Raw genomic sequence first — 72,089 nt, 5'->3', positions numbered from 1 at the left:
TCTCCCGGCTGGTGGTTGCAAAAGGCAGTTTCCCACTGGCTCGAACTGTCCTGTGCCTTGCACTGCACCCTGCGCACACAGCCCCACATCCTCTCTGCCAGCACAAGCAAGGGGCTTGGGTTAATGCTTCCTTACTGGAGACAGGAATAAAACCCTGTTCCCTACGAGCCCCCTTGAATCAGTCAGCACTGCAGCTCCATTAAATCAGCAAACACCAGCTCCAGTCCATGCTATAGATACGACAGAGCTTGTGAGGCCTTTGAAATGGATCTCATTAAAGGGTCCCTGACAGGGACACCGTAGCAAGGCAATCAATGCCTCTCAGCAAGACGCCCAGCTCTGATTGCTACCCTGCTAGTCATGCCCACCACCCGGTCTGCGTTAGCCTGAAAGGACCTGAATGAAACCGCAACAACAGAATCCTGACCTGTTCTAGTCTGAACATTTACAATCTCTCTCTGCCAGGAGAGAGAGACGGACAGCACGGCTGAAAAGAGTTGAGGAGGAGGTGAGAATCTGATACTGTCTCATTCCATTCAGCTCGGTGTCTGGAGTGGAAGGCTCACGTCAGGGGAGTCTGCACAGCCCAATGGTGGGGGGTTTATTTTCTTTTACATCTCAAAGAAAACATCCAGGCTACAGCAGTCAAGGCTAATTGTCATGGTTTTGCAAGCTAGCAGCCTTGGGAATGAGAAGAGACAAGCCCCAGAGCACTGCAGCTATTTGCATTCCCACTCTTTCCCCCTGTCCGAGCCCTAAGGCAGAGGAGACTGGCTAGTGGGAATGCTCAAAGCACTCTGGACTCAAGGGACAGGCTGAGGACATCTCCAGTAAGGACTCGGTCCAGAAGTCTCACAGCACCTTCAGACTCAGACTCAGACTGCAGGCACACTGGGGTAAGCCACGGAACCCCGCAGGAGGGACTGCTGAGGAACACAGCTTTGCTTTAAATCTCTCTAGGCTCTTTTCATTCTGTGTTGTTTAAAGACATTTGGGCTCTGATTTCCAGATGTGCTGAGCACGCGCAGCTCCCACTGACTGCACCTGAATTCCAGGTGGTCAGGCCCTGCAGGGGCACAGGCTGCTAGTGCTGCATGTTGGCTCCAATACTCCCAACATCAAAGGCTGGGCTCTGGGCATTATTTTGCCTGGGATCACACAGGCCATCCTCAAAAGGAAACCAGGGTAGCTATCAATGTCCTTATGGAAGGATGGGGAGCACAACACAGCCCCATGCCCACCAAAAGCCAAACAGCCACGTGTCACCAGCTCCTCGTCCTCAGCCAACCTGCAGTGACCCATAGCCCAGTTCCTGCTGGTCCTGTCCATCACGTGTCTTATTGTTGCAGCTGGGAAGATTCCTTCTGCTATCAATGCCACCTCACTTGTCTTCTGCTAGCCTGAGATTTCTTGACCTGTACTCCGGTTGGGTGGGTGGAACTGGGCTGATTTACCCCAGTAGCCTTTTCCAGACAACTGCTCACCATTACCTACTGGCTGAGATAGGCCTGGTGTTATCACATCCAAGACAGTCCGTTCAGACTGGCTGCATTATTCATATTCAAGGTCACACTGATGCATCTAATTGCACTGAATCAAACTGAAAACTGAAGTGCCAAGTGCAATTTAAACTATTACTGGGAGTTCCTCTTGGCTAATTCACCTTCTTCAGCACTGATGAAGAAAAATAAATCAGCATCATCGTTCGATCCCAAGCAGAATCTAGTGCATTGTGCAGAGGCAGGCGCAGCAAGGGGGGTCTGTGTGAACAACTGCAGAGAGCAGTGACTGTTGGACATATGCAAGGTGCAGCACCCACCCTTCCTCCCCAAGTAGCGATGTTATTCAGCCCCCCCACCCCCCTGCCACTGCAATACCACTCGAAGTCAGGAGTGGACAATACATTGCTGTTCATCAATTCCCTGTAATAATTCCCATCCTGTGCCGGTACCTTCCAGGTCTGAGGGAAGGGATGGCACTGGCCCTGGAGCTCACAGTCAGAGGTCAGGGCAGGAAACAACGCAAGGGGATTTACTCTAGAAGCCAGCCAGACCCACTCTGGGCAGCAAGTCAGTAGTGGGTCTGCAACAGAGACTTATACATACCCCAAGAAAGAGCCATGTGGCAAGCTTAGGGAGGCCGTGCCACGCCGTGACTCACCTCACGAGTTACGGCTGGCATTGCAGCAGTGCCAAACAGCTCCAAATCAGGACCCCCACTGCAAAAAACACACAGTGCAACAGGCCCGGCCCTGGAGAGCTTCCATCTTTTCTAAACACCTGGAATGACATCTCTGCCTCTGGTCAAGGGAGATTGCCCCCATTCTCAGGGCTGACGGAAACGTGCAAGGAGGAGGTCAACACAGGGGGGGGGGGGGGGGGGAGTGGCCTTGGCGGCAAAGTGGCTTTGCTTCTCCCCCTTTGGGCATTTGCAGTCCCGGTTCATTTGTGGACTGGGTGGTTTTGTTTCTACTCGCTACTTTACTGGTGACATCTGGCCCCTTCTGTTTAGTTTCATAGATCCATAGGCCAGAAGGGACCATTGTGATCTCCTGGGCTGAGAAACTCCCCCAGCAGATCTGCCAGTGAAACCCTCGGTTAAAAATGATAATGACAATTCTATCATTCTGAAAAGGTGATGACATCAGCCAGCCCAATTTGCTCGCAGAAATGTGAGTAGCAGCTCCCAGCTCGCTTCTACCCAGCTGTTTTGCTGTAAAATACCACACTGAGAAAGCACCAGAAACTTTGGGTGTTGTGGGATGAAGGCGAGATAATGAGAAGAGGAGACAGATGGGAAGGGATTTTTTTCTGTTCCTTCCCCCCCTGCCCACCCCTTTTCTCCACTGTCTGAGCCACTTCACTTTGTGTGTAACGGGAAGGAGATTTTATGTTTCCTTGGCATTCTAGGGCCTGTATCGATTTCTTTATAATTGCATAAAGTCTGAATTGCATGATTCATGATCCCATAGTCTCTTCTGCACCAGATGGGAATTTCATAGAACTCCCATCACAACTTAAAAAAAGTGTACGATATGAATTGTTTAACGCATTAAGTGTCTAGGACAGAAACACGAGCAAGGGCAGAACAAGCAAAGGCTTGGGTGGAACGGATCCACACATCAGCCTCTGAGGCCGAAGCCATTTCTAAGCTGAGTGTCACCATTCACAGAACATTGCTGGTGGCAGAGAAGGTCCATCTCAGATGGACAGATCATGTCTCTCCAGCTCTTGAGTTTACTAAAGGAGAGCTGGAGCTCTTAAGAAATCCTTCAAGAGATTTCCAGTCCCCCTCCTTGAGCTGAAAAGCACACACAACAGGCTCTCTCCTAGCACACCAGTCCTTCCTCCGCTGTTTGAAGCCAGACTATGCTGTGAATATATACTTAACCTTCAGAGGATGGTTCCTCTGTTATTTTAGATGACCTGTCCCCAGCCACCACACTGGGATCAACGGAGAGTCTTCAGGGCAGAAATGTGGTCAAAAAACATATAAATGACCTTAATGACAACAGCAACAACCCAAAGCCTTCTGAACATACAAATTAAAGTTAGCAGAGACCCTCTTCCGGCTGCCTCTTCGCATTCTAGCAGGAATTTGTACGGTGCTTGTCACAGTGGTTGTAGGTGCCACTTTACACAGTCTGGATTGGGAACAATGAACCCCAAAGCAATAAATGAACATAGGGAGCAAATTCATCATGACCCCAGCCTCCTGTACTGGAACCCAAACGGCAGACAGAGAAACATCAGCGATTTCAGAGTGCTTCGAGCTGAATCGGGGCAGGGGGTGGAGAGACTTTCAATGCATTATAGATATGGCAAGGTTTGGGCTAAACCAGGTTTCCAGTGGGGACTAATTCCAGAAGGAAAGGTCGCCTGCTGAGAGCACTCTAATCTGTCTCTCTCATCTCCCTGTTTACAATGCCATGCCTTTCACCACCTGTCTAAACACCAGCAGCACGGTAACCATGTTCAGTACAATTTAAATGCATCAGCTCCGATAGCAAATATTTCCCTTTGCTGCATCCGTCACTGCCTGTGGCTGGTTAACAGGTGCTATTACCCCAACCGGAACGGGGCGTGGCTTGGTCATCTCTTGCAGGAGTCGTCCTTCTTGATGCAGAGCCAAATTCCCCAGCAGTGGGAAGACTGTCAAACTGCCCAGAATCAGCAAATCAGGGTCCCCAACTTATTTGCCTGACCCCTCCCATGTGGTGCTCAGGGCAGAGGGAGAGGCACACAACCCGCACTGTGCACACCCAGCCTGGTGTTCGGGGTACCCGCACCGAAGCCTGATTGCAGCCAGAACTGCTGCAGTGCGGTGAGTCCGGGGCCGGAGGATTGGTTCTCCGGCTCTTGACCTGGATAAGCAGCAGAGTCGCATTCTCCCAGAGCAGCACTGTCTTATCAATAATAAAAGGCCATTTCCCCACACAGGGGCTGGAGATATGTGGCCATTCACTCTCTTCAGCTGCTGCCCACAGGATGGGAAGGAGGTTTAATAAGATGCGATTTGACAGTAACACAAAAAAACAACAACAACATTAAGGAAAGAATAATGGTAAAGGCAGCTGTCAAAAACTTCCTGTTCTGTGACAGGGAGAGTGAAATCAGAGCTGTCAGGCTTAAGTAGTGGAGTGAAGGGCAGCCGAAAGGAAAGGAAAGACCATGCAGGAAAGGCCAGGTACTACCAACTGCAAGGAAGAGAAGAGCACTTACAATTCCTGTTCCCTCCAGCATGAGACACTGCAGGAGAATTCCACTGTGCTGGTTGGAAATCTCTCCCTGATGAGTATGAAACCTGAAAATCTTCCCATCCAACATCCTTCACATCTCTAGTGCCTTCGCCTCCAAGGATCCAAAGGGATGTTCCAACAATATACGCGCAGTGCCACTGAAACTCAGTCAGCTCTGGGGTAGATGAGTAGCAGTCAGACAGCACAAGCATCACATTGTGCAGGGAACAGGTGTTCCATAGCTCGGCCTCCTAAGCAAGTGTCACTACCTGGTGAGGTAAGAGTGAACAGAGGAACAGCGAATCCACAGCAGTAGAGCATGAATCTGGAGAGAGAGAGAGAGAGAGAGAGAGCGCGCGCGCCTTGTTCACAGAGCGACTGGACATTTACATAGATCATACCAATATCTGGAGTCTGAGTTGTAACAGTTCATGTTAAAACTCTTTTGGAAAAGCTGTAACACCTCATGCTTCCGGGGTTAAGAATCTCTGACTACTAAGGATGAGGAGGATACCTTAATTCCACATCTCCCCACTCTACAGTTCGTGTACCTTCCTCTGGAACATCTGGTGCTTTCGCCATCTGAAACAGGCTACTGGGCTTGGGTCTGACCCAGTCTGGCTACCACTACATTCCTCTCACCTCGTCCAAATTCCTGGAGCAGAGCAGCCCTAAATTCTGTGCCTCTGGCCCATTGTCAGTTTCACCCAGGTAGACGCTGGATCCCGAGCGACAGCATTTGGGAGGAGAGCAGCTTTTGCTGGTGTGTGTTTGAAGCACCACAGGTATTGGGGCCTCATTAGCCATTTCTTGGTACGCTGGGGTGCCTAATGGGTGTGGCTTGAAGCCATACGCCTAAGAAAGTCCAGCGCTCAGGTTCCTGATCACTCTGCATCCTACATGCACCTTTCTACCAGCCAAGACTGAAGGGACAGAGAAGCCATTACAATTAAAAGAGCTTTGGCAGCAGTAGCATTTGCTACCAGATCAGCTGAATGAGTCAGCACTTCCCACCTGCTTCACTGGACACTGGAAGGACGGAGAACGATGGAATGGGATGGAAGATGGGATAGAAGAAGAGGACGGGGGAAGGTGTGATGTCAACCAAGGCCTTGAAACTGGGGTATCATCATGGTTGGTGATTACACATGGAACATGGTTCTCCTCCCACAGAATCTCTATCGAGATCAGATTATTGCTAAGTAAGTAAAATCTGTTTATTCACATTTGAATATCGGTGACATCACTGCAGAATTTTTTGAAACCTTCTTGACCCAATTGGTAGCTTCAAGCACTCAACAGCTGACCTCTCAGTGGCCTGCCACACATCATCTATCCATAACACTCACTGATCGTCCCCTACAATCGTCCTCTGCCACCGTTCTTTCCATAACTTTCTTGAGAAAGTTATTTCCCTCTCTATGCCTGATGTGACTAAAGTTTGTGCCTGTTGATTCCTGACAGCAGGGTCTGCTTTTCTTCAATAATATTTCTAACAAACATTTGTTTTCTTTTCCATCCAGGCGAGAAGCAAGAGACTTCACCAGCACTACATCTCCAAAGCTTCAATTTTCTTCTTGCCAGCAGCATTGGTTTCCCATGACTCACATCCATGAATTGCTATGGAAAAAGTTAAGTTTACCAGTTGAATCTTTGTACGTTTTTAGAAGTCATGGCTTTTCCAGACCTGCGCAAGGGAAGCCATCATTGAGCAAGCCATTCCTTGTCTTCTACAAAGGGATCTCACTAAACTGGGTGACTGGGCAATAAAATACCAGATGAAATTCAGTGTTGATAAATGCAAAGTAATGCACATTGGAAAACATAATCCCAACTATACATATAAAATAATTGAGTCTAAATTAGCTGTTAGCACTCAAGAGAGATCTTGGAGTCATTGTGGATAGTTCTCTGAAAACATCCACTCAGTGTGCAGTGGCATTCAAAAAAAGCAAACAGAATATTGGGAATCATTAGGATAGGGATAGATGAGACAGAAAATACATTGCCTCCATATAAATCCATGATACGCCCACATCCAGAATGTGGCATACAGATGTGATCACCCCATCTCAAAAAAGATATATTGGAATTGGAAAAGGATCAGAAAAGTGCAACAAAAATTATTAGGGGCACGGAACAGCTTCTGTATGAGTAGAGATTAATAAGACTGGGACTTTTCAGCTTGGAAAAGACTACTAAGGAGCGACATGATCGAGGTCTATAAAATCATGATGGGTCTGGAGAAAGTAAGTGTTATTTACTCCTTTTCATAACACAAGAACTAGGGGTCACCAAATGAAATTAATAGGCAGCAGGTTTAAAACAAACAAAAGGAATTATTCTTCACACAATGCAGAGTCAACCTGTGGAACTCCTTGCCAGAGGATGTTGTGAAGTCCAAGACTATAATAGGGTTCAAACAAGAACTAGATAAGTTCATGGAGAATAGGTCCATCAATGGCTATTAGCCAGGATGGGCAGGGATGGTGTCCCTAGCCTCTGTTTGTCAGAAGCTGGGAATGGGCAACGGGGGATGGATAACTTGATGATGACCTGTTCTGTTCATTCCCTCTGAAGCACCTGGCATTGGCCACTGTCAGAAGACAGGATACTGGGCTAGATGGACCTTTGGTCTGGCCCAGTATGGCTGTTTTTATGTTCTTAATTTCTTTGGAACAGCCTCTCTGGTTGGATATGTCTGATCCCAGATCATTTAAAAAAAAAAAGTGTATGATATAAATTATTAAAGTTGTGATGGGAGTTCTATGAAATTCCCAACTGGTGCAGAAGAGACTATGGGATCATGAATCATGCAATTCAGACTTTATGCAATTATAAAGAAATCGATACAGGCCCTAGAATGCCAAGGAAACATCATAAAATCTCCTTCCCATTACACACAAAGTGAAGCAACTCAGACAATGGAGAAAAGGGGTGGGCGGGGGGGAAGGAACAGAAAAAAATCCCTTCCCATCTTTCTCAGGACTTTCACTTCCATTAGACTGGAAAGAAGAGCGAGGTAGCCATATCTGTTTAGCCATTTGCAGGATATAAGAGCAATAGAACATTCAGTGACGTTGGAAGACAACAACATTAAAATTGGTAAGAGGAATCAGACACACAATGAACATGTGGAACTCTCTGCCACAAGTTATCACTGAGCCTAGGAGCTTAGTAGGATTCTTTAAAAGATTAGGTGGGTGTCAAGCTAATGAGAACATAGAATCATAGAACTGGAAGGGACCTTGAGAGGTCATCTAGTTCAGTCCCCTGCACTCAAGGCAGTACTAAGTATTATCTTAAGACCATCCCTGACAGGTGTTTATCTAACCTGCTCTTAAAAATCTCCAATGATGGAGACTCCACAACCTCCCTGGGCAATTTATTCCAGTGCTTAACCACCCTGACAGGAAGTTTTTCCTAATGTTCAACCTAAGCCTCCCTTGCTGCAATTTAAGCCCATTGCTTCTTGTCCTATCCTCAGAAGTTAAGAAAAACAATTTTTCTTCCTCCTCCTTGTAACAACCTTTTACATACTTGAAAACTGTTATGTCCCAGCTCAGTCTTTTCTTTTCCAGACTAAACAAACCCATTTTTTTCAATCTTCCCTCATAGGTCATGTTTTCTAGACCTTTAAACATTTTTGTTGCTCTTCTCCGGACTCTGCAATTTGTCCACATCCTTCCTGAAATGTGGCGCCCAGAACTAGACACAATACTCCAGTTGAGGCCTAATCAGCGCAGAGTAGAGCAGAAGACTTACTTCTCCTGTCTTGCTTACAACACTCCTGCTAATACATCCCAGAATGATGTTTGCTTTTTTTGCAACAGTGTTACACTCAGTTGACTCATATTTAGTTTGTGGTCCACAATGGCCCCCAGATCCCTTTTTGCAGTACTCCTTCCTAGTCAGTCATTTCCCATTTTGGATGTCACTTAAGAAAGGACAGAGTATTTATGGGTATATAAACCTTCCTGTCTCAGGGTACAATCCAAATATTGCCTGGACAATAGGGCGTTTTCTCGCATCTTCCTCTGAAGCATCCTGTACTGACCAGGGACAGGAGACTTGGCTACACAGACCACAAAACAGCAGTTTTTAAACATTTGGGGGTTTTGCACTTATACCTTAGCGTCTGACTTGCTCTGTGCGCCAGGAACACAGCCTCTTTGCAGTTATCAAAATGCGGCAATTTCGAGCACTCAGCAAGAGGCAGCCCATCATCCGGCGTGATCTGGGGTTTCATAGCTCACGTGCAGTTGTCTTGGGACACCTCCTTGAAGTTAACAGCTGAACATGCTGCAGGCTCCTGATGGAAGAGAGTGGCGATGACATAGGAAAAGAGCCAGTATTTTCTAATACCTTTGGTAGACATTTGCCAAAGGCCACAGGAAGCAGCAGCATAACCCGAGAATGGCACCGTCTATAGGATTTACGAGCCAGGGACATGTGAAGCCTGTGCAGAGACTGGAATGCTGATGAGCTCTGCTCAGGCTGCTCTGGGAGCTCTTTGTAGGTTGTTCTCTTCTACAAGTGGGGATTTCATGCTGGCTTCACAGCCCTGGAGACTCTCCCAACACAAAGCTCCCCCTCCACGCACTGCCCCATCCGAGTGCCTCAGTAACCTCACCCCAGGTCCCCTGGCCTCTCTGCTGGGACTGCCAACGGTGCCAGTTGCTGTATCAATCTGAATGACACTAAGGAGCTGAACTGAGACCCTCCACGCTGCAGAACAGCCATCCTGAGGGCAACAATTTTCAGGCATGGCCAGCCTGGTGACTAAGCAGCAAAAGGCCCCACTACCCAATCTCTGAGCCATCCAGTCCGGCACTGGGAATGTTGTCTTGCCTCCCAGCACCTTGCAGTGGAGTGGGGGAGGCCCTCGATACAGACATTGAAGGGGATGTAGAGTTAGCACCACCTAATGCCAGAAGCGAGGGAAGTCAATGTGGCAGCATGCCAGTGGCTAATGGATGCAGATCCCTCGGCCTGGCCATTAGAGTGAAGCAGGAGTCTTTGATCAATACCGAGCACTGAGAAACAGCATTTGGAAAGTGACCTTTCCACCTGGCCTTCAGTCTGAGCAGCTGCTGTTACTGTTAATAACGCCTCCGCTCACTCCGGCTAGGCTCAAGCCAATTAGACCCAACACAGGCTGGCGGGGCACTCTCCCTTTAACAAGGTCACTTGATTTATAGATGTTTGCATATTCCCCACCTTTAATTTGATCTGGTGTCAATGATTCAATTTTGCTCACAAAAACCATTGTGGTTAATCATCATACTGTGGAGAAATCTATCACACAATCAAAGCGCTGAGCTCTCATCATCGGAGAGCACTACCCCCTTTACTGGAATGCAGATTAGCAGGCAGCAGCCGCACAAAGCACTACAAGCATCTCGACAGATAAGATCTCATTAAGATTCTATTGTGTCTCAAAATTTATAATTAAAAACCGAGGGCAAGTGACTCCGAGGCCCCAGTACTGACTAGATTTTTTTTTTTTTTTAATACTATCAGCTGCATTTTATGAACCATTTTAGTGCACAAAACCCAGAGAAAAAGGATTTGGACCCCTTGGGTAAGTACCCTGCCATGAAGAGATGCTGGAGCATTGCTGCATATTAGCTCCTTTAAACCCCCACACTAGGCTACTGTGGTAAAAATGCTTCCATCATCGGACTTCAGCAAATCCCCTTTCTTCCCAGTGAGGAGCAATGGGGAAACCTAGCACCATAGAGAGACACTCAGTGCTCCACCAGCCAGGACTAGCGTTAGAGCGGCAACAGGGTTTTGAGACAGGTGCTGGCACTGTACTCAGTATGCATTGAGTGGGCTAAGGGCAGGTCGGAAGCTAATGTGGGTCACGGTAAGTCTAACAGCATTAAGGAAGCTTGTGGATAAGGAGGCAGGCAATATGGCTTCCCCACATCACCTGCTCCAGCACATCAGGACCACTGGCAGATTTCTAAGTGGAGTGAGTGGGCAGTGTTGTCCTGTGGAGGCCTCCTGCAATTCTGGGCCCCCTCCTCGTGACCTCTCACATACGGCTCAGCGTGACCTCGCATGTACGGAGGATGCCATTTTGAGGCTCGGGCAGCACTGAGCAGGCAGAGCAGATGACACCCGACAGGCTGGATCTGGCTTTTATTGCCTGGGCTGCAGGTGCCGAGCGCCGTCACTGTGGGTGGGCACAAGCTATCCAAGCCAGAGACGCTTTGGTTAACATTTCATGTGTGTCACTCTGCTCCTTTCACTGTGACTGCAACAGAAAGGTGCACAGCATACAGGGAGATGTGGTTATTGGACACTAGAGCAAGTATTTTAGAGCAGGGTGCTCCTTAGCAGTGCGGTTGCAGAAGAACTCAGCCGCAGGATTGTAATGGGATTTAAGTAACCTGAGCACCTGTTGTGAGAAGCACACTGAGATGCTGGCTAAAGAGAATGTAGTGTCCCCAACACAATCGTGCCAACACCGAGGAATGCAGGTGAAAAAGGGGACAGTTAAAGTGGTCATGGATAAACGCACCCAGACAGGACAGACCAGTTACAAGTTGTTAGAAACAGGCCTCAGGAGCTCTGACAGCCTCCTCAGGCAGGGACCTGTGCCAAAGGAATAGCTCTACCTACCCCAGACATGTTTATACAGCAGTGGTTTGTAGACAGCTAGACAAGAGACTCCGTTTCCACGGCCAGCGAGTCAGATATTGGATCCCAATGGGACTGGTGTTCATTCCTAGGCTGGGTACATTGTTCCACTTGAGTGTTTGCTATCGTGTCAGGTTACACTACAGCTTGTCGCCTTCATTTACTTTGCACCATGTTGAATTTAACATGAGTTACTCCAGCAACATGGCATCAGTTACGTAACTCAATAATTAACATTTCAAGAGAGCATGGATTAAGGTTTCAGTCAGCGAGGCCCATTCAGGGAACAACGCTGTCCCAGGGACTGGGGAAAGCTGACATGAGAGCCCGCAGTTACGCTGCTCCCTTCCAGGGGATCAGTCTGCCAGCCAACACAAGCTAAACAAGGGTTCCAGCTGGAGACCTACTCCCTGATCTTTCAACAGAGGAACATCTTGGATGGAGGAGTGACCTTGTCCTTTGGCCATTCACCTCACTGCTCATTCTGTAATTTCCTCTCCTTCATTCCATTGGTCCCCTATTTTTTTTTTAATTCAGTAAAATAACTAAGTGTTTTTTCCCGCCAATTGCTTTTGGCTATACAATGCCAACAGCCACTGGTTTGACTCTTGTATAGCATGGGCCTGGACAGAGCTGGGACCTCTGTCTTCCACTAAATTGGCATGCAAGGCCCTCTGGCATTGCACACTCACTGCTACTGTATATTAGGTGGCCTGGGGCAGAACTTATTAGTGTACTTTTGGAACACGCCAGCAAACTAACAGAAGTAGCGAGACTATATGCACCTCTCTGCAAAGAATGCAGTGAAAAGCCAATGCCTCAGGCATGGAACAACATGCTGAGAACCAGGGACTGCTCCTTGCTCTGTGTAAGAGGGATGCTGTGGTAGGAGGCACTGCACCCCTTAGATGATCAGGAAAGTCTCTTTGTAAATGGTAGACGATGCAAAGAAGTTTGTTCAGATGTCTGAGCACAAGAGAGGAGGAGGAAAATGCAATTCGTGCCTTTCCTGTATTTTATGACCATGGTGAAAAACCAGGCAGAAGACAAGTTCCATTTATGAGGACATCACAAGCCAAGTTTCTATCAGCACAGAGATTATTTCACTGCCTGGAAGCAGAGGCTAGCAGGGAAGCGTACTCTGGAATTTGCACAGGAGGGGCTGGGCTCTGTCTAACTGAGGTTCTTGTCTGGTCCCCATTGCCATGCTCATATGTATAGCCTTTACCCTCACAACCCCGGAGAGGTCTGATAGCGCTATTATCCCCATTTCACAGGTGAGGCACAGAAAGGTTACGTGATTTCCCCAAGGTCACACAAGGTCTACGGTGGAGGAGGGAACTGAACCTGGATCTCCTGGGTCCCGAGCTAGTGCCCTAACCAGCAAAATGCCGTTCTCTGTGAGCGACAGGGGATGGATCACTGGATGATTCCCTGTTCTGTTCACTCCCTCTGGGGCACCTGGCATGGGCCAATGTCAGAAGACAGGATACTGGGCTAGATGGACCTTTGGTCTGACCCAGTCTGGCCGTTCTTATGTTCTGTGCCATAGAGTTGGTTCAATGGCAAATGCAGCTGGCCCCCAATTCCAAACCAAGGCACATCAGAAAATAAAGGTTCTGCCTCACAGAGCGTAAGGCTGGAAGAGACCGCTCCAGTCATCCTGTCCAACCCGCTGCCTAACACAGGCCAGAAAATTTCATCCAGAGAGTCCGGCAGCAAGTGAATACTGGAGCCCAGTAACTGTTCGATGGTAAATAACGTAGGTGAGGAAACAAGGGGAGTTTGGATTTAAATCCTGTTTATGCATCCCTCTCAGGTGCTTCTCTGACCCCCAGGACTGCACACACTGAATGCCTCATAACTGTTAACGTACTTACCTTCCCAGCACTGGGAGGCAGGGCAGTTCTGTTATCCCCACTGTTATACAGCTGGAGGAGTGAGGTAGTAAGAGGCTAAGGGACGTATCCAAGATTGCTAAAGATGACTCTGCTAAGGGTTTGGGACAGAGTTGGAAGCAACTCTGGAAAGGTTTTTTCCTGGATGTCTGCAGGGTACGAGCTAACAATTCACTCCTGAGAACTGTTCATACAGTCAGAGTTCTGCTGAGTGTGAACCTAGCTCCCGAGCCAGATGTGGTCTTACCCAAACCCAGAGCTGTACCCAACCCTAAACCAGAGCTGATTGCCTCCTTTTCACTATTCCCCGGTGAATTTCTGCATGACAGCCACTGCAGGAGAAAGATTTCCACTAGTAGAAAGAGTTAGCCAAGCCCAGGGTTGTTTAAGATGTTAACACCAGTCCAAAATGTAGCCTATGAAATGTAGTAAAGAGTTAAATGGCTCACGCGTCTGGCAAGACAAACAAACAGGGCTTAATGAAACCTTTATTTGTAAAATATATTTTTTAATTTAAATGCAAATGGGGTGCTGCATTGTGTGCAGGTCACTCATGCCAACACGCTGCGCAATTAGCAAGGCTGCATCTCAGGAAGCCAAGACTGCTAATGGGCCAGCACTTCCCGTGCATTTGTTTTAAGTTAATTAATTTTTTTTTCAAAAAAGGATGAGTCTTGCTTTGCAAAATACACGCCGGACTCCATTCAGCGAAACCTCCCCCAGCCAACGATGGGGTCAGGGACACACTCACAGCAGCCCATTAGATATGAATCGAGCGGGACACAATGATTTCTGTATCCTGGAAAGCCTTTTGGCAAGCCACAAATCACAGCCCAGTGGTCGATACAAGCTCCCAGTCTGGGTCCTGCAACAGTCAGTGCCAGATGAAATGTTATGGACAGTAAATCTGAGCAAGGCTCTGGGAGACTTTTCTAAATACTAGGATGAATTACATACAAGTCTTCTAAAGAGACATTAAACATAATGTGAAACTGCACCTTAAAAGTGATGAACAGGCCAGTTTAGCAGAGCAGTTATTCCTAGTGCTGCACGTAAGTTATAGGCAAGTTAATAAAAGCCCTTTTGTAGGGGATTTCATGTGGAGAAAATCTCCCTGTACCAAGAAAGATGAGCTGGAATTGGGTCATTATGATCCATGCCCTTCAAGGACGTGCTAGAACTTACAAAGCCTCAGATGGTGTTTAGCTCTTTTTCTTGCTGGTCCAACTCTTCTCTACTGCTGCCGCCATTATCTGCTGAAGGCATCTGGACCTCCAGCAGCATGGGAAGCAGTGAGGAGCTCATCAGTAGTGGCCAAGCGGCTGTGTGAGCACTCTGCTCCCAGCCTGTCAAGCATGTGCCAACAAGCAGCTGCTGGAGTTCGAGCAAAGCAACTGAGGTAATGTATATTTACAGGAATGATCTGAGTCATTGGCAAAGGGTGGCAAGGGGCTGACTCAGTGAACTGAAAAGAATTTGTGTTTATGGCTTCTGGAAATCACACTGCAGCTCATATTAGCGCTACCATGAGGGCCTCAAAGCCAAAGGAAATAATAAGGATTGTAAAATGACTGCATGAGCAAAATACATCACGGTTACAATCTATGGCTGCTCCTCCGCTTCTCCTCCTAGGCCAATTTGCTTGGGAAATTCATCTTGCCCTGGGACAGGCTGAGGAGGGAAGTTCTGCTGGGAGTCTGAACATGCCGCAGAGTCCACACCATCCGACGCTCCCATGACTTTAGAGCACGAGGGAAGGATATTTGGGTCTCGTTCATAAATCTGACAGTGGTAATGGATGTGTGATGGATGAGATCTTGAAACGTTCTTGAGCATCTCACATTAGAGAGAGAGAGAGACTCATCCACATGCAACAGAGCCAACCTCTCCTTCTCCGCACCCCAGACATATGCACTTTCTAGGGGGTTCACTGGGCTTCCATTTCTTTGCTAATCTTTCTCACTTGTGCAGGACAAAGCAATGAGCTCTGCTGAGCAGGGACACACTGCACCACACACATAATGGGGAGCTGCTAGTCATATGATGCCCTGTACCCCAGAAACCTCAGGGACACCCCAGATTATGGGACCGAGTGGCTTAGTGGACTGCATACTGAACCCTCCCCACTGCCCCAGGACACCAACTCTAGCCCAGCCTGGGTAGGGACTGGATGCTGTTACCACCCAGTTGGCTCGTGACCTGTGTAGAGAAAAATTGGTAGCCTCTAGCACCTGCTCACCTGGTAATACTGTAATGGGGGTCACTGACATCTTGAGCGCCTCCTGCTGCTGCATGCAGTACGACAGCCCTTATCCCACTCCTGGTGCCCCCTGCAGGTTGACAGCCTCGCTTGGTGGATCTTCAGTGACTCAGCCCTCTGGCCAGGTCACCCAGTCAAAATGAACCCCTTCCGGGGTAGCAAAAGGTCCAGCAAAACTGTCTGCCCTCACCAGGGTCTTGAGCCCCCACTCTGTCTGCACCCCTTCACGCAGGCTTCCAAAGTAGCCTTGTTCCCTTCTCAGGGCTTGGCTTAGGCCTGTCCCCCCTCTCCCAGCGTTTATACCACTTCACTGGTGGCGGGGGGGAGGGGTGGGGGGATGGAGAGAAGAAAAGAGAGAACCTGGGTTCACCCACTACTCTGGGTTCCAACCCAAGGATCCTATAAACAGCAACCTCTTGCTGCTTCTTCCCTGGGCCTCTTCCCATCTGGCCCTTCATCTTCACCCTTAGCTCAGGGCTAAAGTTCCTAGGGCCTCGCTCTTCTGCCTTATGCAGACACAGACAGAACCAAGCTCTGGTTGTCTCTTGAGTGAGGCCAGCTGAGGCAAGGCATGGCCTGTCCTGCCCCGTCCCTACCTTCTGGTCCCAGCTCAGCACTGTCTTGCTACGACCCTGCAGCTCCTGTTACCAGAGCCTGCTGGGCTCCAATTAGATGCTTCCATAAGGCCTCTAGTCAGACCTGGAGGCCCCACCTCTGCTGCTCCTTTCCTGGGATGGGATGTAGTAGGACCATAGGGCTTCCATCAGGAGACACCCTGTCACCAACCCCCCCACTGGCTGCCTCAGCAGGGAGCGCAATGACTGCCTAGCTTTTGGTGGTGGAACTCCACTCCCAGTCAGGGCCAGGCACACGGATTGGGCAGAGTGGGCAAAAACTGTACTTGTTCTGTAGTTAAAAATACAGAGAGGGCTTTGCTCTCGAGCCGGCAAATCCACCAAGCACTGAATTAACTGCCAAAGGCACCGGCTCACAGCTGGGAGCTTCATCTGCCCATGGAGATTTTCACATTTCAACTAAAAATCAGGTATGCCATAACTGTAGTTTGTGCAACATTCCTGCTTCAATGACAGCTCCGAAACAAGCTTCACCAGAGACCAGCTGAGCCCATCTCTAGGCTGTGAGGAAGGGGATTAGGCTGTTCGCACCAAGCTGTTCCCTTCATTTACAAGAACACTTACCATGGCTTTATCTACATATGTGCTTGCTGTTTAAGGAGCTGCTTTAACTGGAACTATACAGAGGCTGTTATTGCTTTGCAACAGGCACTTGCCGAACGGTAGCAATCTTGTTCCAGAAGGGAATTAAATTTGGATTTTAGGGAGAAGAATGTAGGCAGCACAGCTCCTCAAAGGGCAAGAATTCCTGTGGTGTAATGATTTAACTCTTTGGTCAGTTCTGCTTCATGCTCCAGCAGCAGCTAAGATGGTCACTCAGATTGTCAAGGCAACAGGTTCAGGGGAATTCACAGTAACATGGGACGAGTGAACAGATGACACACCCAACAGTTTCTCCACATGGGAGAGATGCAGAAACAGCAGGCAAAGATTAGCATGGTGGTTCTTTGCAGGGCGTCGGTACTTGTTTCCCTGCCCACAGTATAAAAGCAGCGAACATGAGACCTGCGCACACGTACCACATAGAGAGAAAGAGCTGGAGTATTGCACCCTATCCAACAAGTGATCGTAAGGGCTCTGACCTAACCGAGCATCAGGCAGGTGAAGCAACAAAGTCAATGTTACATAGGGGGCCACACAGAATCCCCAGATGTTAGAGCATTTCAAGCCACTAGACGCTGCAATTTGTCATTTAAATTTTTCCCACAAAACACTTCTTAAAAGACAAACTAGATAGAAGCAGTGTAAAGACAAGGTGTCCCCCCCAGGGCTGGGAAACACAGAGACGGGAGCTAACTCACCATCCTTCTGCTCTGTTTCCTTCTCCTGTCCTGGCAAGCAGACAGGCTCACCTTGTGGGTTACCCACAGCTGTGATACTGGGCTAGGGGCCAGTCTGGAACTGTGAGAAGTGACACACCAAGTCCGATGCATGCTGTGGACAGGAGAAACTGATACATCACTACCCTCCCTAATGCAAACTCAGGGAGCATTGCTAATTACAGAAAAGCAAGAGCCAGCTCAGATCTCTAGTTCCAGGTCACCAGCTCTGCTCGGCTTTGTAATTAAGCGAAGAGACACAGCACATATCAACCTAGGAACCTGCTCACGAACAGACACTTTGTCGGCTCACAACAAGCTTTCTAGACACAGTGCCATCACTCACCTAAACAGCTCCAGGCAATTTGCCTGCTCCCAGCACCTGGGTTGCATCCTGCCTGCTGCCAACACTAGGGTTACCATATTTTGAGTGTCCAAAAAGAGGACACTCCACGAGGCCCTGGCCCCGCCCCGCCCATGCCCCCCGCCCCAACTCCACCCCTTCCCCAAAGTCCCCGCGAACATTTGATTCGCGGGAAGCCTGAAGCAGGTAAGGGTGGGGGGAGGAGGCGCAGACCAGTCTGGCCCCCCCGGCGTCTCCAGCCTGGGTCGGCTCGGGCCCTGGGGTGCCGGCCCCGGCCGAGCACCCCCAGCCGGCCCGGCCCCGGCCCCCGGCCCAGCACCGCCGGCCCCGCATGTCCCGATTTTCCCGGACATGTCCGGCTTTTTGGGATTTCCCCCCTGGACGGGGATTTGAGGCCCAAAAAGCCGGACATGTCCGGGAAAATCCGGACGTATGGTAACCCTAGCCAACACCCATTAGTGTCTGCGCTGGCAGATGGGTGCAGGCCGCTTCGACAATTCCTTGAACAAGGAAAAACGAAAAGCAACAAGTAGCCACTGGGATAGTCACGCTCCACCACCATGGAGTCACTGTCTGGTTACAGGCCACATCATAACAGTGTGACCAGTTCTATGTATGCAGACTTCTCATTGGCCAGAGCCTGGAAAGTGTGTGTATCCAATGTCATTTAAGCTCACTATTCTGGGCCTCCCCAGTCCAGCACTAGGTTTCCCTAATGATACACAGCTGCCATCTGGCACCACTCCCAGTGGAATTCAGCCGGCGAATTCAGTGAATGCATCTCAGTGCCTGCTGCTAAGAGCAGAACATGGCTGTTACCAGCTCTCTGACCCCTCATAGCCTGCTCCTTATTCTCCACAGGGAATCCCAGACAGAATGCACTGACAGTGCTCGTATCCTGCTGTTCCACTGAGCAACAGCTACACCCTCTGCCAACAGGTTGCAGTGAAGCCACAGGCTCCTGCTGACCGTGGGCCCAATGGGTTCCACAGAAATGCCCTGGTGCTTTAGCACTGCATGGGGAATGTGCTGGGCGTTGCTGGATGCCAATTGAGTGGCTTATCTCCCTGCCTGCAATAACAATGGGTGCCTCTTGTCTAGGCTTGAACCAGCACAGCAGCCCCTGTCCCTGCAGTGGAGGAAAGCAGCCAGAAAAGGAAGGGTAAATATTAGCCACAGGCACCAGAGCTTACCCCCGACCCTGACCAAGTAATGTCATGGAATCTTTACTATCCAGGTAGTTCAGAGAGGGCCTCTTGCAGCAAACTGCATAGAGCTCAGATTCTCAGCCCCATATACTCTGCTGGGATCCAGGCCTGCATGTCGCTAGACAGCTGCTATGCCCACTCAATCATCCCACCCAGCTAAGTAATTCCCCATGCCGATGGCCTGAGTCTCTGCAGTAAAAGCTGCCAGCTGCTGCACATCTCTAGTGACTCAGCTATCTGGATTCTTGCTCACTAAGGGACAACTAACTTGCCCAGCACCCGGCTCAAAGAGCGAGGCCAGGTGCCGTGCAGATGTGCGTGGGTGGGAGCGAAATACTGCGGAGATTGCTCCAGCCCAATGGCTGTGGAGCTGCTCCATGTGTGGAGGACAGAAAGATGCACATGGGAATAGAGCTCCGCAGAGAAGGGCATGCAACCCCCTGCATCCTCCCCCCCACCCGTGCAAAACAATTGCACCAGACCTGGTGCAAAGTAGGGGAATCTGCTCCTATTGCGGTGGCCAGGTATAAGTCCAGCTGTTGGGAGCACAGCAATGTGGTCTGCACATCAGGGCACAAGGACGCTGCAGCCCTTCCTGTCCCCGGTGTTTGGGATTCGGCAGTATTTATCACTGAGGGATTGCATTCGCTCTCTCTCTGCAGGACAAAGCGGCAGCCAGCCTGTGAGATAAACCATGCTGTGAAAATGTTATTGGCTAGAAGGGGAAGCATGATCCTCAGAGCCCTGCAGCAGTGTCAGCTCTGAGCAGAATGGAGAGGAGGCTGAGAAGAGAGCCCTCTCTCCAGCACATACAGATCCACCACACTGTCCTTTTAGCGCTCATCAATAAACATTTACAGTTTAATCAACATACACCCCTTTATGGAGCAAATCAATAGTTGCTCATTGGGAAGAAAATGAGATAAATAGTAGCCTTAAGAGCATTTCTGTTCCCTGGTCTGGGTCCAACCCTGTGCTGCTGGATGAAATGAGACTTAAAAAATGAAGTACATGGACGTTGAACGGTTCTCTGTATCACTGTTTGATGTTCTCCCATTTTCAGGGACAGTTGTGATTCTGCTCAGATGCTAAGAGGAAGAAGCATTACAGCTCCAACTATGGACTAAAAGGAGCAGCTGTGGTTAATGGATTGACTATATTGGTGGGGCTTAGAACTCCTGGGCTCTAATTCTGACTGTCATGCCCCTGTTGTGATCTCGGGCAAGTTCCTTACCCTCGGTTTCCTCGTCTGTAAAATGGGTTAATGAAGCTCATCCACCGGCATAAAGTACCTTGGCAGTTACAGATGAAAAGTGCAAAGATATATGATGGATTCTCGTACCACTCTTAGGTCTGTGACAGCAAGGCATGGCTGTATCCTCTGTGTCAACTACCCACAGATCCTTGCTGCCTCCTCTTGAGATGCAGTGCAATCCACTCCCACTGAGGAATCACGGGCACTCTGACCAGCTTCCAGCTCTTGCATATATACTTCCTGCCATCCCACTGATACACACTCCGACACACCCACTCACACACAGACATACACGTACATGATGGATACAGTCAAAAATCAGGGAGCTTTCATGATGCTGACATCTGGATTCAAACAGCTGCACGCTTTCCGGGACGAGGGAATCTGGTCTAACATATTTTGCAGCTCTTGCTTCAGGGTAGATGCCATAAAAATTAGGACTTTGGGTTCAATTTGTTCAGTACACTTTTGTCTAAGAACTGTAGTCTCATTCTGAAAAAGGATTGCGTCTCCCTCCCAGCTTCCCTGCCAGGATGGACAGGGACGGTGTCCCTAGCCTCTGTTTGCCAGATGCTGCGAATGGGCGACTGGGGATGGATCACTGGATGATTCCCTGTTCTATTCATTCCCTTTGCGGCACCTGGCACTGGTCACTGTCGGTAGACAGGATACTGGGCTAGATGGACCCTTGGTCTGACCCAGTAGGGCTGTTCTTATGTTCCCCTATGCGCAGAGTAATCGCTCTGGCCCATTGGGTTTCAGTGCTAGGGCTGTACCTCCACAGCCCAGCGAGGTATGTGGAATCTCACAAAGATGTAAGAACAAATTCCCTCCGCAGGTGGCAGGGGCTGCATTCAGCCCCTGCCATCTCACGTCTTCTCTGCTTCCATTACACGCGCCTGTCCCTTTTTTATGAAGGAGACGGGCTGAAGGACTTGGAAACCTGGACTGTTTTGGGTACAAAGGGAAAGCTGTCATCATACAGAGAAGAAATTTCTCCTTTCTTTCAATAAGCATCATCACTGACTGGCAAGGATCCCGCAGTCAGCAGCAACAACTCCCTCCCACCTCCAGTCACTGCCGAGAACAGGCTACATGCTGGTGAAGAGGGGCAAAACCATTACAGATGATGTGATTGAGACCTGGGGGCACCTCCCCCAGTCTCACCTCCCGCACCAGGAGGCTGGCAGCTGCAGCATGTGTTTCCCTAGGCAGGTTTAGGCTCAGAAGCATAAACTAGGGTTAGTGTCTGTGGAGAAATAGGAGAGTTTGTTCTTCCTTTCCTCTGCATTACTCCAGTTCCTCTAAGCTTCGGTCCTTTCCCCTCTTCCAGCTATTTCCTCCTTGGGAAATGCCCCGCTGAGTGTTAAGCTGATTTTTCTTCCCACATTGTTTTACTGTGCGGTGCTTGGCAAAGATGGATCCCGGGTAATGTTACATAAACTGCCCCTCTGAATCATCTATCACAGTCAATTATTGCATCCCCAATGCTAATGCGCCATCTAGAGGCCATCCTGCATAGAACATTGTCCCTTACCCATGGAGGTGAGCTAAAGTCTCTGTGACAATTAATGCCCCAAAAATAAAGGCATGTGGTGGTCTGGGAGGAGGGTAGGTAGAGGATTAATCAACACTGTAGCTTCTACATTTAGAGAAGCTTCTGAAAGGGACCATAAAGTGTTATAGGGATAAATAAATTCTAGCAGCCAGAAATCAGGGAGAAGAGGAGTTCTAATAAAATATCCAATTATTTTCAATCACTGAAGGATTAAAACACGGAGGAAATAGGAGCTGCAACAAAAATTAAAAAAAAAATGAAAGAAAGTCATTAACAAAATCCCAGGTGGATGCAATTGTTTTCCTCTCTTTGATGGCCCAGTTTTTTAATCTCACCCACACCAGGCTGCTGTGTTAATTTTTAAATATGCTTGGGTAACGGAGATTATTAACTATTCACAATCTCTTCAATAATTTTTGGTTCTCTGTCACTAATTCAGGGGCCGAACATGATGAACAAGCAAGCTCCTAACTTGCTAGCAAAGGCAATATCAGAACAGTTTTTTTCAGGCTCTCCTTACAAGTGTGCTAAGGTGCGGCCCTTCCCAATTGCACTTGGTTTATGAAGTGAGGCGCTTGGGGATCCAACACTCAGGACAGGGGAGTTCTTCTAACAGTAGAGCAGTTCTGCTGCAATGAGGACAGTGCAAAGTCAGCCAAGGGAAGTTAGAAATACAGGCTTTAGAAATGGCACTGTGGGGACCACACTCAAAGCCAATGCCAAGTGTTGCTTTCTGCGGAGTATCTCAAAGCACTATCATTAAGCAAGTCTACCCATTTGTCAGACACAAACAGCAGGAGCCTCTGAGGGACTGGGAGTCAGGTATAGAATCAGAAATCCCTACACCCAGGCCTCTGCTCTGACCTCTCGGGGTTTGTAGCAGATGCCTGCCCCTCATCTGCAGCACAAAGCCGCACAAGTCCGCAAAGGCAGGCAGGCACCAGAGCTAACAGCATTTATTTGCTCTGGGTTTGGGCCCTGTTCTGCTCTCCAGAAGCTTTGTACAGACCTATCCCAGTGCAGCCACCCTGATGTTTAGTTCCCTTCCCAATAGAAAGCTGAGCCTTAGAGTCCCAATGAGTCCTATAGGCACACATGGGAACTGAACGAGGCGCACGTAAGTAGCTGAGCAATCACATGGAGCGACTACCAAGTACACGACAAGCCTGCACAAAGCTACCAGGCAAGGGCGGCAGCTAGCTGATCGCCCTTCCGCAGCTGCAAAGCCTCTTTCAACAGCTGGCAGCAAAGCTAGGCCTACACGCAGGTCAGCTAGTGCTCCTGGAAAAGCACAGTGCAGAGCCCGGCATCTGGATTTTACTCCTGCCAAGTTAGTCCCCTGGGTGACCCTGCTGCTTGGCTCTGCAGCAGCTGTGGGGGGGGAGGGGGAAGAGGCCAAAGGTTCCCATATGTCACACTCCCATAACCAGTGACATGCCAAGTGACTAATACAGTCATGCACACCAACCACTGCTCTCTGCAACTAGGGCTTTGCTCCTGCCAACCTCCCTTGTAGGTCAGAGCAGACCTGCAGTAACCGGTAACACCCTGCTTTGGAGTAAGTACTAGATTTGGGGGTGTGATTTTAGCACAAAGATTAGGGCAGATGAAGCTAGAGCAGGGCACAGAGCTGTGTCAAAGCAAGTGAACACAGAAAACCGCAGCGTACAAGATGGAGCATGGGGAAGGGGTGAGGGGAGACAAAATGGTTACACATTCCTTACCAGAACAAGAGACCGTGCAAGAAGGAATATATTGAAAGAAAATGGGTAAACTAAGCAAAGGAAAACAAAAACCTACCACAGTTCTCAGAGAAAGGCTGGCACAGCTCTCTGGGAGATGTCCCATCTCCCACTTCTGCAGTGAACAGCTGGGAGCTTGCTCACATCACCAGTCGTAGGGACACCTGGCTACTAGGACCTGGAACAAGAATACCAGCTCATGTCAAATCAACTGACAGTTGCCAAAAGGAAACCATTTGTGGTCACTAGCGGGATATGCATGTCTGCGTGGAAAACAGCAGCAGAGTGGCTTGCCCTGTACAGGTAGCCTAGACATGGCAGGTACCCTGAGCCTTACAGAAGTGCACACACCCTCCCGCCCCAGGGCAAGGCTGGGGGAGTTTCCTACTAGAAAAGTGTTACAAAATGAAGATGACAGAATGATTTCTTCCTCCACTAAAAGCAATTTAAAAAAAAACAGACTGAAAAGATAAATGGTCTGAAATGAAAGTAATTCACTTTTCCAGATGGAAGGCAGAAGACAGGAACAAAGCTGGTAATTAAGAATCATCTGCTATGAATACTAAATGCCTGCCACAGCATGCACAAGAAGGGCACACAAGTCACGAGGCTGCAAATCTTCCGAAACCAGATCATTCTAGTTTCATCAGCTCAGACATCCTAGTTAGAATGTCTGAATCTTGCTACTGGCCCTTTGCTGCAGAACTCTCTCTTGGAACCTAGTACGAATGAGCCATTAGCTAGATCATCTCAAATACCTTTTCCTTCGGGAAGTCTTTCCACAGGACTGATACCATAAACACTAAGAAGAGTAAAAACTTCCCATGCATCAAGGGTTCTGCACATTCTCTTAGAAGAGATGGACTTTCAGTTTGATCAATGACACCAACAACGGACAAGTAGCCGACGGATCTGTTTGGACACTTAGATCTAATCAGATTTTTAGCTATCAATACATTAAGAGATTGTACAATCATGTAAGCAGTTGTACATATATGAAATATATAAGACTAATTCCAGTTCAAGGTTTGACCTGTTCTTCCTTGCTATTTGCAAGGTTTATCTTGAGTGGTTATCCTTGGCCAAGCTGTCGGCAAATATTAGTTGCGCTTATTGTATTGACTACTTTCTTGCAGCTGAGCAAGGAAACAAGCATCTTGAAAATGCCTGCATCACTGCTAGCCTAGAGTACATTCCTGTCCTCTTACCGGGGGAAAAACACAGCCCTGGTTTACGCTTCCACAGGTGAGAACGGAAGACTGTAACCAACTATATTAAACTGGGTATGTGTAGGAGCCACGCCACTAGTAGGGCCTGCAATACGCTACATCACCCCAGTACAGAGGCTCTAGATGAGGGAGGGCTGCAACAGGATATTTGATAAAAGTCTAGGAATCCTTTTTCAACCCACTACACTAACTACATCCTGTGGTAGGAATAAGTGACCCCTTGTGCATTGATGCCAACAGGCTCTTTCTGTCTAATGGCCCGTTAGGCTGTCCCTACAGCACTTGTGCTATGTTGCAGTTTTAATCTATTTGCACGTAGACTGCCACTTGCAGTCATTTCTTCCCAACCTATCCCCACATTCTTCGGCCTGGTCTACAGTAGGGGAGAGAGGGGTCGATGTAAGTCTCTTATTTCAACTTACCTCCCATCCTCACGGCGCGGGATCGACGGCCGTGGCTCCCCCATCGACTCCGCTACCGCTGCTCGCCCTGGAGGAGTTCTGGAGGCGACCAGAGCGCGTTCGGGGATCGATCTATCGCGTCTAGACAAGACGCAATAGATCGTTCCCAGATAGATGGATCGCTACCTGCCGATCCGGCGGAGAGTCTGGACGTACCCTTAGAGATGGAAGTGGATTAAACCACCTACCTCCCTCTAATGCTGTGTAAGGCTGCAGCATGCATCAGCAACTGGCAGGATCAACACTTGGGAGTTCAGACTCTTATGCTCAAATCTCACCTATTGAGGATATGGCTCAGTCCCAATGGAGCAGCCAGCTGCCCCTCTGCTACCACATATGGAATCCAGCTCTGGAACCAGGCGATGTCCCCTTCCAGGGACAGAAGGGATGAGAATTGCTGAGGACCCCATACCTTTCCAATTGTTCAAATCAAGAATATGCTCACAAGGGTCACTTAAATATGAAGAAACATCCACCTTTCCTATTAAGAGAAGAACCAGTCCCTCTCCCCCCTTGACTGTCACTCTCATGTGGAAGGACCTAGTTTTGCTGCATTTTCTCTGGAAGATTTAATTAAGTCTGTTTTTCGTAACTGTTGTGTGTCCTGTATGCGATGGAAGCCACACCAGAGACTCACACTGTATGTAGTGTTTTATTGAATGAAGGTAAATTACAATAGACAAAAGTATGTTACACATGCTATACAAAATATACATTCTTATAAGTGAGAAAAATAGAGATACTAGGAAAGAGCAACAGTAAATGAGGGCAGATCTGTAGACAGTGCCTTAGACACACCCATGATTAGAGCTGCTTCCCTTTGGCATTGATTGACAAAGATGGGTATGTTTATGGAAAACAGAATAACTTCTGTTATTCTCTGCAAGTTAGACAGATCTCTTGGTAAAGAGATGGGTGAATGTCTTAACAAAACACAGGTAGCTGCATCATCCTGTTTCTAACTGTGTAATTTAGGAGCTGTTGCTCTTAAAACTGCAGGTGGAAACTTAGTCTGTTTTTCAGAATGCAAAAGAAGTCCATTGGTAAGTAGCTTGCCCAATTAAAAGTCAAGGCTACGTACAACCAGCTTAAAACCACTTTGAAGAGGCCACTGTTTATGCCAGGACACTCAGTAAATCTGTTCTATTGCAGGTAGCATAACTTACAGGCCTTAGACCTGACTCTGCACACCTTACAAGACAACACTGCCTTTGACTTCCCTGGGAGTTCTGAGTACAAGGGCAGATCAGGCTCCCTATCCCATCACGCACTCTAAGTTAGCAACAGTGGGTTGCACAAGCAGAGAAGCTAATGCCAGGTTGACTTGTGCTCCATACAAAATAGAGGGAGGGGGAAATAAATGTTTGCCAAATGGAAAGAGGAAAAAGCACAGCAGAAATGAAGTGTTATTTTTCTGCTGCCAAGAGATCATGGCTCTCAACATGCTGTGGACCAGCTATGCTGCATTGACCTTTATCGTGTATGACCAAATCAGGCAGGAAGCCTGGAATGATGCAAGCTTCCCATTGCAGCAATTTGATAATTGGCACTTCTGATGTGAATTTAGGCTATTGGGGTATGTCTACAGACTTTTGGAGTGAGCCTCCCAGCCCAGCTCAACAGACTTGGGTTGCAGGGCTTGTGCTAGTGCTCAGAAAGTAGCTGTGTAGACAGCACTTTGACGTTGCAGCTCGGGCTCTGAGGCTTACCCCCCTCCCCAGGCTTTAGGGCCCGAGCCGCAACTTCCAAGTGCTGTCTACACAGCTACTGTCGGAGAGCTAGCTTGAGTGTTGAGCTGCTTTGGGAGGCTCGTTCCAAAATACTGTGGAGAGATACACATAGACAACAGCCAGGTTCTTTGGAACACAGGTAAGTTCAGGTCTAAAATGAACAATATGTCTTCCTAGATGGAGTTCAGGGAGAAAACTTAGGGTTTCCGCCCCCTCCCCCCTATCAGGTACTTAAGAATTTCCCTTTGAGCTGTAGTGAGTGTTACATTTAATAGCCCAAAAATATTGAGAACTTCAAAGCACCAAGGGACTAAAATGCCAGCGTTTAGTTCTACTTTATCTGAACATCAAAAACAACTGACTCCCCTCCACAGTACAGCGGCTGGACTACCTTACGGTTTGCTTTAAGAACTCTGGGATAACTGCCACTGCTGAATCTTTGGTCCTTGTTTGCCTGGATCTGACCACCAGCCATGCCCGAGAAGGAAAGTAATGGATATTTTCAAATATGTTTGAGGAGCCTCACTTACCCTGCAGGTGAGCCAATCTCTGGCTCAAATAAGTTCTAGCTGTGGTCTCTGAGAGGGGGAGTCACCTGAGATGCCCCAAACCTTACAATCCCATCCAAGAAGTGAACAGCAGGAGAAGTCACTAGTTCTTGCAGAGTTTTACCTTTTGGTTTGATGCAGACTGCGTTTTTCCTTCTAAAAAGGAGAGTCACGGTGCTGATTCCACTACTCATTAGTGGATTTTCTATAGACTGAACAAAGTGATCAGGAGGAAAGCCCTGGGGATCTTATTTACTGGAGACAGCATACACCAGGAAGGATAGCACCACCAAGTACTTTAGCTATAAGCTCATTGTGTCCTTGAAGATGCAAAATAGATGGAAATCATGAAAAAACAATGTAAAATGAGCATCTCTACCTAGATGATTTTACCAGAAAGTGACAGCTTTTTAGGCAGTGTAGGATGATATTATTTCTTTGAAGCATATATTATATATGTTAGGTTATTGGTGACACTTCTCTGCCTGTGCTGCTGGGGAGAAGACAACATTCATCGAGTGGTTCTGTTGCTAACAAGTCACACAGGGAACCTCAGCAGTGAGGGGAACTGCTTTCCAAATCTAGGGAAAAGATGGCTAGTAGTGGATTTAAATTTTAAGTTTCCTCATTTTTCATAGATGAGTCTCGTACTCTTTAATAATTTAGGGTGAAATCCTGGCTTCATTAAAGTCAATGCAAGATTCTGAACTAACTTTAATGAGCCAGGATTTCACCTCTGATATTTTGACAGATAGGGGTCATTAGCTTTCAGAAGTGCATATTCACCACTGCTGTGGAACGGCTTACTAGAAAACCCACATAACAATACACCATGACATCCAACACTTCACCATGGACATCCACTTCACAGCTTGCCCCCAGTAATCTAAACGTCTAAAATGAGGAGTATTTGACTGATGCATATTCAGTACTCGCCCTTTTGCAAATGGATTGGAGATATTCAAATATATTAAGGGCTATTATAAAGAGGATGGTGATCAATTGTTCTCCATGTCCACTCGTAGTAGGACAAATAGTAATTGGCTTAATCTGCAGCAAGGGAGATGGAGGTTAATTTTTGGGAGAACTTTTTAGCTAGAAGGGTAATTACAATCTAGAACAGGCTTCCAAGGGAGGATGGGGAATCGCCATCACTGGGGGTGTTTAAGAACTGGCTGGACAAACACCTGTCGTCAAGGATGGTCTAGGTTTACGTGGTCCAGCCAAAGCGCAGGGAGCTGGACTTGATCTCATGAGGTCCCTTACAGCCCTACATTTTGTATGATTTTATGTCCAGCCACACACATATGGTGAGTAGCTGGAGGTTTCTGGTACAGCCGCCACCAATGATATGGCTGCATTTGTGATCAGAATTAGGCTTCGATGTTGACACCTCCCTGAGATGAGAGGGGGAATTTACCCTTGATTTTTTTTTTTTTGGGAGACTAAGGTCTTGTCTGCACTGCATATTTCAACCATCTGTGACCAGCCACTTGTGCAAACATCTCCTCAAGACAGGAAAAAATGCTATAAGCCGTGATTTGTATACCACTTCCAAGTAGGGAGAAAGTTGCACTGGTGAAAACAGTAGCCAAGTTGTCTGTCTACACTAAGCTGGTATTTGCATTGGTGCGGCTTAACTTTACTTGGAAGTGCACTATACTAGCTGCCTGTATCGGTGCAGCTCACTGACCATAACCAGGGCAAGTCGGCCCTACAGGTAGCAGAGTATCAGGTCATCCAGCCAGAGCTCTCTGCCATATATGGCATAGAAAGGCCTTTTTATGAGGACATTTTAGATCTTGGCAGAGTCTAAAGACAGGAGCTACTCAGAGCTCATTGATTTTTCACACCTAACACTACTTTCCCAGATGACTATGAAGAAAAGTCATTTTGCATATTCGGGATATTGCCAAGGCATGCCATTTTAATCTTGTTTTGCTCGCTGCTTACAAGAACTCCTGGGAAAGTCGAGATTAGGCTCTGGTTTGTTACTTCAGGGTTTCTGTGAGACTTCATGCTCCATGAAAAATGGAGGTAGTGTTTCCTACAAATTACAGAACTTTTCAAACAGATGTAAGTGGGTCAAACTTGGTGCCCAAGAACCCCGACCATGTAATGAAGAGGGAGCAGTTTACATGTATACTGTCAAGCCAGAGGCATACACAGCTGTATGTAAATCAATGCTATTCACTAGGGTGACAATTTCACTGACATGCCTACACATCCACTTCTTCCCAGCATGAAAGGATAGATCTATCCCTGAAGAAACAAGCTTTCAGATCCACAAAACCTAATCGGAACAAATCTTTATGGTTTGATAGCCAGTTCTCAAGATTACAACAGGATGTTACAGTATTTTTGGCATAATAAAAAATATTTACATTACGGCCAACACATTTATATGTGTAGTGTATACAAAATATTTATGAATGCAAATTTATTTACAACTAGAGCAGCAGTTCTCAAACTGTGGGTCAGGACCCCAAAGTGGGTCGCGACCCCATTTTAATGGGGTCGCCAGGGCTGGCTTAGACTTGCTGGGGCCCAGGGCCAAAGCCAAAGCCCAAGGGCTTCTGTCCTGGGCAGCAGGACTAAGGTTACAGGCCTCCTGCCTGTGGCTAAAGCCCTTGGACTTTGGCCCCCCAGCCTGAGGCAGTGGGGCATTGCACTCCCTCCAGGGTGGCAGGGCTTTGGCGGGCTCAGGTTTCAGTCCCCGCTCCTGGGATTCTGTAGTAATTTGTTGTCAGAAGGTGGTCGTGGTGCAATGAAGTTTGAGAACCCCTGAACTAGAGCACTACTTTACTCACAGGAGAAAAAAAACAACCCTCCAAAAAGTTACCAGTTGACACAATGATGCAACTCCTGCTAGCAGACTAAAGGATCAGAAAGCTGGCCAAGAGCTGTATGCTTGCAATTACTGGAGAATTCTATGGGGAGCATGAAAGGCAACATGAAACAGCTAAGCCTTCTTGATAGAATTTCAGAACAGACAGCCTGTGTTGATATGACATCATTATGCTCATGCCTTCCAATACTCTTGTAGTGGAGTTCACTTCATTCACCAAAATTGTCCAACCATAAATTAATGCTGTGGATCCCCATCTTTCCAACACAAGTAAATCCAAGAGACAAAAGCTTGTGCCATCATCCCACTCCTAGCTGAGAGAGTCTGTCTTGGTCCACTCAGCTTGTAATTGTAGACATGTGTATACAGCATCTTTGGGCAAGGGGTTAATCCTGAGGTAGAAAATACAAAGTCAGTTGATCTGAATTTGCTTCCAAAGCTTCACTTTGCTGTTTTTTATGTGGCTTCACTAAATTCCTGAATGTTCCGAGTCCTGTTAAAATCAAAGTTATGTTCACGTAACCTGTGGCAAGGTCTGGACGAAACAGCCTGTTCTCTCTCACCATCAATGACTCCCTCACTTCGGAGAGCTTGAGGGGCCTCCTCATGGATTGACTGCTGCTGTGGGAAGCGTGAGTGCGACAACCCTAGGTCTCTGTTTAGTCCCCATAAGGGTAGCTGAAAAGGTTCTGAGAGAAAAAAAAAAATGGATAGGCATTTGAGTTCATGATAAATGCACCAAAATTCTAAACAAGGATTCTTTAAACTCCATGTGATTTGGCAATATGACATTCTTAACAAGATTATTTTCTATTTAGCTTTGAGGGCACATTTTACTGGAAGCCTTCCCACTGTAGCAATCTGTTACTGTAACCAGCTACAACATGCCTGCAAGTTTCTTCAAAGGTTCTCTGGAAGAATCACAAAAAACCTTGATTCTATTAAATAGACAACGTTTTTTTCTCAGGTGCTTTGGAACATTAGGCATTCTATTCAGTAAACACACAAAAGTGCTATTTGGATTTCCTGTGGGATATCTGTGTGACTCTAAAGCAAAGACAAATGTTGGCAGAGAATTATACTTGATGATGTATATAATTTCTCTCAACTCCAGGAGCATTTGGACATTTGGTGCAAAGCTTCAGATTTGTCTTCATTCAAAGTGCAGTCTGGAGAGGAAGTGTTCAGTGATTAGATTAACTACCCCACACACAACTTGACCAGATAAAGTTGGATTAGTCCAGTGCAAATATATAAGGTAACAGGCAGGCTTGTGCCATCGGACTGGAAGAAGAGGACGAGTCATGAACTTACCATTATTAGTCTGCTGGGATGAGAGTTTCTTCTCACTTATTCGGTCATGATGGGTAAGAAAGGCAGACGTTTCTCTGTCTACTATAAGACTATCCAGAGTGCTGGCTTCATGTTGGGTGTGTGTTGGATAGGTCTCCTTGGGCACTTGTACCATGAGACCGGACAATGTGTGATCCAGTGGGTCCTCTTCTGTGATGTATGCATAAGGACAGTACTCACGGGTCCTGGAGTAGATGTTTGCATTGTCGTAACAATCTGAGCAGATCACTAATGGCCCTGTGCCACCTGACACAATGGGGGAACAAAAAATATTCTTTGTTTAAAAGAGTAGGGATGCCTGATCTCTACATACCTGTCTATAAAAGCAACTGATCATGCAATATCACCGTGTCATAGTGAGAAAGACACTGACATAGGATTGGTTCTGAACTCCACAATGCATGCTTGCTTCTTTTGGAAAATAAGCTGCAGGAGAAATATGCCATGTTCACATGCATAGCCACCCAAATTCATGCTAGCCCTGTGTCTCAGAGCTTGCCTGGGAGAACAGAAGCTTGCTGTGGTGTAAAGCAACCTCATATTGCCTTGTAAGTTCTAAGAGCAAAGACGTTCCAGTATCTAATTAACATGCATGTCTTCCTAAATCACATTTGTATTAAAACAGTTCCTTACCCTACAATTACTGTGGTTCTTCGAGTGCTTGTGTCTATTTCCCACTCTTGATGCACATGCTCCCCCCATGTTCTCCAGATCAGAAGCTTCTAGCCAGGTTCTGTTGGGGTCACACCTGCATCCTGAGTACCTTTTGCACCCCCCACCTCCCATCTGAGAGCATGAAGGGTGGATTGGGGCCAACCATCTCTCAGTTCCTTCACCAAAACAGAACACAGGTCCTGTAGTAATAAGGCTGGAGGACCGGTCATGAAATAGATGTATATGGACAACATCTTGAAGAACCATAGTTACAGTAAAGTAAGTAACTGCTTTTTCTTCGAGTGCTTGTCCATACAAATTCTACTACTGGTGATCTAATTCTTATCTAGCCTCCTGTGCTAGTCCTGTGAAGTTTGACACTTCTTGCCAAGTATGATTACATAAAATGGCATAGAGTGCCTGGTAATTGGCAATCCTAAAGTGGAGGCTGACAGAGGGCAGAGTAGCTCTTGGTTCAGAGGTGATCCAGGCATTTGAGCTCCTTTTCTTTAGGTGTTGCCTTGCAGCTTTTCTGTTCTGTCCTCTCCTGAGCAGCAGTGAAAACAAGGGATCCAGGTGTAGGATGAGTGTAAAAATACTAGAATTCCAAAGATGGTATCTGGGACCTTCTGTCTGCCTTTTTGGATGCTGGGGGAAAAGTGATGCGGGAATCTGCCTCAGGAGCTGTGCAGCTGCTAACTGTCCCTCGTTTATGGCATAGTCAGCCAGCCGGCCAGCCTGGCACTGAGGTGCGCAACACGTTTAACAATTTGTGGGATATCTACTGCCCTATATCAGTTGGAATCTCTACTGTCTCTGCCATCTGATGAAGGAAGTCAAATTTTTAAAATTAAGATTGAATGCTATTCTAAAAGATCTGCTCTAGGAATTGTTTCATGGAAGTTCTAGGGACTGGGTTATACAAGAGGACAGACCAGATGATCACAATGGCCCCCTCTGGCCTTGGAATCTAAGAAAAGCGCTGTAGTCCTCAGGGTGTGATGGAACAGATGGGACAACAGCATCAGGTGAAGATAAGATGGCAGCAGGGCAAGTTCAGCTGACTGATGAACTTCAGAGACTTGCAATTGTTGAGGGTCACTAATTGACACCTGTGGGCTGATGCGGTTTTCCTTCCTAAATGTAGTACTTTACATTTGTCTTTATTGAATTTCATCTTGTTGAATTCAGACCAATTCGTCAAGGTTGTTTTGAATTCTAATCCTGTCCTCTAAACTGCTTGCAACCCCAGCCAGCTTGGAGTCATCTGCAAATTTTATACGCACACTCTCATTTCATTATCCAAGTCATTAATAGAGATCTTGACTAGTACTGGACCCAGGACTGACCCCTGCAGGACACTAGATATGCCCTCCCAGTTTGACAGCGAACCACTGACAACTACTCTGAGTACAGTCTTTCAACCAGTTGTGCACCCACCTTATTAGTAATTTCATCTAGACCATATTTCCCTAATTTGTTTTATGATAATATCATATGGGACTGTATCAAAAGCCTTAGTAGCTCTGGGAAAATCTTTTGTTGGTACCCTACACCTTCTGGTGCCGAAGAAATAACAGTGATTGATATAGCTAGGGGAATGTTTACGGTTTATGATAATGGTGACTCAGAAGACAGATGCTACTAGATCTGGTGCTGTGTATCTCAGCATCAAGACCATCAGTACCATGAGCAGCAACTGTGAGGTAGATGGGGCAGAACATTTGTGCTAACAGAATTTGTACCAAAGTAGCTTGTACTGGAGCAGAAAGCCTTGGTGTCAGTATGGAGTGCCCAACAGGCAGTGTCGCAGAGAGAGACAGATGGAAACTGCTTGAGTGCGCTCTTTGGCCGGTACTGGTATATGGAGAACAGTGTTTTTGGGTGCAGAGGAACCCAACTTGGGTCCTGTGCTACCCTTGTGAGAGGAAAGCTGCAGTGATCTATGCCTCTTTGACAGGTTCTCAGACAGAAGCCTGTTCAGAAGACGATGACTGCATCCTATTGCTTTCAGCAAATGAAGACGACGAAGTGGAAGCAGCTTCTCAGAAGCTGTGGCACTAGAGGCAGTCATAACATTCATAGTCAACCGAGTACTTCTGGCGGCGGACTGTTCAGATCTGGGTGGATATTGTTTACCCTGATCAGAAGCTGACCTCACTAACTTGTCTAGAAGGTAAGTTTTAGGCAAGCTTCCCTTGCCGTATGGGTTCTTTTAGAAAAGATGGAGCTTTTATCAACAATGTGCCTCCCAAGGGATGCAGCACACTTACATGAAGGACAATACTTGAACATCAAAGATTTTTGCTCAGCCATAAGGGCTAAAGCCCAGTATCCAGAAAAGCTATCCGGAATGGAACCGAATACGTGACTACCCAAAGCGAATTAACCTCTGATCTACACTGCATAGGTAACATGTACAAACAACAAGGGACAGGCACATTGCTCTCAGTCCTGTTCTGCAGCCATGGGCTGCTCCATCCTTTGTGCCGCAGGGGGCAAGGAGGGCATTTGGGCACAGACACAGTTCCAATGAATTGTCACCGATTCTGATCTCGAGCATGTGGGGAGCATGCACCCCAAAAGTGGACCACATATAGATAGATAGATAGATATAAATATTATATATATGGACCAGCACTCTAAGAAAAAGAGGTAGGGTTTTTAAATTTAGAGTAAAGAAAATTCTAAAATTTCTAGAGTCTTCTAAAACATTTCACCTTCAGTGCTAATACCATTACCCATTACCCTGCTTTGCGTAATGCTGCGATGCAAAGGGGCATACTTACCATCTGTTCCCTTGTGCACATAGCCGTTTGCAGGAGGCATAAGCTGTTGATGGCTTCCTGCCTCTGAGTTGCTGTAGCCTTCTTGAGGTTCAGAAAGAGTTCCTTGGGAGGATAAATAACTGGGAATATCTGCAGGTAAATTCATCTCCTCTGAAAGAGACACACAGAGATTAACACTGACTATCTCAACAGTAAGTGATAGGATTTCAAAGTGGTGCTGATGCTATTCAGCCGACTAATGCAAACATACTGAGAAAAGGATTTCATTCATGTGCCATCCCCTTTCTCCTCAAGAAATGAAAAATCCACATATCTGGCTAAGAGATACTAACCAAAAAGCAAACAGAACCAATCTTCATCTTACTCTAAGTCTTGCAAGTGTTCTCCCCCAGACATAAATTTAAAATTCTTATTTACTCCCAACTTTGTGAACTTCATTTGTTTCCCTCATTTCAGAAGAGCACCATGATTGACAAGGTATAAAGTGTTTAATGTTAAAGAATGCACGTTTGACTTCTTCCTCTCACCAGAGAGAGAGAGAGAGAGAGAAAGCCTGAATATACCCAGTTGACCCTGTGCATAAACCAAGAGGAATTCAGCTGTGACAAACAAAGGCTTCCACCCCGTTAGGTCTCTTCCTTTACATTCTTTATGGAATTATTTCATTTAGTCATAGGTTAAAACACAACAGAAGTAAACTGGCCTTGTATTTTACATACCTGTGTTAGTGATGCTGTAGTCTTCACTTTTTCTTCGCATGTGATATATAACTATAACCCATACCAAAGAGGTGCCCACAACACAGCAGACTACAACAATAATCACAATGCCAACTGTCGTCCAGCCATCTTCCTCATGTAAAATACCACTTTGGGAGGAATCACAATTTGGGGAAGATAATACATTTAGGTAAATATGGCCACGCTCTGTGCCAAGTGTGTTGGACATAATGCACGTATATTTCCCAGCATCCTCTAACCCAGCATCCACAATGATAAGGAGTTGATTGGCAGCAGCAAAGAAGTGTCGTTCTGTTACTGTCAGGGGCCCATCATCTTTAGTCCAGTTCAGGCGAGGGGCTGGACTGCCACCAGCTATACACTGCAACACGGCAGTTTCACCTCGGGTTACTGTCCTGTCTTCCAGAGGCCTGACAAACGAAGGAGTTTCTGGATATGGTGGAAAGGAAGAAAAGTTATTTTAATATTGTAAAGTCAAATAGAATTAAAAAGATAATTGCACAGAATCTCAATTGCAACCTTCCTATGTGTAGCAAATTATATTTAGAATCCAATCCCAGAGTTTGAAAATAGAGATGGGCAAAGAGAACAGTGGCCAGGAAATACTGTGACAGATCTGATGTGATGGAAGACACTTCCATGAATGGTGGACTCACTGGAACTGATCTGGACAGAACTTTGCTGAATACACCGAAGGTAACACTGCATGGGGTGATATGAAGTCTTTCCCATTTCTATAGTTTATATATGACCTTAATGTAAAAAAAAAAAAAGGGGGGGGGTAGAGGATCTTAAAAAAAACAAAACCACCACCAAACACAGCCTTTCTGGTGGCATTTCCTTCCTATACCAGCTCAGCATAGTCCAGGCCGCCTGTGATTAAGTTCAGCTCCCTGAGTTAAAGCTGGAAATATCAAATCTATAAAATCAACCTAGTCAAGAAGTGTCCCCATAATTCTCTCCCCCCAAACCCATGCCAACATATACAGTAAATGAAGCTGCAGACTAGCTGAGCAGTGAGTGACTAATCAGAGGTTATTTCATTAAGCAGATTGATATGGACAACAGATGAAGGGAGCAGCATTAGAAACCGTTTCCAAGTTTGGCATTCAACTTCCCCAAGATAATGCGAGTCAACAACAGGGAACTCTGCTATAGCCACGCACATCATGAAAATACATTTCTTCCATTGTTCTTTACTGCAAAATGCCATCTACAACTAGATAAGTAGAACACTGGTCCTTTGATAGCTTAGTCACATTTTTTAAGATGGCTCAAACTGCTACCTTAAGATCAGAGAAACATGCCACTCTGGTAGCACATTAACTTGCATCCAATTCATTTAGATTCCCTATCAACCTCTCATGTAAGTCAGCTACCATCATCACAAAAAAAGTTAAGTGAAAGGACCTGTACAGTTTCAGAATTGTGCTTTGCTTACCTAGCACCGTCAGTGTGGCATTTGCGGATAGACCTCCTGCGATGTTTTGTGCCATACAGCTATAGAGTCCCATATCTTCTATTTTTACATTTGCAATGAAGAACACGTCGTCTTCAGGCATAACATGCATTCGCCTCTCTCGTGCTGCAGGGAAGTCTGTGCCACCATCTTTCTGCCAGGAGATCTGGGGAGAGGGGTGGCCCTCAGCAGCACACTCAAGTCGGGCCATGGCCCCAGTACGGATAGTTAGATCCATAGGGGTTTTCAGAAAGGAAGGCAGCTCTGCAGTGGAGGAGACATGATGAACTGAATGTGAAAAATTTTTTTCAGACCAAGTTCTTCTCTATACTAGAGGAGTCTCTGAACTGTAGCAGATCTTACAGACTACTGCGATTCTTTTAAAGGATTGTAGGAATTATACAAATGCAGTATATTCTTTTATTTAAAATTCTATAATGGAAAACTAAATCTGCAATGCCCCATTAAGACCATCTTAGTGGGGGACAAATGTCCCAACCACTACCTCTCAGTAAAAGGTGAAAGCAGCACGGCTTAGCTTAATTCACAAGTCTTTATTTGCTCATACTTTTCTGTCCCCTGTAAAAGAAGAGGTGAATTATACCTTAATAGCCAATAGCAATATCATACATGGCTCTGCTAAATGCTCACAGGCTCTCCACCCACTAGGAGAGTCAGTGCCTTTGGAGCAAGCCAGACAAAACTGGTGTCTCCTAGAATGGATGTCTGCTCTGGACGGACAGTCCCCTCCACTTAGCTAGTGTTCTCTAAAGGCTTGGTTTAGCATGTTTCTCGGCCATCTTCTTTTGGGTCATGACAACAGAAGTCTTAAATGGGGCTAAAATATCTCAATACAATGGTTGTTTCCTCAGTTTTATGTGGTAGATCTACTTGTGTCTGTCTCCCTCGGCTTTGCAAGTGTTTATAGGGGAAGGGTGGCTGGCTCAGCCAACGGGGGGAGCTTTCAGTTTAGAAACAGTAATGCTGCACCCATTTTACTGGACTGGAGAGAGAATTACTCACAAATCGTGACTAGAGTTTGGTGAAAACTTTTACATTTTCAAAATTTGATTTATTTTTGCCAAAAAGTGTTGCAATTTTTTACCGCTTATGGAAGTGATAGGTTTGAGAACGATGATAAATGCTGAAAATATCATGCACATTTTTCAGCCAGCTCTGGACACGACTCCTCTCCACAGACCCATTATAGAAGCAGCCAGTTTTATTCCTGCTTTTGTGAGCCTCTTTATGGAGTCTGAACGAACATTGGAACAACTTCAATGAGGGGAATCATAAGCTTTTGTAAATCACAACTAGTTTGAAAAACATTTTTCTAGATAAAAGTTTAATTATAACCTCTAAATATAAGATGAAGTTTCTCTTTTGTTAGTATATCTGCTTACCATTGACAGTCAGTTTGGCTTTGTTAGAATAATTGGAACCAAAGTGATTGGTGACAATGCACTGGTATTTTCCTTCATCGGTGAAATTCACATTGAAAAGATGCAGGACTGTGGTGTACTCAAGGACCTCTCCATCTTGCTGCTGATACCTGGCAAAATTCTCAACTTCTGCATCATACAATATTTCACTGTCTTTACGCCATGCAGTGGACATTGGTGAATCACTGGTGCTTACTGCAGTGCAAGTCAAAGTCACATTCATGCCTCTTAGAGCAATTGTGCTCTCAGGATGTACTCTTATCTGTGGTTTAGGAAAGTCATCTGTGAAAGGGATAGCAAGATTAATCAGGTTTTCCCTTCAGCATGCAGCTGATGTTGCAAGAAAAATATTGAAAGGTATTTTATGTGGAAACAATGCTGTTTGTATCGTAGGTAACATCTGCTTCCACTGCTTATTCCCCACATTAAATTATCTTCAGTTTGACATCAATCAGCTGCTGGGGAAATGAAGCTGCGAAACAGGATTATGACAACAGGTGCGGGCACAGAGAATAAGCAACAAGAACAGATGAGGTGAAAGTCACCTCAAGGTCTTCATCAGGACCCTGTATTTTCCAGTTACCTGGATTTGATGCAGATTCTATACACAGATGCATAATTGTGCTGCACAATCTAATTTTATTTTGTAAGGGATAGAAACTCTTATGGCAGCAAAGACCTCTTTATAGGCATCACACAATGTAAACTGGTGGCTTGCTGCGATATGTCTGCATACAAACAACCTAAAGAAATCTCTGAGAAATATGAACTGTCCCATTCCTCCCTAAAGAGTGTTGACTGACGTCTGACGACAATTTACATGTCAACATACCTATTTCAATGCTTACTATTTTAGCAAAAAGCTTCAGTTGTGCTAATCCATTGGCAGATGTTAGGTTGGGAACACTGAGGTAGGAATTAGGAGCTCAAGACCCACCAAAGATTGCTACTGACCATAAAAGGAGGTAGGGTGTTGGGGAAAACAGACATGTGGATGGATAAGACTGGCCAGGTGGTTAAGGTGCTAGCCTGGAACTCAGGACACATGGATTAAATTCTCAGCTCTTCCACAGAGTCCCTGTGTGACCTTAGACAAGTCACAGTTTCCACCTCAGTTTCCCCATCTATAAAATGCGGATAATAGCACTTTCCTACCTCACAATCCTTTCACAAGGATTAATATGTTCAAGTTTGTGAGGCACTCTGATATTATGACAAAGGAAGCCAAATAAGTATTACACTCTCCAGAATGCCCAGACTATCCTGTGGTACCAAAAATTTAAGCTACCCATGCCCTCCTCGGTACTAAGAGAACCACTATTACTGGGTTCAACACCTTCTACACAGTAGACAGTCAAGAATTTGAGCCACATCAAATTTTCATCGTAAACAAATGGTCCTGTCACAGGACTTCCCCTCTTATAGAATCATAGAACTGGAAGGGACCTCGAGAGGTCATCTAGTCCAGTCCCCTGCACTCAAGGCAGGACTAGGTATTATCTAGACCATCCCTGACAGGTGTTTGTCCAACCTGCTCCTAAAAATCTCCAATGATGGAGATTCCACAACCCTGAGAATTCAGAAGTTTTTCCTAATATCCAACCTAAACCTCCCTTGCTGCAATTTAAGCCCATTGCTTCTTGTCCTATCTTCAGAGGTTAAGAACAATTTTTCTCCCTCTTCCTTATAACCACCTTTTATATACTTGAAAGCTTATGCCCCCTCTCAGCCTTCTCTTCTCCAGACTAAACAAACCCAAATTTTTTCAATCTTCCCTCTTAGGTCATGTTTTCTAAACTTTTAATCGTTGTTGTTGCTCTTCCCTAGACTTTCTCTAATCTGTCCTCAAATGTGGCGCCCAGAACTGGACACAATACTCCAGTTGAGGCCTAATCATCGCAGAGTAGAGCGGAAGAATTACTTCTCGTGTCTTGCTTACAATACTCCTGCTAATACATCCCAGAATGATGTTTGCTCTTTTTTTTGCGCAACAATCTTACACTGTTAACTCATATTTAGCTTGTGGTCCACTATGACCCCCACATTCCTTTCCACAGTACTCCTTCCTAGGCAGTCATTTCCCATTTTGTATGTGTGCAACTGATTGGTCCTTCCTAAGTGAAGTACTTTGCATGTGTCCTTATTGAATTTCATCCCATTTACTTCAGACCATTTCTCCAGTTTGTCCAGATCATTTTGAATTATAATCCTATCTTCCAAAGCACTTGCAACTCCTCCCATCTTGGTACTGTTCACAAACTTTATAAGTGTACTCTCTATGCCATTATCTAAATCATTGATGAAGAATCTCTTATAGTAGACTATACAGTGCCTCAGTGCAATAGAAACCAGGGAACTTGGGAAAAATATATAGCCATGGAAAGAGCCAAACCAAAAAGCAATGGTAGGCCCAGTGATGCATGCATACACAAATTAATTTTTTTTATCTCCATTAATTAGCCCAATAATCTCCTTCAATTCAACACGAATGTCTGGTTTCCAAGAAGGGTGCATTTCTACTTAGGCACTACCATACCCCTAAGTCAAAGTCATTAAGAATACAAACCACAGACAAAGTCTTCAGGATTCACATTGAGAATGCTTTGTCCCGCTAGCCATTCGGGGTGAGCACAGCTAACATTTACAGCCTGTTGTAAATGGCTGTCAATGAGCCACTGAAGCAGCCATTTCAACTGGCAGTCACAGAGTAGGCTGCTGGTGTTCAACATCCTGCAGAAACAAGGTTAAAAAGGAAAAAGTCATTAATTTTATTTACTCATTTCTCATCTCGGATATTGTGGTGACAAAGCAGCCGAACACCATTGGCACATACATACAAAGCGCCCACCACCACGGTATCTGGATCTTAGGATACCTACTGGCTGCTGTCAGTAAATGCCATATCAGGAAGTCTTTACTAGACTGAAAAAAATATTCACCCCTTCTGGAGAGTGAATCTGGGGTTTAGTTAGAACCAGAAAGGGCATGTACCAAAGAATAAGGGATTCCTTTCAGCAATATCCACTCTTGTCCATGAATGACAACCCCCACTTTAAAAACATACAAGACAGTAAATAAAGTCTCACAGGAGCGCCTAACGTAGAAAACATGTCTCACTACCTTCCTTCTCTCAGTGAAGAGAATATGAAACTAAGTAATAGCCCATCTGGCCAGGATTAACTAAATAGATAATTTTTTTTGAGACAGATTACATGATATTCAGACTTCATCTTCTACAGAGCTATGAATTATACTCCCATAGAATATCACTGGGTGTGTGGGTCTCTCAACATTATATAACATTCTACATGTTTGAAGATCACATGTGGCTTCAGCAAGTGTATGCGCCAAGCTAGTAAAATCCCTGTATTGCTGAAGTTTATACAAGGCCCTTTCCCCCTAAAGGGGGTTCAAAACATGAGGCTAGTCAAGCCCTCGGAAAGGTTTCCATTTGGCCATTTCTCCCGTTCACTGGCCAAGTTCCAAGATGCTTTGAATTTTTTATATGGGGAAATATCATCTGAGGCTTTTGTTTCTTAATTGTCTGAAAACCAGGCTAGATTTTTGAGCAGACAAGTCAACAGCTTTAATTTAGTCTCAGAGGGGCCACATGAAGCATTTAATTTTGTAATAAGGAGTGGGGTACTGCTAAGAGCCACATTAATGACCATAACAGCATCAGTCTGCATGTTGGACCATTAAGGATTATAAAGACTTCCTCTGTGTTCTATTTCAAAGCAGACATGCACAAATATTAAAACCTTTTTTTTAATCCGCCCCCCCATTCTAAAATGTTTTCAGAACATTCCTTACTTTATATTTTTAGTATATATTTTACAGCAGAGAAATTTGATTCCACCAAGCCACGTGGAGTACAGTCCTAATTTGCAACCTGGTTCAGTGCCATCACAAGGGATTGTCAAACAGAAAAATGCAGATAAGAATTTCCCAACACCAAGTGACAAAGCCAATTACAGACACCCAGAAAGTCTTGGCTCCTGCCATTGTGGGGATAACAAAAGCTAACCCCAGCTCTTTATTAATCAGAGCACTGCTTTAAACACCCACACCCCGAAGCAAGAGTTCTCATGAACTGCTCTCAAGATGAAAGAGCAAAAGAGTTGGAAAAACACTGCAAGGAAGTATTATAGTTTACAGTAATTATGTTCAGGAAGAGAAGATATGAATTCTAGCAGGCATTAGCTAAACCCTATAGCCATTGTTAAAAATTTAATTTTTACATAGGAATTACCACCACTGATGCCTACTTTGTTTTACTGATATTTTGTAACGGAAGTGGAACATATTTAAGCAAAACCGTAGGAAGGTCTATAAGGGACACAATATGGTCTAACTTGTAATAAGGAAATATACTTACAATTCACGAAAGTGAGTCCGAGCAAAAGCATTTTCTTGGATAGACATTATTGCATTGTTGTTCAAATCTCTGTAAATTAAGCAAGAAGAGTCACAATGGGAAAATTTCATTTCATATTCTAACGCTGAACAGTTGTGATATTTGCATGTTTGAAGAACAGACATGTCTGAAATTGATAGACAGAAAAAGCTACAAGAACTACAAGACAAAGTACTTACAGATGTTCAAGTGCTTCAAGACCAGAGAATGCTTTCTTTGTAATTGATTTGATCTGGTTTCCTTGCAAGATTCTGAAAGACAACCCCCCCAACAAAGAAGACTTTAACAGACAAAATATTTTAATACAATATAATGTGGCGTAGTGTCGGCCAATGTGAACAAGGGCTGCTAGGTCTCTCCTTACCTGTATACAAGTTTCCCATTAGTATGAGGGAGTTTTACATGCATACCAGTGACACTCCCACCCAAGAACATGGTAACTGCTTTTCCAAAAGGATTTTAAAATAAAGTCAAATATTCTGACAAGAACCTGCTGAAGTGAACCAAAGGGCGCTAACTAGTAGCCCTGTCAAAGGATGAAAGTAAATTTCATTAGCTCTGACTGTTAGGAAGTCGAATCGCCAACAATGATTTTCAGCAAAGCTTTTACCTGAAAATCTATTGGCACTTAAAACTTTCCTTAGGTATAGCCCAGACAGTAATTTTAGAATGCATAACAGACTTCAGGTCTCAAATCATGTTTTCTAAAATGATAGTGGAAGCAATTTTATCCTACAAGTACTTCCATCATTTTCAAAACTACATCAGAGACACCCACACCTGAACACTATTGTCAAGCAAGAGTTCAATTTCCTAGCCTTAGTCTAAGTTACTTAATACAGAGACCATACTGAATACAAATGCTCTTAACAGAAAAGGCTTTTCTCAGACTTAATCATATTTGTGTTCAAACTATGCACTATTAAAAATATTTCTGTCTTCATTTCTATTCCAATGCCTTGGAAAGAGGTCATTTCCGGGGCTTGTAATACATACAATTTGTTGAGTCTGCTGAGACCTGCAAAGGCTTCATTCGAATCTTCTATGGCCCAAGAGATCTCGTTGTTCCGCAAATCTCTACAAGAGTAGAAATGCCTCATTTACATGCCTGGGAAAAATTATATTCATCATTGCTAGTTACTAATGACTGGGGATACAGAATTTCTGTGTGTATAAGTAGTACTGTGCTACTGCATAGTACTTTACAAACACTGAGCCTCAACATCCCTGCAGGAAGATAAACACCCCATTATACAGATGGGGAAACTAACTGTGCAAGGTGGGTAAGTGAATTGCCTAAAGTCACAGCATCACTGGCCGAATCACAAAGAAAACCAAGAAGCTCTGAGGTACAGTCTCTTGACTGGATATTTGGTAAAGACCAATAGTCTGGCTAGTGATCACCAGGTGACAGGACTATTTACTAGAGACTGGGAGGGGCTCCTGAAGTGAGTTGGTTTGCGTAAGTGAATTAAGCAATAAATTCATAGTGTTAATCTTCAAGTGACAGGCTTGTGATAACGTTAGCATATTAAAAGATTACATACAGGTTGTAGCGTAGGGCTGCCAAGCATGAAGTAGGAGATTTGCAATACAGCGCGGCTGTTCTGCTCACAAATCTTGTTACCAGCTAATGGGATTTCTGCTTGACCCCTGCATGGCACTTCTGCCCTTACAACTTAGTCTGCTGTTCTATACTAAAACCAATACAGCACTCCCTGGTTTAGGAGGGATTATTAAATGATTCACTGAGGGGGGAAAAAAAGGGGGGGGGGCGGCGGGGAGAAATAATAGATTCAGTAAAGTTCCTTTTAAACTAAAGTCAAATTTACCTAGGATTTTTCCTTTAGGGAGGGACCCTTCTCATCTGCCTTTTAATATCTTAGCATATAGAGGTATTTGCAGATATACCAGTGAGTTGTGAGGAGAAATATTAATGCAGAACAATTGATGTTTCATTAAAATATAGGCATTTATCAGTACGATAGCGCTCATGTGCAACAAATCAACTGCCATAAGAGCGCTAAATAAAATTAAGGACAATAATAGTGAATGGGCCTAATTTAATATAAAAAAAATATTTCCTTTGCTGTATTTATGGTGAAACAGAACCATTGTTATCATTGCTTAGAATGGAAGTTTTACTTTATAGACATTAATATACTGAAACAGACCAAAAATCTACCTAGTCCAGTATTTTGCCCGTGGCAGTAGCCATTCTTATTCGTTTTGTAATACTGAAGTAATTGGTTCAGCACCTGCAGAAACACGTTCCACAGGTAGGAACCATTTATTAACTTGCCTTTTAATCCGCTTAACTTTAATTCAGGATGCCCAGAATTCCACCATTACTAACAAAGAGCTGGAATGTGCAACTTTACTCACGCTGGCGAGTGCTGGTGCACACAACAGACCCACCAACTACAATGGGTAGCAGTGCGCATCACTGGGAGCAAAGACTGCATAATCTAGACCCAAAGTAATTTTGATTCTAAATTAGAGAGTTTCCCTTTGAAGACTTGTTTAGGGGGTAGGCAACATACACATCCCGAAAGTGAGGTTCTAATCAGAAAGTTGTTCCAAGTAAGTGACGCTGTGGTTACATGGGAATAAATGTAGCACAACACAGCAGTAGGAATAACTACTTCTAGAATACTCTCTAGGTCAGCCGAGTTTACAGTTTCGGACGGTTAATGCCCAGTCAGACATAATATTATAAAGTAAACAAGGTGATAAGATTTAAGACTTTTGAACTTCTGTTCTGTTTTTAGATATCTGATTTCTATTTTGCACATATTCTTAATCCACAGAATACATAACCCATATCTTATCTACAGTTTGTGTGGTTACCCTACAAGTTTACTATCTTTAAAAGAAGCAGCGTTAAAGAGCATAAGGCACAAAGAGTAATACTTAAGTCAATCTTAACACACACACACTGGGCAGATGGAGGACTAACAATGGAAATTAACTATTAAATTATGTGTCTTGGTGAGCATATACCTGTGCTATTTGGACCAATTTGGTGTTTTGTTTTTGTTGGTAAAGCACCAAGAGGGAAGGGAGAGGGGGAAATAGAACTTCACTGTGTGAGCTGACAGAATTTGCTCCTCATGTGCGGTGAGGCATGAATGTTCCGAGCCTTGTTAATCACCATTGCTCCCTTGTCTGCGAACATTCGGCGACCCTGAACCAAAAGGCCTGCCTGTTAGCTGTTTGACGCCCCTTAAGAGCCCAACAAAACCTACTAATTAATCTGCTCTTGTTCTTTTTCGTGCTACTCTAAATCTAAGAGATTAGTTTTAATTGTTTCATTAAAAGGTTGCATTAAGGTTAACAGAATATGACTGCTTACATAAGTGTCCAGTGATTTTGCCTAAATAGGCACTTTCTTAATGAACTGACAGAAGAGTTATAAACTTGCACTCTTTTCCAGCTAGCTTTGTGTAGAACCATTAGAAGCGTTCAGCTCTGAGGATGTTTTTAGCAAGAACCAGGATTGAATCCTTATTGCTGGATAAATCCAGTCACAGTTACATGTATTAATGAAGCTATAAAAATATGTGCACAGTTACACCTTAGAATAGACGTGGTAAATCTTTCTGCACTGTTATGTTATATACGCATTGTGAAGTGAGCATGTGTGGAGGGCAGAAAAGGGGGAAGGCTTAAACAGTAATTTTTATGCCTAACGTGGATTCACTATTTATGTTGGTTTACATGTTTATTCCCATGGTACCCAGTCACTGTAAACTGAGTGAGTTAAAAGCAACAATTGGGCCCAAGTTGACAAGGCATCCTCACAGCAGATACTTGTGTTGGCTTACTGAACGAAAAGGATGATTAGACCACCTCCAATGGTCCCTGCAGAGAGGTAGCTCCTCCAGAGCAGGTTTTCAAGTACCCTGGTAGGATGGTGTGCGCTGACTCTTGCTGTTGGTTAACAGGATATTCTCCAGGACTATCAAGCTGCTGCCAGCACTAAAGTTAGTGGGTTTTTTTTTTTTTAAAGCTTAAGACTCTGGGCAGCAATTACTCCTACCGACAGCCCTCTCAATCCCTCCATCCCTTCAAAGGCAAGATAGCAGCACAGCAGGGACTAGGGCTCCTATTGAAGGTTTTACAGGCTCGCATGGTCAGTAGCAATCACAGCCTTTGCTTTACAACTAAGGAAGCTAGCAAAAGTAAACAGGAATTTTTAAATTGGAACCTTTCTGCACTTACAGAGTTTGAAGATTTGACAGCCCTTTAAAGACACCATCGGCAATGTGAATGATTCTGTTGTCACCCAGATTTAATTTCTCCAATAAGCCAAGTCCCACAAAGGCAGACTGATCCAGACGGGTCAGCTGGTTGTACGACAAGTCTCTAAAAACATTAAGTGTACACAGTAAGGGGAAGAGACAAGAGACTAACTGAAGGCAAGAATATCAGACAATGAGGTCATCAGAAATCAAGACTCCCTGTTCAGATTTATTTTCACTTAAACATTCTACTAGAATGTTTTGACAAAGGCCTAGCAAAAAGAGATGCAGCATTTTCTATGGCTGTTCTAGCCAATCTGTTCTTGGTAACATCATGAAGTCCCCACTGAAATGCAGCCCAGCACTTACAGTTCAGAAAGTCTTTGGCAGAATTCCCATGCATCTGGACTGATCCTGTTAATGGCATTTTGGCTAATGTAGAGTTGTTGCAACGTTCGTAAGCCATACAACCAGCCCTTGTTTATTTCTGTCAGGTTATTATGTTCCAGTTCTCTAAAGAATTAGAGAAGAAAATGTTTTCCAAGTAGACATTCAATGAGTAACACATTTTTATAGCACTTCCCATCAGTTGATCTTAGTGATTTGCTAACATTAAGCCTTGTAGCACTCCTGTGGGATAGACAAGATTATACCTTGGTTATAGAGGCCAGAGGAGTAAATGGATGCCCACAGAAAGGGTAAATCACTGCCCAAGGTCACAGTGAACCAGTGGCACAGTGAGAATCCTGGCTTCTATTCTTAACTCAAAATTCTCTGTTCTATCCAGTAGAAGATATGGCCTCTTGTTTTAAATCAACTCTATTAAAATCTCTTGGTAGCACTGCTTGGGTGATACATATGAGATCCCTCTGTGTCAAACACTCATACACCTAAAAGTCAAGACCTTATAGTTAAACCACTAACATAAAGCAAGTCCAGGATTATTAGCATTCTCACTTGTACCTAGGTATTAGAAGAGACTCCAGGTCGCTTCCCCTTCCCATCCCCAACCCTTCACCCCCGTAACTTTTTTTTTTTAATGAAGTAGTTTGCACAATTTCATTTCTTAGTTCTTCATATGATGGCAAGAGTAGGAAAACTGAGTGAGAGTCTGAACTTGAGATTCCCTTGGATAGTTTCTGGGAGACTTCCCATTGGACATTGAACTTATGGGGACACCAAGCTTTACTATCAATCATACCTTAGTTGGAAGGCAGTCCTATTTGTAATGCCATCAGATAATCAGAAATGATTGTTTCATTTCTATATTCTTTGGAGAAGAGTGGTTCAGGGATAGGTTGGGAAGGCAAAATGCATACCTAATCATAGCTTTGGGACAGCACCAATAGCTGGGGCCACAATAACAGGGTTGAAGCTGTAGGGATTGCTATGCAACTACCATATATGGATACAGTCTACTCAATAGCTGTGCATTACAGTGAGAAGACTGGAGAAATCTTAAGAATACTGGCCACAGATTCTATCAATGGAGTAGTGAGAGGGTGACACTTTCTGAATCACCTTGGTGAATGGAGCTAAGCTGGCAGAAGGGAGAGAGACACTAATATCTTTACATCCTCTTTGAAGTTACCATGAAAGATGTGAAGCCGTAAGCTTCCACAGGGAAGAGTAGAAATGTAAACACATTTTCTGTACTACTCATCAACTATTCCAGTGAAGCCCGGCATCACGAGAGACACAGTGAGGACCCACTTTCCCCGTTGGTGCCTGAAAAGGATCTCTAACAAAATGCTATGGGCAGCCATACTTACAGTTCTTCCATATTATCCAATCCAAAGAATGCTCCATCCATTAGTTTGCTAATCCCATTGCGCTGCATTTTTAATGACTTTAAGGATTCCAGTCCCTGGAATGTAAGACTTTCCACTATTTTAATCCGGTTCCTTTTAAGTTCCCTTAAATAAAATAAGTTAGCTGTAAGTGTTTAGATCTCTTTCACTAAGACAGACTTGCATCTATCAAGGACACATTCTCCAGCAAATGATACAATTTTAAATGTTGTTCATTGAGTTTAAGGGACATCACTTACAGGAACTGCACGTGAGGCAATTTGAAGATCTTTGGTGGAATCATACTAATTCTGTTTCTGTTTAGTTTCACCACCACTAGAGAACTGGATAAGTTATCAAGGCAGCCTGCTTCTAGGGTAGTTATTCTGTTGTTACTCAGATTCCTAAGAAAGGAGGAGAAAAGATTTTCTCAACATAGAAAATTCTACTTTAAAATTGCATAAGAACATCAAACTAATATTTGTATTACAACTAATTTCTTGTAAAGTTATTTGGTCTCATCCAGTCCCCAGTTTCAGGAATTCAATTTCTGGTATCATGGGTTAACCTATTTAATCCAAAAAAGGACAACAGGCAAGAGCAGGCATGACTAAGACAGGGACAATCAAGTGACCTGGCTAAGGTCAGCAAAAACCAGGGTACACTAGGAAGTTACCCAATGCTGGCTGTCAGACTCAGGCATGTTAGTTTAAGAAAGTCACTGCTAGTGTAGATGGGACAAAACCCTTTTCAACACAGCCTGAGAAAGCATAATTATGACTTGGTACCATTATGTTTTAAGTTATTTTGTCCCATCTACATTAGCAGGTGTACTGCTCAGAGGGACACATTGAACTATGCAATAGGTCAGTATCCCACTATAGATGGGACCTTTGACCGTAAGGCTCTTTGAGGCAAGGATCATGATTCCTATCGGTATATAAAGTACAAACACATTTATAACATTGCCTACATAAGAAGCACATGGCTAGTCAACAATTCAGCCTGGGTGGGGAAAAAGACTCCTTCCGACTCCCACTAGTCACTAGTTCTCATATCCTTTTTTTTTTTTACTGTGGGGGAAAAAGGTGATGTTAGGTTGTACTACAATGTAACTATATACTTCCAGCACACTACAGATCAGTTACCTCATTATACTTACAGGTACTTCAACTGCATTCGTGGGAATGAAGAAGCTTTAATTTCTGATATGAGGTTAGAGCTAAGGTCTAGGTTCTCCAACGAAAGGTAAAGTTGGAGCTGCTCAGCATTTATCTCTGGAATTGTATTGTGTACTCTACAAACAAAAGAAACAGCAGCAACATGAGGACAATCACCAGACCATCACTAGGGATGAGCACCATAACTAACGAGGGGTCCAAGGATTAGGATTAATAACCCATGTTTGAGTTTAAAAAAAAATCTAACGTACCGTTCCCGGTGTTGATTAAGATCCATAAAACCTTATTTCAGGTCCTGGCAATGTTGGAAGTCCCCTCCCCACAGCCATTCTGACAGTAAAGGTGGTTTTTTTAACTGTCAGATTTTAGCCCCTGGGGGGCTGGAGGTAAGCTGTTTCCTGTGGGAATCCTTGAGTCTGGGACAGACACCTCCACCCCCGCCTTGCTTCAAAGCACCTCAGGTTTGTTTATCAGAGTGCATGACAGAAATCCCCCACTCTCTTTCCCCCACCCCTACCCCACACTCCCAGTAGCTTGCATTTGCAGGTGATTTTGAGTTAACTTTTGGTCAATTGTGTTACTAATGTTTTTTGTGGGGATGTGTGCTTTTAAAAAAAAAAAAAAAGTGCTGTACATCTGCCTTGAAGCATTTTAAACAAAAAGATATTTAAACAAGGTTAGCTTTTAAAAAATTAGCTGCTTTCAATTCCTTTGAGACAAACTTTTTCACTTGCTTATAAGAGAAAACATTTTTTTCAACTCTTTAAATATTTACTTACAATGACAGAATAGTAATATTAGAAGTTGGTTCTCCAAAGTAGGGAATTTCGCTTAGCTCATTGTAATTCATCTTCCTGAAAAAGAGATTTCTTTACTGACACTTCAAAAAGGGAAAAGCCGTTCTAGACAGCTAAACAACTGAAAGATTTCTCTGGATACTATAGTATTGTGAACACTTTAGCTACATGAATGACATTTTGCAGTAGACAGTGCTGGTAGACCCCTTAAGAGCTAGTTTAGAAACAAAAGTTTGGAAGACTCAGCAATCCAAAAAACAGAACCGCTTTAGGTAGTTAATTTAATTTAATGGCATCTAAAAATTAGCTACATTCAAAACAAAGTGATGCCCTGTTTCTATTTTAAAATAATGGAATGAGTACTAGATTTCTACACTTCCTGATGAAATGTGGTTCTGCGGGTGGAACATATCTCTGCCTTACACGTACTGTGCTACTAAAATAGGGCTGTCAATTTCTGCTACCTTGCTTCAAATATTTTTTAGTAATTCAGACCATCCTGATGTGCCTTAGGAATCGGAGCTTAGAAATAGACAAGTTAGAATCCTAAATATGAACATGTAAGAACTCTGCAACGAAGTGTTTAAAATAAACAATGATAACTTAGATTAACTTACACTTCTTGCAGTGTGTGAATAGACAAACCAATGCTCCAGTTAGAGGACAGTAAGTGATTATGACTTAAATCCCTGGAGAATAAAGAGAAAAGAGATTATTCTATAGTCTGGACCCAAGTAGTTGTGTGCTGTACATTACAAGTTGTTTCATCTAAAATTCACAAGCAGGTCAAATCAATTTTCATATTTTTTGGAACATATATTATTACACCAAACAATAAGAAAGGTTCCCTCTAGCTTACTATATTTATTACTTGGAAAAATCTAGTTCTTTATGCCATTAATGGACTAACTCTGTTAGTTAAAATAAATATGGGTTGACAGATAAAGAGATCACATGAAATATTCGCCATGAGCACTTTCTGGAAGTTTAATGGCAGTTTTCCAAAGCTCACTAGGAAAGACTCCCCACACCTTCAAAAGATGTACTGAGAATACCCTTTTAAGATTCCAGCAATTACTCTGGGAAGGTTTTTGCAGTTGTGACCCTGTTTTCTCACCCTCCCCAAGGGTAAAACCCTTGACAGATACATACATCTTAGCAGTTAAGGCGAGTTATTTTAAAGAGCAATTCCTGCACAAAGAGCACATAAGCAAGAGACAAACAAGAGGTAGGAAAAGAAAAGGAACGAGGGCACATTCAGAAGCACTGTTTTAGCTCCAGTTTGTTTTTGTTTACGGAGGACACTAATGAGAAAAAGGGAGGACAAATGGAACAGTAGGAAGGGAATGTAAGAGTTTGGTAGATAGAGAAACAGGAAAAATTAAGTCTTACCCAATTCACTTCACATTTTGTAAAATGCTCTGCTTTTGCCTCAGACCTAACATGTCAATTGTTATACAATGGGGCCTACAACCACAAGCAGACATTGCAGCCCCATCATGCAGGACACTGGACAAGCATATAGTAAGACTGTCAGCTCTTTGGAGCAGGGACTTACAACGGTTACCAAAATCAGGCTGACAACAGAAATGTGGTTCTAGCCTTAACTATGGAGAGAGAGAGAGAACTGTCGCTCCATAACAAGGTTGTATTAAAATACTTTTTTTAAAAATCCACCTTGTTAATGCATTTTGGCTTCTATCCAGGGCAAAGATGAAACCCAGGTGGCTTGTGCTGACAGCCCAAACATGGTATATTAGAACAGGGCTGGCAACAACAGCAACTTTGTGAAACAGTGCAGATAACAGAAATGGTAACTGTTTATCTCACCCTAGCAAGCACACCAACGACATATGCCTACATGTTTCAACAATGGTCTTTATTAAAATAGAAAGTTCTGTCTCACCTAGCTGGTGTCACACCTGCTTATCAGAGAAGTATTAGATACTTTCATTATAGCTTTAGGCATGTTACAGTTAAATTAAGGTGGTATCAGCAATAGTAGCTCTCCTTTTGTTAGAGAGGCGCTCCACTCAGATATAACACACACACAGCCACACTTTATACATTGTTTATAAAAGGTTAAGTGATTAATAGAGGCTACAAATATGTTACAGATATAGGCTGTATGAGTTATAAGCACATCAGCAAGAGGTGGTGCATATGGCTATAAGCAATTTGACCCATGGAACAAGCAACTGCTTCGTTTATAAATGGTGTTCTAATGGCTATTTCTAAATAGAATCTTAAAGTGCAATCACACATGCCATCCTTAAATTAGGCTTGCACATTAGTAGCTAAGAGTGGGTTTTGTTTTTGTTTAAAGAGAAAGGATGAGTCTCTTTATAAAATACCAAATTTGAACATAAAATGATTTCAATCATTTAAAGTGAATTCCATGATTTCACAGTCCTTTGGCGTTTTAACAACTTTCCAGTTTGAGTGAGCTCACATCTGAAACCTTATTTGTTAACTTTTCCCTACACCACAGAAGATAGTTGTGGCAGACACTGACCTGATTTCCATCAATAAAGAGAGAGATGGGGATTTGGGATAAACACTGAATGGGATCTTAAAAATCCTTACTGGAGTCCTCCAAAAAAACTCTGAGCTTAATTTTTTGCCAGAATCTGGGAACACTGTTTATGCTTCAACACTGAATGGGATACAGTCTAACCAGAGATGCATGTACTTTCTTGAAAACTTGGTTCTCTCTCAACTCAGAATTTAGTTGAAGACAAAAAGGGCATTATCTGAAATTATACAGTTTGTTTCGAATGTTTGAGACTGCTGCATCCAAAGATAACAGCTGGCCTTAAATCATATGGGTACCTGCTAGAGGATGGGGAGGGCAGGGCATGGTGCACACAATGTCACTAAACACTTAACAGTAAAACAAGCACATATCACATTCTATAGAAATATTAGCAAGTGGGGGAGAAGTCAGAAAGATTGATAAGTGCACTCAAGCAAATGGATTTTTCTTGCATGCAAGCTTGTCAGAATTTCCTACACTCAAGCTAAAACAAGTGCAAATAAGTTCCCAGTTGTCACACATGGAAAAACTGATTATATTTTTGCAGATTGATCAATCACATGGTGACCTTCACCATTACCTCACTTCAATTTTCTCATGAACTGAGAGTAAAAATGCCATAACATGAATCAGGAGGGGCCACAACAGTAACAGAATAATTTACTTCTCATTCTAAAAGGACAGCCTCTCTCAAAACTAATGTTTACTGACTGTTTGTGCTCTGACCATCAACGCCACATAGCCTGTGGACAAAAAACTTCCCCAATTGTTTGCTAACTCTGGAAGGCAAATGTGCCAGAGGACTAGAGACAGGATACTCAGCTAGACGATCTATTCTGACAGTGGCCAGTCCCAGCTGCTTCAAAAGAAATTTCAAGGAACACCATAAATGAGAATTATGAATAACTGACCCACATGGGACGTTGCATCCCAAATCCGGGTGCATAGTGGCTGTAACCTGACCCGTGAGGGTGTACATCTCTTACAATGTTTTAAATCCTATCTAGTGTAGCTGTGGATGTTGCATGCCAAATTTGTTTTAATCCTGCTAAATTCTTGACCACAACATCTTGTGGCCATGAGTTCTATGTGCCCGAACTCACCACACAGATCTCAGCACTCATGGACCCCTTATTTAAGCTTCTAAATATACCTGACCTGCCATAGCTGTCTTTCCCTTCAAGAGCTCCTAGAATGTAATCAATATCCCTGATGAATTTAGTCCGTTACAACACTAGATTGTTGCAACCTAGACACTCAGTTACTAAGGAATCTTAATTTCTTTCACCACTCCAACCCCTAGAAACCCCGATGCTATTTGAGTATTTATAGAGTGAATAAAGAAAACATGTCTTTGTGAAGAAAAAATGGCTTTTAGTGTTATGAACTCAACTCCCACTCATGCTAAATCTATAGTGACATAAGTGTAAAAAAAAATGATGAATTATAAAAATTCTTGGTATCATGCAGTCAGACATGCTGTTAATGTTGCTCTTTAGTACCACTGGGATGTAAATAATTTAGATAAGGCATGCAGAAATCCAAACAGGTTTGTGAATGAGAATTTGGTGCTTCAAATAAAATTCAGAGATACCCTCAGCAATAGATGAACAATACAAGTGACATTTTTCTCCTTCTGCAGAGGCAAGCAAGATGAAATACAGGTGAAATCCTGTCCACGTGGAAACCAGTAGCAAGACTCCCTGTCAACTTCCAGGGGGCCAGGATTTCACTCTTCATTTGTCAGAGAATTATAGACAGCACATCTGTATCCAGCATTTTGTAGCATTACCTGAATACTAACCAAGATGCAAGTGGCTCCTGTAAGAACTCGTTTCACATGGCGTTTCTGCACCACATGCTGCTGGTCAATAGTAAGAGCGAAGCAGCAAAATATTAAGAACAAGATGAACTGCCTTTTCTTCCACCTGATTATTTGTACTGAGTGCAACTCTCTCTGGCACTAACAGGTGTGCTCACCGCAACAGTGTTAAAAACAACACAGCAGAGGAATTACAAACATTTTGATCATGGCAAGAGTAAGTCAATTACACGTACCATGGAAGATAGCAGAAAGCAGACAAATTCAGTCCCGTAGGTTTATCCACTCATTAACCTTGTACTCACAGGGTGAAATCCTACTTTTCAAACCAAGTCAAGAAACTAAGGATAGTCTGGAAATTGGATGGTTTGAGCGACTGATAGCGAGTTAGATCCTGTTGCTCAATTCCAGCACAGGCCTGTGGTCACCCTACAGCTTTATGAAAGGTATTGTATCTGAAAGAGGTCTGGTGGCTTCAGTCTGCTTCCACAGACAAGCAGAGTTCACACACAAAAGCCACCACTTGAGTGGCCATCAAAGACAAGGAACCAGGAATTGACTAGGTCATGGGAGACTGAACAAGTCTTGCCCCTTAATTTCAGACATATTTTAGCAGTCATTGCCACTAGTTTCTCAAGTCAGAGATTACATTCAATGTCATTTGAAATCTGTGCCTCTACACTTTCAGAGGGGACATAACTACAGCAGTGGTTAGTAGCCTGAGACAGTGACTAGCACAAATGATCATCAGAATGATGTGAAAAAGGTCCTACACCTTGGAAGTGAATTATGAGCTGCACAGTTTTCTATTATTCTATACCAGAGTTTAAGATTTACTCTTTAGACTACTGGTGTGTAGAGATCTGCCTGCTCACATGGCACTACATCCTCATTTCCATGCTGTAACTAATATTAATAATAAATAACTTTCTAATATCACCTTTCCATGTCAGCAATTGTTGCAGTTGCTCTAGAGAAGTTTTTCAGTCATAAATGGGATGGGAAGAGGGAGATTACCACAAGACAGTCTCTGTATTAGAAAGAGGGCTACTTTATGAAGCAGTTTGAGTACACTTGTCCTGATGGTTTACTTCAAGTCTTACTGGTTCCTCAGACTAGCAGTGCTTTCTTGACACTGACATAGAACTGAATATAGCAAGCTCTGGACCTTGTATTTTTTTGTTCCCTGGGGATTCATATGCTACCATGGGAATGTATGCTAATTTCAGTAAAAAGCTACTCTGAAGCTGAGACTCTGTTAGATCACTACATGGCACTACACGAAAGCTTATGCTCAGATAAATTTGTTAGTCTCTAAGGTGCCACAAGTACTCCTATTGTTAATACTGTGCTGCAGCTAATTAAGATCTCTTCCCCCCCCCAAAAAAAAAAAACTACCCACCCAAACCCACAACACAGTTCCTGTACTCATCTTATACCTAATACCATGAGAAATTCTAGGAAAGCCATAGTTTAAAGGAAGTTGACGAATTCCTAGGGACTTTTAAGAAATTAAAAATTAGGATTCTGTTGCCCTAAGTCCACCGTATTCTAAAAATACAGATCTTTATTCTGCACTTGTGGAAACCTGTGCTGTAAGGAGCATAACCTATAGTTACCAGAGACTAATGGATAAGGAAAGTAAAAAGTAAATTTCTGGTCTCACAGGAACCAGCTTGCATTTCCATTAGGCTCCTGGCTGCAGATTCAGCATCCTTATTCTTTTAACAGACTATTTCCCTTATTTTCTACCTTTGCCATTTGACCATTGAATTCTCCCAGCTTTGGTCAAATATGCCAGTCTACAGCAGATCTTTTAGTTCTCTCCCATCAGGAGCCATTAACAAAATCCCTTATTTTCAGGAGATGTGAAAAGAGTAAAAAGCCTCTTGAGATGGAACAAAACACCTAGCCAGGTATAATCCAGTGTGTCAATCTCGTGACCCAAGAGTCCAAGGCACTTCCTGGGCTTTCAATGCCAGGATGCACTAGATTAATCATTTGGAGTAAATCAGTACAAAATGAACATGGCACTGCAAAATGGCCTGGTTAATTAATAGCCACAACTTGCAAGCAAGCTAGAACAGTTCATGAAATAACCAGGCATTGAGAAAAAGCATCTAGGAAAGTATCACTATGGATTTACCCTGCTTGGCAAGGCTGGAAAGCTCTAGCCTTTCTATAGATTTGTGTAGTTCATCAGTGACTAAATCTGCTAACAGACTTCTCACCTGCTGTTATGCTATCAATGATACTAGCTTGAACCATTCTTCACTTCATTAAACTCCCTCTTTTTATACATGATGAAACTCATTAAATGAATCCTGGAGTGCCAAAGCAGGAAAGTTTACGCTCATAAAGTTATAAAAATGTAAGGAAATGACATTCAAATGTTTAGAATAACTATTTTCCAGCAAATAATTCAGAAGAGATTTACTGCAGGAATACGTTGGACCTCGCAGCGGGACAATAAACTTGCAATATGATGGGCAGAGGAGATTAATTACAACATAACAGCAAACAGTTTATCACCTTGATTATTAATATAATCTGACCCTCAACAAAGCCCACAGTTTAACCAGTCAAATTCTATGGTTTTCTACCAAATGATATTATGCCAAAGGCTTTGACTGGTCTCATTAAGATTATTGTGACGATATAAATTTAAAGTTCTAAAGCAAGGTGTTTTATTAACAAGTAGATCCAAATTGCAAAATGGGTTTTCATTGACAAGATACTGAAGTAAGACTACCTGCTTTTTCCAAGAACTTTTGCATTTGGTGCCTTAGAGCAATGTTTCTCGAACTTGGGACGCCACTTGTGTAGGGAAAGCCCCTGGCGGGGCGGGCCGGTTTGTTTACCTGCTGCGTCTGCAGGTCCAGCCGATCGCAGCTCCCACTGGCCGCGGTTCGCTGCTCCAGGCCAATGGGAGCTGCTGGAAATGGCGCAGGCCGAGAGATGTGCTGGCCGCCGCTTCCAGCGACTCCCATTGGCCTAAAGCAGCGAACCGTGGCCAGTGGGAGCCTGGATGGGCCGAACCTGTGGACGCAGCAAGTAAACAAACCAGCCCAGCCCGCCAGGGGCTTTCCCTACACAAGTGGCGTCCCAAGTTTGGGAAACACTGCCTTAGAGCATAATTTTGGACACTTTTTATAATTAATCACCAACTATTCCTTATGCCATTCATTTTCAAATAGATCATTTGGTTTTTCTAACATTTTACATTTAGCGATCGAACAAGTCTGACTTTCCAAACAAGTGAACAAATTATTCAGTCACACAGGTAAGACTTTCTGCTGCTTTCATCCTAAACTCTAAGTATAATTTGTATTTTGTTGTTCTGAAAAAAATCTGCTGTCTTAAATATGCTTGGATTTGCACTGTGAAGTTCGTGTTTTGCACTATGCACATTGCTCCGTGTAATCACTATATTTTAAAGGTTCATCTTGTGTGGTATATAACCCATCTAAACATTCATTGTGAGCTGAACTATTTTTTATCTGTTAAGTAAATAGGAGGAAACGCACATACCAAACTGATGTCTTTATAAGTCCTGGAGAACGATCCAAATCCAATGTATTTGAATAAGTAGATGTTCGAGTTTGATACGACTACAATATTCTCATTCCTTAAGCGTATAATGTTTAACATCTGATATCGTTTAATGGTATATAAAGATACAGTCTAAAGTCCACAGTGTGGAAAGTGTACAGTAAGCTCGATCTGATCACAACTGTATGAACTCGCTGTACTTCAGATTCACCCTCCAGAAGTGTAGTCTCCAAATCTTCTCTCCAACAATAAAATGGATAGGTATGTCAGTTCACTTATCTGATGTCAAATCAGATGTCATTCCCTGGGTTACCTGTCAGACGCATTCCACTAGATGGCAGCTCCATTGATTCCTCCCCACAAACCCCAATACATTTTAAGGGCAGAAGGAATCACCACTGGGATCATCTAGTTTGACCCCCTGCATAACACAAGTCATAAGACTTCACTGAATTAATTATTGCTTAAAGTCCAATAGCTGTGGTTGAACTATCGATGCTCTTGTAAATCAGGTTTTAAGTAATGGAGAAACCACCACAGCCCCTGGTAACTTATCCTGACTTAAAAATTTGTACCTTATTTCTTAATATGTAGTCTGTTTGTCTAACTTCAACTTCCAACCATGGGATCTTCTTATATCTTTGTCTGTTGGATTGAAGGGATCGCTATTATCAGATTTCTCTTTAAGTACGTATAGCCTAATCAAGTCACCCCTTAACATTCTCTTTGATAAGCTGAATGGACTGAGATCCTTGAGTCTTTCACTATATGGCATGTCCTTTAATCTCTTAATCACTCGGAGGCTCTTTTCTGAACTCTCTCCATTTTTTCAACTTCCTTCCTGAGTTGTGGACACCAGAATTGGACGTAGTATTCCAGAAGTGTTTCACCAGTGACATACAGAGGTAATAAGATCACCCTGCTTCTATTTGATAGTCCCCTATTTATACATCCAAGAATTATATTAGTCCTTTTAGTCAGAGTCACACTGGAAGCTCATCTTCAGCTGCTTATCCATCATGACTCCCCCTTCCATCTTTTTCAGACTCTGTCCCTCCCCGTACATATATATATATATATATATCCTCAATATTTATTCCACTCTATATGCATCCGAAGAAGTGGGCTGTAGTCCACGAAAGCTTATGCTCTAATAAATTTGTTAGTCTCTAAGGTGCCACAAGTACTCCTGTTCTTTTTGCGGATACAGACTCACACGGCTGCTACTCTGAAACCTCCCCGTACATATGGCCTACATTCTCTGTTCCTATATATGACCTTGCATTTGGCCACACTGAAACCAGAGCTCTGAGAAGAACCAGTTTTTCAACTTGCTGGCAATTCTGAAAATTCTAAAACAAATTGTTTCAAGCTGAACTGAAAAAACAATTTAAAAAAAAATTTCAGTTAACTGAAGAGTCAAAAAATGTGTTTCAGGTCATACAAAGTGTTTCATTTTAAAAACCTAAACACTTTGTTTTGGACTATTTTTATATCTTTCTTAATACAATTAAAGAAAATTTTGAAGTGAAATTCATTTCAAGTCCAAAAAAATCAAAATATTTTGTTTTGAAAAAAGTGTACAAATATAGCCAAAATAATATTTATTTTTTTCCTGACCAAAGTCATTGAAACTGATAAATATACTAAATGTTTTGGTGTTGCCAAACCTGCATTTTTCTCCCAAAATGTTTTGGCTGAAAAATATGTTACTCAGCTCCAACTGAAAATACCTTTTAAAAAACAAACAAACAAAACAAAACCTTTTATCCAGTTTACTGAGCAATCTATATTGACCTGAATCAGTGACCTGCCTTCATTATTTATCACTCCCCCAATCTTTGAGTCATCTGCAAACTTTCAGCAATGATTTTGTTTTCTCCCAGCTCATTGATTAAATAGTGTAGGGCCCTACTAGAAACATACTATTCTGAGGATTCCTCAATTACAGTTACATTATGAGATCAATGCATTATCCAGTTTTTAATTCATTTAATGTGTGTTGATTTTGTCTCATTCTAGTTTCTTAATCAAAGTGCCGCATGGTACCAAGTTAAATGCCTTACAGAAGTCCAAGTATATTGGACCAATACTATTCCCTTTATCAAGCCTGCAATCTCAAAATGTGATAGATCTTGTCAAACTATTTCCCATTAACCCACATTGACTGACATTATATTACCCTCTTAATTATTGATGAATGGAGTCCTGAATCCGCCATTTCATTATTCCGCCCCCAAGATAGGCTATCAGGGCTAGGTAGCTGACTGTGTTTATCCTTTTTAAAACACTGGCACAATGGTAGTTTTCTCCCAGTCCTCTTGAACTTCCCCAGTGTTCTGACAGTTCTAAATGGTCCTTACAGCTCCTCCAGTAGCTATTAAAACTCTTTGGTAAGAGTTATCTGGACATGCTGATTTAAAGATCTTTAGCTTTAGTGCTTGTCTTCCACACAAACTGTGGAATCTAATCAATACTAGGGATATTGCATCATAGGTAACCATGTTCCCCCCCACTTACATCCCAAGAGAAACATTTGGAACGATGGCTTTCTGAACACTTCATCACAAGTCCATGTTTTTAGAACTCCTTTATCCAGGGGGAAGAAAAAGAAAAAGCCTGCTAGAAGCTTTATCTGCCAATAGTTTGGGGAAAATTTATGCAAAGAATAAGATAATAATTTCTGGTGCTTTAAAGCAACAAGGGGCAGAATTAGGGTGACCAGATAGCAAGTGTAAAAAACTGGGACAGAGAGTGAGGTGCCTATATAAGAAAAAGCCCCCAAAATCAGGACTGTCCCTATAAAATTGGGACATCTGGTTACCCTAAGCAGAACTGATGTCAATATGCATGGGTGTCAATATTTATTTCGTGTTAAGAGATTTAATTCTTAATTTACACAAAAATGCAGGTAAATGACTGAATATTGAATGGCTTTTGTGCATTATAGCTTTTTGCTTGGATCCAGAACATTTAGAGTAGTTATGGAAGTAGTTGTTTTCCCCACCCCAGATGCTTTTTGCGCTAAACTCCTGAAAGCCATAACAGAGAACATATACTTAATTATTGTTTACAGCATTTGTCAGATTGCACAATCTTGCAAAGGAGCCAACACCACTTCTTCCCATTGCATTCTGTATGAAGGTTTTAAACACACCCCTTTATCTGCTTGGAGAACGATAGAAGTACTTTTGTAAGCTAGAAAACCTGCCCTCATTAAATAAAACAGATGTTTTTGTTTTGTTTTTGTGATTAGCTACCTGATGAACTACAATTATTCTTCAGGAACAGAATATTTTCCTTGGGGAAGGTCTGAGTTAAGACATTCCCAAAAAACGCTGGCAGCAGTTTTCAAGGTTTGTTAAATCTTATAATAGCCTGGTTAGCAGGCTGTACTTGTGTGCTGAACTCAACTTTGAAGCTTCCCTTTATCAGTTCTTACTGTTTACTGCAAGGAGGGAACATACCTTTTGTGTGGCATTACCTACCTACAGGGTAGTGAGCAGAAGACTGAGGGTGTTAACTGAGACATGCCCTACTTTTCACAGTTCAGATCCCTGATTCCTGCCAAACCTACAGCTTTTCACAGGCAATTCTTATTTATGACTATATACGTAAGCTATGGGATTCCAGAACTTGTTATAGATAATTGAATATGGGTTTTGCATTTATCTTCCAAATGGATGTTATTAAACAGTTTTGAGCATTTAAATTCTCCTTTCATCAATCCAATGCAAGTCAACTGGGCCTAATCTACATAGGGAAATTGACAATATTTTGGTCCAAGACAAGGCCTGCCCATTCTTTTATACACAAGGGCATTTGATTTCCCTCAAACTCAGGCCCAGATCCACAAAAGTATTTAGGTTCCTAACATCCACTGATTGCAATCAAAGTTAGGAGCCTAAATACCTTTGTGGATCTGGGACTTTACCCCTTCTCTTCCACACAGCAGTAAGTGTTATGCAATGATGATTAGTATTTATGTTTAAGACAGTGGTGTCTAAGGAGAAGACTTTCAAGGACATAACTGAGCAGTCCCACCCACCCCCAGTCTGACAGCCTCTGTGCTGTTAAGGAGGAGGAAAGTCATGTGGAAGGAGAACATCAATCTTGAGTGGAGGGAAACCATCTCATAGTTGGGACCCTCCTTAAAGACAATGTGCTGGTACCCGCTCACACTAAGGATACCCCTCCTGGGGAGGGAACCCTAGTTATTAGGAAGATCCAGGAAATAATAATAGGGGATTTGATTATTAGAAGTATAGATAATTGGTTTGTGATGACCAGGAGAACTTATGTAAATTGCCTGCCAGGTTTGAAGGTTGTGGATCTCATGAGACATCTAGACAGATGAACGTGCAGTGCTGGAGAGGCACCAGTGGCTGCAGTATGTGTGGGTACCAATGACATAGGGAGGGGTAGGAGAGAAGTCCTGGAAGCCAACGTTAGGCTACTAGATAAGAGATTGAAGTTCAAGACCTCCCATGGTAGCATCCTCTGAAATGCTTACAGCGCCACACACAGGGCCAGAAAGACAGGCAGAATTGCAGGGTCTAAATGGCTGGAGGAGATGATGTGGGGTGGAGAGTTTTAGATTTATTAGGAACTTTTGGGAAAAGGATGAACCTATTCAGGAAAGATGGGCTCCGCCTAAAAAAACAAACAAAACAAAAACAGATCCAGACTCCTGGCATGTAACATTAAAAAGACTGTAGGATATTTTTTAAACTAGGGGCTAGGGGAAAGCTGACTGGTGTGAAGGAGCATATGGTTCAGGCAGACATCTGTTGGGGAAGAATTTATTAAAGGGGGAATCTCTATATCTAGTAAAGAGGATAGGAAAGAAGTTGAAGTACAGGTAGAAGAGAATGGAACAGTCAAAATGATTGCAATACCACACCTATGATTGCATATGTTGCCACCTGAAATGTGAAATCCATGCAAATTTCATATAGCCATATAATCTGTCTAGCTATATAGAAAAAAAATCTATAAACTCTTACAAGCTATAGCAGGGGAATTTGACACTTTTTGGCTTACCCAAAACTATCACAGATACTGGCAAATGCCTTGATTAGCCAAATAAAAAATTAAGTAGTTACATTTTCACTGTACCCAATATTAGCTTTAATTACAGTTAAAATCTGTAGCTGTCCAAAGAGGTTGTTCCAATAAAGTAGTCAATTGCATTTCTACAACACCTTTAAATCTACAACTCACAGGATCCCAGAGAGCTTCACAAACATTGAATTGCAGCCACTAACTAGTACAGTCCTGTCAGCTGGTGCAGGGAGAAGAAAAACGGTCAAAGAACAAGTCAAATCCAATTTTTTAGAAAGGACCAGTGACTTTCTAATATAGTCACAAAAGTTAACTGCATGAATCTCAGTTTCTCTCTTTCCAGAAGATGAAGGGCAGGATCAACTGGGATTAGAATTGGCGTTTCAAATCTGATGCTCAGAACAAGTCATTACCTCATACCATGGACTGTGAAAGAAAGAGGTTATTAAACAGTCTGGAGCATTTAAATTCTCCTTTTATCCATCCAATATAAAAGACAACTGGGCCTAATCTACATAGGGAAACTGAGACAATGTTTTGGTCCATGATAGGGCCTGTGCATTCTTTTACAGGTAAGGGCATTTATTTCCTCTCAAACTTTGGCCCAGATCCACAGAGATATTTAGGTTCTTAACGTCCAGTCTTTTCTCCATCAGACTAAAACCAGAAACTTCACACAACACACCTTTCTTGGCAGTCAAGGAAAGCAAATTTGCACTTTATAGCAATAAAATACTAATGATTAGAGTCACTTTCTCATCCACAACAATACAATCATCTCTCTCCTTTCCCCCAGATATCAGATTATATACATTATGTTCAGTTTCTACAAAAGCATTACCTCAAGACACCTCTTCCTATTGCTAAGCTATTCTGTAGTATATATATGCTACAAAAGAAAACTGCAGCTGGTACAGGAACCCACAAGGGGAGAGGAAACTCTAGATTTAGTCCTGAGTGGAGCGCAGGAGCTGGTCCAAAAGGTAACTATAACAGGACCGCTTGGAAATAGTGACCATAATACAATAGCATTCAACATCCCTGTGGTGGGAAAAACATCTCAACAGCCCAACACTGTGGTATTTAATTTCAAAAGGGGGAACTATGCAAAAATGAGGGGGTTAGTTAAACAGAAGTTAAAAAGTACAGTGACTAAAGTGAAATCCCTGCAAGCTGCATGGGCGCTTTTTAAAGACCCCATAATAGAGGCCCAACTTCAATGTATACCCCAAATTAAGAAACACAGTAAAAGAACTAAAAAAGAGCCACCGTGGCTTAACAACCATGTAAAAGAAGCAGTGAGAGATAAAAAGACTTCCTTTAAAAAGTGGAAGTCAAATCCTAGTGAGGCAAATAGAAAGGAGCATAAACACTGCCAAATTAAGTGCAAGAATGTAATAAGAAAAGCCAAAGAGGAGTTTGAAGAACGGCTAGCCAAAAACTCCAAAGATAATAAAATGTTTTAAGTATATCAGAAGCAGGAAGCCTGCTAAACAACCAGTGGGGCCCCTTGATGATCGAGATACAAAAGGAGCACTTAAAGATGATAAAGTCATTGCGGAGAAACTAAATGGATGTTTTGCTTCAGTCTTCACAGCTGAGGATGTTAGGGAGATTCCCAAACCTGAGCCGGCTTTTGTAGGTGACAAATCCGAGGAACTGTCACAGATTGAAGTGTCACTAGAGGAGGTTTTGGAATTAATTGATAAACTTAACATTAACAAGTCACCGGGACCAGATGGCATTCACCCAAGAGTTCTGAAAGAACTCAAATGTGAAGTTGCGGAACTATTAACTAAGGTTTGTAACCTGTCCTTTAAATCGGCTTCTGTACCCAATGACTGGAAGTTAGCTAATGTAACGCCAATATTTAAAAAGGGCTCTAGAGGTGATTCCGGCAATTACAGACCAGTAAGTCTATCGTCAGTACAAGGCAAATTAGTCAAAACAATAGTTAAGAATAAAATTGTCAGACATACAGAAAAACAAACTGTTGAGCAATAGTCAACATGGTTTCTGTAAAGGGAAATCGTGTCTTATTAATCTATTAGAGTTCTTTGAAGGGGTCAACAAACATGTGGACAAGGGGGATCCAGTAGACATAGTGTACTTAGATTTCCAGAAAGCCTCTGACAAGGTCCCTCACCAAAGGCTCTCAAATTAAGTTGTCAAGGGATAAAAGGGAAGGTCCTTTCATGGATTGAGAACTGGTTAAAAGACCGGGAACAAAGGGTAGGAATTAATGGTAAATTCTCAGAATGGAGAGGGGTAACTAGTGGTGTTCCCCAAGGGTCAGTCCTCGGACCAATCCTATTCAACTTATTTATAAATGATCTGGAGAAAGGGGTTCCCAGTGAGGTGGCAAAGTTTGCAGATGATACTAAACTGCTCAAGATTGTTAAGACCAAAGCAGACTGTGATGAACTTCAAAAAGATCTCACAAAACGAAGTGATTGGGCAACAAAATGGCAAATGAAATTTAATGTGGATAAATGTAAAGTAATGCACATTGGAAAAAATAACCCCAACTATACATACAATATGATGGGGGCTAATTTAGCTACAACAAGTCAGGAAAAAGATCTTGGAGTCATCGTGAATAGTTCTCTGAAGATGTCCGCGCACTGTGCAGAGGCGGTCAAAAAAGCAAACAGGATGTTAGGGATCATTAAAAAGGGGATAGAGAATAAGACTGAGAATATATTATTGCCCGTATATAAATCGATGGTATGCCCACATCTCGAATACTGCGTACAGATGTGGTCTCCTCATCTAAAAAAACATATACTGGCACTAGAAAAGATTCAGAAAAGGGCAACTAAAATGGTTAGGGGTTTGGAACGGGTCCCATATGAGGAGAGATTAAAGAGGCTAGGACTCTTCAGCTTGGAAAAGAGGAGACTATGGGGGGATATGATAGAGGTATATAAAATCATGAGTGATGTGGAGAAAGTGAATAAGGAAAAGTTATTTATTTATTCCCATAATACAAGAACTAGGGGGCACCAAATGAAATTAATAGGCAGCAGGTTTAAAACAAATACAAAGAAGCTCTTCTTCAACAGCGCCCAGTCAACTTGTGGAACTCCTTACCTGAGGAGGTTGTGAAGGCTAGGACTATAACAGCATTTAAAAGAGAACTGGATAAATTCATGGTGGTTAAGTCCGTTAATGGATATTAGCCAGAATGGGTAAGGAATGGTGTCCCTAGCCTCTGTTTGTCAGAGGATGGAGATGGATGGCAGGAGAGAGATCACTTGATCATTGCCTGTTGGTCCACTCCCTCTGGGGCACCTGGCATTGGCCACTGTCAGTAGACAGGATACTTGGCTAGATGGACCTTTGGTCTGACCCAGTACGGCCGTTCTTACGTTCTTATATATTTTGGAAGATTAGCTGTCACTTAAAGTCAATTTCCTGGCTAAACAAAGATCAAGAAGCAGGACAGATCTAAAAATGACAGGTTTCAGAAAATGAAGCCCCATGGAACAATGATGCTTTTCCAAAACAAATCCTGCTTCTTAACGTTCCTTTCAATCCAAGGAAAGAAACAGCTACCTGCTTTAACAGCTGTGCAGTTATTTATTCAACTTAATATGTAGCAAGAAATATGTCTCCTGCTGAGCATTTCGCAAGTCCTGGTCACTTCATCAGAAAATGTAAACATGGTTCAATCCAGACTATGAGATGGAGATGCACACGTACATTAAAGATATAGGGTATTAGAAATCAGACCTTTCTGTACAGTCTCACTCACATTACACAGCCAAGGCCTCCCAGCAGCCTAAGGTGGCAGAATTCGCCACCTAATTGAGTGATTTGGGGGTTGTGTTCTCTGATGACAACAGCGGCGGCCGACTCACCTGGACTGACCCTGCCAAAATCCTTAGGATACGAGGGATTTGTCTGAATTCACTTAATGAGCCATTGCGTTACTCAGTCGGTGGCAGCAGAAATAACTGGGTATTAGAAGGCGGCGCAGCAGCCCCATAATTGCAGCCCTTAGTCCCAACGGGGGTTGCTAGCCAGACACCGGCACCCCGCGCACCGGGGAAGGCGGCAGTGGGGCCGGACAGGCGGAAGCCCCGCGGGCCGGGGGCTGTGCACAAGGGGCCCCCGCCGAGATCAGGCGGGGCGGCGCAGGAGCCCCCCCCCCCGCCGGGACGGCCTGGCGCGCAGGGAGGCGGGGCAGGGCAGGCGCCTTAGCAACGGCCCCCTAGCAACGGCCCTCCCCGTACTCACAGGCCCGTGGTGCCGGCGGGCAGCGGCGGGATCCTCCGGCGGCCCGGGCCGGGCCCCCCCGGCAGGCGGTGGCGGCTGCAGTCCAGCAGGCCGCGGCGGCAGGAGCAGGGCGCGGCGCAGGCCTCGCCGGGCGGCTCCCCGGCCGCGCACACCCACAGCAAGAGCAGCAGGGGCAGCGCCCCCCGCCGCGACCCCGCTCCCCGCATCCTCCCGGCCGCGGCCCTGCCCCAGGCGGCTACGGGGCGCACACAGGCCGGGACAGCCGCTAGCCCCGCCCACCGCGCGCGGCGTCTGAGCTCAGCGCGCACGGGGGGCGTGGCCAACGAGGAGAAGGGCGGGGTTTCTAGACCAGCCAGGTGGGCAGCGACAGGCAGCAGGGGGCGGGGCGACAAACTGGCACCTGAAGGGGGAGGAGCCAATAGCGGAGGCGACAACATGAGTGCTCGAAGGGGGCGGGGCTAGGGGGCGGGCTAGAGCTAGACAGCGCAAGTGGGAGGAGCCAGCCTGGGGACGGGGTGGGGCTTCAGTCCCTGGGCGGGTTCTTGGCTCCCACGTGGGAGGACATTGACCCAAACCCTTCACTGTAGGGAAGGTGGGTGAGCCAAAGCCTGGTGTGCTGGAAAGATGTGGCCATGCTACTGCTCTTGCTGTACCTGGTCTGGGGATAAAGTGAGACCGCTGTCTCCAGGGCTCATAATCCAGCACCGCGCACCAGCCAGAAGCTCATCTGAAATGGGTCATTAGCAAGCTATAGCAACCAAATATCACATTAAAATTGAATGCAACTTCTAAAGCAGGGGGCAGGAGAAAGAAAACACAAGACTCAGCCATTGAACAAAGTTCTTCTTTAAACCCCTCCAGGCAAAGGGGGTTGCTACCTTTAAAATGATATTTCATTTGTATAGCAATAATCTCCCCTGCAGCAATGCTGAGCTGAACATTCAATCAGTGGGATATCGTCAATTTAAAAACCACATTTCCATCTGAAAATTTCCTTCTATCTGTCATTACAAATAACCCCTACGATTTCTATAATGAAGAAAGGTCAGAGAGACTTCTCTATTTTTCCCTACCTTTTTTCAATTTGTTTACTTTATGGGTAGTCCACTACACTATTTTGCAGATGGTCAGTTGCATTTCCTGTCTCTGAAGTGGTATTGGGGCTGTGCCTTTAAAGACTGAGGTTCCCAGACAGGGAGTCTGGGGGGAGGGCTGTGAAGCTCTTGCTTTTATGCACAGCCAATTGGAACCAGACTCAGAATAATGCAGATCTCCTGCAAGCATTTTAAGCAGAGTGATCACTCATCACTACCTCATACAATAGCACCATGGCATCACATCACTCATGCATAGACGGCTCTGTGTATGTTCTTCAGCTGGCTGCGCAAGAGGGTGTAATCAGTAATTTTAGGGGGCACAGTGCCAATCTATAATATAATATAGTGCCAATCTATAAAAAGGGAAATAAAGACAACCCAGGAAATTCAGACCAGTCAGCTTAACTTCAGTTCCCGGAAAGATAACGGAGCAAATAATTAAGCAATCAGTTTGCAAACATCTAAAAGATAATAAGGTGATAAGTAACAGCATGGATTTGTCAAGAACAAAACGTGTCAAACCAACCTGATAGCTTTCTTTGTCAGGGTAACAAGCCTCGTGGATGAGGGAGAAGTGGTAAACATGGTATATCTTGACTTTAGTAAGGCTTTGGATATGGTCTTGCATGACCTTCTCATAAACAAACTAGGGAAATACAACCTAGATGAACAACAAGGAGTCCAGTGGCACCTTAAAGACTAATAGATTTATTTGGGCATAAGCTTTCATGGGTAAAAAACCCACTTCTTCAGATGCATCTGGGTTTTTTACCGCCAAAAGCTTATGCCCAAATAAATCTGTAAGTCTTTAAGGTGCCACCGGACTCCTTGTTGTTTTTGTGGATATAGACCAACACGGCTACCCCCTGATACTTGACAACCTAGATGGAGCTACTATAAGGTGGGTGCATAACTGGTTGGAAAACCGTTCCCAGAGAGTAGTTATCAGTGGTTCACAGTCATGCTGGAAGGGCATAATGAGTGAGGTCCCTCAGGGATCAGTTCTGTGTCGGGTTCTGTTCAATATCTTCATCGATGATTTAGATAATGGCATAGAGAGTACACTTACAAAGTTTGCCAATGATACCAAGCTGGGAGAGGTTGCAAGTGCTTTGGAGGATAGGATTAAAATTCAAAACGATCTGGACAAACTGGAGAATTGGTCTGAAGTAAATAGGATGAAATTCAATAAGGACAAATGCAAAGTACTACACTTAGGAAGGAACAATCAGTTGCACACATACAAAATGGGAAATGACTGCCTAGGAAGTAGTACTCCAAAAAGGGATCTGGGGGTCATAGTGGATCACAAGCTAAATACGAGTCAACAGTGTAACACTGTTGCAAAAAAAGCAAACATCATTCTGGGATGTATTTATAGGAGTGTTGTAAGCAAGACAGGAGACGTCATTCTTCCGCTCTATTCCGCGCTAATTAGGCCTCAACTGGTTGCCAGTTTTGCGTGGGCATATTCCTGGAGGTTTCAGCACATGACAATCTTTAATTAAAGATTAATCTTTTTAATTCCTGGAGACTCCAGGACAATCCTGAAGGGTTGGCAACCCTACCAGTTGGCTGCAGCCCAGTCCTGCAGGGAGAAATTAGAGCTGCAAGGGGTAACGCACATTGAATCTGGTGGTTGGATCTCAATACAGTTTCCTGTAGTTTGACATGTTGTTGGGTTTTATAGGTCTGCAGCCATTATATGTTGAGGTGCCTGTACAGTTCTTAGTCCCAAGAAGGAAAATAAGTATTTGTTTATATAGCAATAGGTTATAGTTAAGGGGATAGGGAAGTCTGCTGCTCGCCTACAAGGCTGGTGCCTTCCTCTGGTTATTCTAGGAAGCAAGTTTAGAATTAAATAAGTAGGGCAGTTGTGTTTGTGTATAATTGAGACAATGCAAACAATTCATCTGAGTGCAGGGAAGGGGCAGTTACGGTAATCTCTCCGGGGAATAGGTCTGACGGGTACTTGGAGATAAATACCATCCTCCTGTAGCAGAGGTCCTCACTTTCACCTCTCTCTAGGTTGAGGGTACATCATGAGGTCTGTCTTAATCCATCTGTGTCCTGAGCTGACTCCTAGGAATGCAATGAATTATGTTATCACCGCTCCTGGGATATGTCTATCCTGCTGTGGCCTTATTAGCCTGATGGTATTGGTGGTAAAGACAGGAGTGCCATCTAGTGGCACAATTGGAAAGCTACATCTTGCATAGAGCAGTGCAATTAGAAATCATTAGTATGTTCGCTGATCTGACCTTGCTCTCCTTGAGTACGGTGCAAGATCAGCCTCAGGGTGAATTTAGTGCTGGTGAAATTGGTAGCCCATGAGACTGAATCCTCTGTTTATCCAAAGAACAGCTATAGATGGACAGAGGCAGTGCAAGACTCCCACATTCACCTTCCTTTACCAGTGCCTCTCCCTGCCCTGCCCTCCAGACACTCATTCCATCTTTGTGCCTC

General features: G+C 44.0%; 1 protein-coding gene across 1 annotated transcript; it reads right to left on the bottom strand.

The window, feature by feature from the left end:
- Positions 1–29,022: 29,022 nt before the first annotated feature.
- Positions 29,023–68,719, bottom strand: LRIG2 (leucine rich repeats and immunoglobulin like domains 2). Its single transcript, XM_034770611.1, has 18 exons — positions 68,527–68,719; positions 51,928–51,999; positions 51,293–51,367; positions 50,495–50,629; positions 49,593–49,736; positions 49,315–49,458; positions 47,912–48,055; positions 47,523–47,666; positions 44,295–44,375; positions 43,478–43,549; positions 43,260–43,328; positions 41,448–41,611; positions 38,843–39,163; positions 37,422–37,703; positions 35,960–36,409; positions 35,241–35,390; positions 31,759–32,043; positions 29,023–31,133 (listed from the first exon to the last, which is right to left on the bottom strand). The coding sequence occupies exons 3-18, from the start codon at positions 51,361–51,363 to the stop codon at positions 30,901–30,903; spliced, it is 2,889 nt and encodes a 962-aa protein (XP_034626502.1). The 5' UTR covers positions 51,364–51,367; positions 51,928–51,999; positions 68,527–68,719; the 3' UTR covers positions 29,023–30,900.
- Positions 68,720–72,089: the final 3,370 nt, after the last annotated feature.

This window comes from Trachemys scripta, chromosome 4 (genome assembly GCF_013100865.1).
Source record: "Trachemys scripta elegans isolate TJP31775 chromosome 4, CAS_Tse_1.0, whole genome shotgun sequence".
NCBI classification, from domain to species: Eukaryota; Metazoa; Chordata; order Testudines; family Emydidae; genus Trachemys; species Trachemys scripta.
This window is presented reverse-complemented; position numbering and strand designations above follow the sequence as displayed.

What these genes read in the sequence shown, in the direction of transcription:
- LRIG2 (XM_034770611.1), bottom strand. Translation starts at nt 51,363, where the DNA reads ATGAATTACAATGAGCTAAGCGAAATTCCCTACTTTGGAGAACCAACT. An exon ending in TCCTGAAGACTTTGTCTGTG is followed by an intron (nt 39,164 to 41,447) that starts GTTTGTATTCTT and finishes TCCCTTTCACAG; the next exon opens with ATGACTTTCCTAAACCACAG. An exon ending in TGCCACACTGACGGTGCTAG is followed by an intron (nt 36,410 to 37,421) that starts GTAAGCAAAGCA and finishes CACCATATCCAG; the next exon opens with AAACTCCTTCGTTTGTCAGG.